The sequence below is a fragment of the Mobula birostris genome, chromosome 20 (genome assembly GCF_030028105.1).
Source record: "Mobula birostris isolate sMobBir1 chromosome 20, sMobBir1.hap1, whole genome shotgun sequence".
NCBI lineage: Eukaryota > Metazoa > Chordata > Chondrichthyes > Myliobatiformes > Myliobatidae > Mobula > Mobula birostris.
The window spans coordinates 55726510-55798598 of record NC_092389.1 but is presented as its reverse complement, the minus strand read 5'-3'; the positions used below and the strand labels follow the sequence as shown (position 1 = coordinate 55798598).

At 43.6% G+C, this 72089-nt stretch overlaps 1 protein-coding gene and 1 pseudogene across 1 annotated transcript; one reads left to right on the top strand and one right to left on the bottom strand.

The window, feature by feature from the left end:
* Positions 1-814: 814 nt before the first annotated feature.
* Positions 815-16980, top strand: LOC140185178 (zinc-binding protein A33-like; annotated as a pseudogene).
* A 17435-nt stretch (positions 16981-34415) lies between these two features.
* On the bottom strand, positions 34416-50315 carry LOC140185194 (zinc-binding protein A33-like). The gene is made up of 6 exons (XM_072238594.1): positions 49890-50315; positions 49097-49192; positions 47914-48147; positions 45208-45230; positions 45002-45120; positions 34416-35021 (listed from the first exon to the last, which is right to left on the bottom strand). Exons 1-6 carry the CDS (start codon positions 50298-50300, stop codon positions 34468-34470), a joined length of 1437 nt encoding a protein of 478 aa, XP_072094695.1. The 5' UTR covers positions 50301-50315; the 3' UTR covers positions 34416-34467.
* Positions 50316-72089: the final 21774 nt, after the last annotated feature.

The following is a 72089-nucleotide window of genomic DNA, read 5'->3' as shown; positions in this document are numbered from 1 at the left end:
TAGCACTAAATACCCCACTGGCAAAGAATGTAAAATCACTGGGTAAAGGCACTGCACGATTTAACCCTGTGAATATCTATATGGACTTTAGTCACCATAATAATATTCAACTTCTGGGCTGAGTGAGGGAGACCGGGCCTTCCATTGGAGCCGGGATGGACATGCGTTAAGTCACGAAGTTTCTCTCACAAAGGGCTGTTGAAATCAGGACGTTACCGAAAAAATAATGTTTTGCTCCCTGTGACGTTGAATATCCGGTCCTGTGTTTTTTTTCCCAGTAGTCACAGGTCGGTCATTATCACTTCATCTGTCTCCGCAAAGCACAATATTCTCTCCATAACCCCAGTTTCATGGCATTAACTAATTTTATAGTTGCTTTCAATATTTGCCACCGTTTTGCACCCAAACCTTACTCTCTTTAGACCTGGAGAAACAATAAAAAGGAGCTGCTGGAATTACTCATCAGGTCAGGCATTTCGGGTTGAGACAGTCCAGATGAAGGATCCCGACCCGGAAAGTCGATTTTACATTCCCCTCCACAGATGCTGCCTGACCCCCTCAGCTCCTCCAGCATCATATTTCTGACTCGAGATTCCAGCATCTGCAGTCTCTTGTGCCTCTCTTTTCAGAACTTGTCCCTTTCAGTCCTGCCTCAGACTGAACCAGGCTCTTCTCTCCGGCTTCATTTCTGTTCTGCTTCTTCCTTAGCCCATCACGCCTACTGGGGCACAGGCCAACAGCAGCTCTCCAGCGTTCCCTGAAGTATCTGTCGCACTGGGATTACTAGCCCCATGCCCACCATCCTCCTTTTTGCAGCCGGGCTTGGGCAATCCATGGCCAAGTGTTTATTTCCGACCAGTTTATGTGTTTCCGATCCCACCCTGGTATGGAAATCACAGGCAGTAACGTAATGTTCATTCGCTGAATCTGCAGCGCCTGTAGTGGACAATCGCGGTACTGCAGGGGATCGGCAGCATTCTGAATCAGGAAGTGCCAGGAGTTAACATGGCTTCGAAAGGACAGGTCGAGAGTTTGAGCGAGGAGGCAATTTGTCCCATCTGCCTGGATTTCTTCACAGATCCGGTGTCGCTGGAGTGCGCGCACAACTTCTGTCGCTCTTGTATCACACGGTGTTGGGAAAGGGAGGAGAGAAACTCCTGCCCGGAGTGTAGAGAGGTGTTTGCTGACCGCACCCTCAGGGTCAATCGGGCCTTAGCAAATCTGGTTGAAAAAATTCGAAATTTAAACCTGAATCCGAAAGGGAAGGAAAGTAAACTTCACTGCGAGGAACATGAGGAAGAACTGAAGCTGTTCTGTGAAACGGACAAGACACTGATCTGTGTGATCTGTGCAGTTGCGCAGGAACACAGAGAGCACCGCTTCCTGCCGATTAAAGAGGCTGTTAAAATCTACAAGGTAAAACTAACCTGAATTTGATACTGACCCCATCGTCAACTGAATCTCCAAAGTGCTACCTACAAACACACGAGCCTCCATAACTAACATATCATTCTCCGCATCTTTCACCATCTCCAACGCGATTCTATCACCAAGCACATCCCACCGCCATGTCACTTCCACAACTCTCCGCTCTCCGTAGAGATCGCTCTCTACGTAAATCCTTTATCCACTCGCTCCGTCCCACTGATCTCCCTCCTGACACCGATACCTGTAAACGGGACAGGTGATACACCTGACTTCTACACCTCCTCCCTCGTCACCATTCAGGGGCCCGAACAGTCCCAATTCCTCCCTTTTCTTCCATGGTCGATTGTCCTCTCGTGTTAGTTTCCTGCTTCTTCAGCTCTTTGCCTCTTCCACCTGTCCCCTCTCAGCTTCTTACTTCACCACCCTCCCCCACGTTCCCCCTCACGTTGTCTCACCCGTCACCTGTCAGCTGGTTCTCGTCCCCAACCTTTTTACTCTGGCTTCTGCCCCATTCCTTCCCAGTCCTAGTGAAGGGTCTCATCCCGAAACGTCGACTGTTTCTTTGCCCTGCATACAGTGGCTTGCAAAAGTTTGGGCACTCCTGGTCAAAACTTCTGTTCCTGTGAATAGCTAAGCGAGTAAAAATGAACAGATTTCCAAAAGGCATGAAGTTAAAGATGACACATTTCTTTAATATTTTAAGCAAGAAATGTTTTTATTTCCATCTTTTACAGTTTCAAAATAACAAAAAAAGGAAGAGGGCCCAAAGCAAAAGTTTGGGCAACCTGCATGGTCAGTACTTAGTAACACCCCCTTTGGCAAGTATCACAGCTTGTAAACACTTTCTGTAGCCAGCTGAGTCTTTCATTTCATGTTTGGTTGATTTTTGCACATTCTACCTTGCAAAAGGCTTTAAGTTCTGTGAGATTCTTGGGCCGCCTTGCATGCACTGCTCTTTTGAGTTCTATCCACAGATTCTCGATGAAGTTTAGGTTGGGGGACTGTGAGGGCCATGGCAAAATCTTCAGCTTGCGCCTCTTGAGGTAGTCCATTGTGGATTTTGAGGTGTGTTTAGGTTCATTATCCTGTTGTAGAAGCCATCCTCTTTTCAGCTTTTTTACAGACGGTGTGACATTTGCTTCCAGAATTTGCTGGTATTTAATTAAATTCATTTTTCCCTCTACCAGTAAATGTTCCCCAGACCACTGGCTGCGACACAAGCCCAAAACATGATCGGTCCACCCCCGTGCTGAACAGTTGGAGAGGGATTCTTTTCATGAAATCCTGCACCCTCTTTTGCTCCAAACATACCTTTGCTCATTGTGGCCAGAAAGTTCTATTTGAAGAATTCAAAGAACATCCAAACAAGCCTGATGCATTTTGGAAACAAGTCCTGTGGACTGATGAAGTTAAAATAGAACTTCTAGGCCGCAATGTTATTGTTATTTTGAAACTGCAAAATATGGAAATAAAAAAAAACATATTTGCTTAGAACATTAAAGAAATCTGTCATCTTTAACTTTATGCGTTTTGGAAATCAGTTCATCTTTTACTCGCTTAGCTATTCTCAGTAAAAGAAATTTTGACCGGGGTGCCCAAACTTTTGCATGCCACTGTAGATGCTGAGTTCCTCTGGCATTTTGTGTGCGGTAGTCGCGTTTGATCCCCTGTTTCTTTTGTTCTACCTTTTTTTTTCTATTTCTTCCGCTCTCTGACTTCCAGGATCAGCTAAAATCTTCCTTAGACTCTCTCACAAAAAAGAAATCAGACTTCCAGGAAAAGGAGCAGCAACAGAAAGAGAAGATTTCCGGAGTTCGGGTGAGGCTTCCTGAGCGGATTTTCTGATATTACTGTAAAGTTTTGCTCCCTTTAATGCAGAATTCCAGAGTATCGCAGCTCCAGTGACCTGGTTTCGATCCTGACCTCTGGTGCTGTCTGTGTGGAGTTTGCATGCTCTTCTTGTGACCACGACAGTTTCAGACACATCCCAAGGACATGCTGGATGAATGGTTAATTACAATTAACCCTGTGAAGGTGGGGGAGGTTGTATGTGAATCAGGTGGGAGTTAATAGGTCAATGAGGGAGGTTTCAGGAAAACGTGAGGGAATGAGGTTGATGGGAATGACTCAGAAGCATGGACTTTAATAGACCGAGTGGTCACCTTAATGTCATCAGGAAATACAGTCAACACTACAGTAAATTAATCTTCACCTTTCGTTCGACAGGAACAGTCACACAGCCTTCAGACCCACATCACGTCCCAGTTTGCAGAACTGCGTCGGAATATCACTGAGAAAGAGCAGAGCGTACTCAGGGATCTCAGGGAAGAAGAGGAGAGGATTCTAAATCGAATGGAGAAAAATATTCGAGAGATTCAAGAGAATATCAGGTTGATTCAGGAGGAAATCTCAAAGTTAAAGGAACAGATGGATCAAAAAGACAGTGTGATATTTCTCAAGGTGAGGGATTATATTTCAATTTGTTCCTGTCAAAGAGCACGAAATGAACAGTGGTATATTTGAAATAAACACAGCACAGTGGCCAGTTCTAACAAATCAATTGCCGCTCCAGGCGACCTCACACAGATTGTTGTACTTGAATGACGCGCCCTCCAATTACTCCAATGATGATGATCCAAAATGTCTAAGATATGTATTCGATCCTCTATTAGCAACATACAATCTAGAAGCAATGAATCTTAAGCATTATAAATTGTAAGTTAAGCTGCAACGTATCGGTCAACAAAGATATGACATCCGTCCGTCCCCAGCTCAAAACTTTTGAGAACAAAGTTCGAATATGTAACTTATTTGGTTCGCTTTTCCCACACCCCCACTCACATGACGTGTTACCATAATAAACACGTAACACAGAATACATTGCAGACAGAAAACAGGTGCATTGCTCCTACACACAGCATTTACAAATGGCAGTAAACTGTTTCTCACCAGACAATTGATGAAACTATTCAGGGTTGTTGTTGTCCCAGAACTGGACTTCCACAACTTCTGTACATCCCAGGACAGAATGTAATCTGCTCTGAAAATAACACAGAGTTGCAGACTTTGTCCTTAATTACCTGTTAAATATCCTCTAAATCTCCCATTAACACACAGTTCCAGTCACAGGCTGTGAGTGTATCTGGTGCGGTGGGTGTGAGGTTCTCTCTGTCAATCACTGAGAACAAAGAATGTAACACACACATCAGATTTATCCTCAATATCTGGTTTCCGTCAGATTAGGGAAACATTCACTGTTTCTTCACTTTCTCAGATAAACTTCATACGGGATAATATCCCATTCTCCATCATAAACAGACCATTCGGTCCATCTTCTCCTATCTGCTTCCCTGTTAAACAAACCTCCTCCCACCTACTCACCGCACCCAGCAACAGTGGCCCGAACTCCCTGGTCCCTCGTGTTTATCCAGTTTCCCCATGACATTCAATCTCTGCTGTTCCGCTTCAAACACTCCTGTGGCAGTGAGTTCTACATCCTCCTCACTAAATTTCTTATGGGATTTATTAAGATCCATCTGGAATTTCATCTGCTCATAAATAGATATACTTTCTCCTGCCCATAAATAGATATACTTTCTCCACATGCACACAATCAAATCCATCATTGATCTTCAATTGCTCCATTTTATCACCCTGACGTCTTATCCAGATGAAAATGTGCAACCCATCCTGTCTTTCCTGTAAGTTTCATCCTCTCAGTAATGAGCTAATTTTCAGAAACCTTTCCTGTAATTTAACCCCTGGTTCTGCATTGTCTGTGTGTGTGAGTGACTGCAGGAGTGGGAATTTTCAACCCCTGGTTCTGTATTGTCTGTGTGTGTGTGTGTGTGAGTGACTGCAGGAGTGGGAATTTTCAACCCCTGGTTCTGTATTGTCTGTGTGTGTGAGTGACTGCAGGGGTGGGAATTTTCAACCCCTGGTTCTGTATTGTCTGTGTGTGTGAGTGACTGCAGGAGTGGGAATTTTCAACACCTTGTAATGGTTTGGATGAAATTCAGGATGTCAATAGTCTCTGTCTATTCAGATTTGTGTTTTATTTATTTCAGGAGGAAGCTCATCGGAATAGGAGGTAGGACATGCTCTTTACTGAAACCCTGTATGGATTTGTAAAATAGTTTAGAATAGCAGTTTATCACCATCAGTTTATTATTTACAGGATTAATGATGATGTCCCGGAATTGTCAGTGACAGATGAGACCCTACCGGTGGAAAAATTTGATCACATCTATTTGTTGAACACAGTGCTGAGAGAAACTCTTGATGCCATTAATCGAGGTAAAACTTACAAAGATTCATTTCTTCTTGTTTGTGAGATCACAATTAAGTTCAAATTTGAGGCAAAGATTGCTGTAATATTGGGTTGAAGTGGAACTGAAGTTTATTCCACATCAACCCCACCGACTGGTGGGGGGGTGGTGTCACTGTCACATGGTCAGCTGGAGATGTCAGACCCCTGAACACACCAGCACAGAGCCACAATACAACCAATACACAGGACTGGCAGATGAACCACTGTGTCCCGATCCCAGGCCACTGCACTAACACACCTAGACATGAGTTTGCATCCTACCGCAGGAGCTGGAAAATTAATACTGACTTGATGATATTGTAGGGAATAAAAGCGGGCATCAGTGTGGTCACCGGGCTTGTCAGAAACATGCACAAGTCCTTCATGCGCTGTGAGTGCAGACTCTGATTGACGCAGGTCTTCCCCCTTCTGGATCAGCACACACACACGCACGAGGACAAAACTGCAGCCAGCTGGGTGAGTATCAGTGCATTAGGGATGCAGAATTAAAAAGGATAGGAAATACAGTACACAAAGTGTTATATCTCAATGCATGGAGTATAAAGAATAAGGTGGATGATCTTGTTGCATTATTACAGTTTGTCGGGTATGAAGTTGTGGCCATCACTGAATCATGACTGAAGGATGGTTGTAGTTGGGAGATGAATGTCCAAGGTTACACATTTGTATCGGTGGTATAGGAAGGTCGGCAGAGGGGGTGACATGGCTCTCCTGGTAAATCAATAGAAAGATGTAACATAGGATTGGAAGATGTTGATTCCTTGTGGGTTGAGTTAAGGAAATTCAGAAGTGAAAATGACACTGATGACAGTCACATACAGGATCCCAACAGTAGCTGGATGTGGACCACAGATTACAACTGGAAACAGAAAAGGCCGATGAAACAGACAATGTTACGATAGTCATGGGAGATTTCAACAAGCAGGTCAATTGGGAAAATCAGGTTGGTAATGGATCTCAAGAGAGTGAATTTGTTGAATGCCATGTGATAACTTTTTAGAGCAGGTTGTCATTGAGCCAACTTGGGGAACAGCTCTACTGGATTGGGTGTTATGTATTGAACAGGAGGTGATATCTTAGAGAAAAAAAAAACCTGAGGAGGCCGTGCTCACAACATGACTGCGTTCAGATAAGGAAAAAGTAAAGTCTGACGTTGTAGTATTCCAGAGGAGTAAAAGAAATTACAGTGGTCTGAAAGAGGAGCCGGACAAAGTAAATTGGGGGGAGATGTTGTCCGGAATGACAGCAGAGCAGAAATGATGTCAGATTCTGGGAAAATGAGGAAGGTGAAGGATAGATATATTCCAAAAATAAATAAATACTCAAATGGCAAAATAGTACAATCGTGGCTGATAATGCTGATGTAAATGCAAAAGAGTGGGCATACAACAAAGTGAAAATTAATAGGAAGACAGAGAATTGACATCGGTGGTTGGGAAGTTGTTGGAGTCGATTGTCAAGGATGAGGTTACAGAGTACCTGGAGGCATATGACAAGATAGGCAGAACTCAGCATGGATTCCTTCAAGGAAAATCCTGCCTGACAAACCTATTACAATTTTTTAGGAAATTACCAGTAGGCTAGACAAGGGAGATGCAGTGGATGTTGTATATTTGGATTTTCAGAAGGCCTTTGACAAGGTGCCACACATGAGGCTACTTAACAAGATAAGAGCCCATGGAATTACGGGAAAGTTACATACGTGGATAGAGCGTTGGCTGATTGGCAGGAAACAGAGAGTGGGAATAAAGGGATCCTATTCTGGTTGGCTGCCGGTTACCAGTGGTGTTCCGCAGGGATCAGTGTTGGGGGTGCAATGATTTGGATTATGGAATCGATGGCTTTGTGGCTAAGTTTGCTGACAATACGAAGATAGGTGGAGGGGCCGGTAGTGCTGAGGAAACGGAGAGTCTGCAGAGAGACTTGGATAGATTGGAAGAATGGGCAGAGAAGTGGCAAATAAAGTATAATGTTGAAAGGTGTATGGTTATGCACTTTGGCAGAGAAAAAATAAATGGGCAGACTATTATATAAATGGGGAAAGAATTCAAAGTTCTGAGATGCAACGGGAATTGGGAGTCCTCGTACAGGATACCCTTAAGGTTAACCTCCAGGTTGAGTCAGTAGTGAAGAAGGCGAATGCAATGTTGGCATTCATTTCTAGAGGAATAGAGTATAGGAGCAGGCATGTGATGTTGAGGCTCTATAAGGCGCTGGTGAGACCTCACTTAGAGTACTGTGGGCAGTTTTGGTCTCCTTATTTAAGAAAGGATGTGCTGACGTTGGAGAGGGTACAGAGAAGATTCACTAGAATGATTCCAGGAATGAGAAGGTTAACATATGAGGAACGTTTTTCCGCTCTTGGACTGTATTCCTTGGAGTTTAGAAGAATGAGGGGAGACCTCATAGAAACATTTTGAATGTTGAAAGGCATGGACAGAGTGGATGTGGAAAAGTTGTTTCCCATGATGGGGGAGTCTAGTACGAGAGGGCATGAATTAAGGATTGAAGGGTGCCCATTCAGAACAGAAATGCGAAGAAATTTTTTTGAGTCAGAGGGTGGTGAATCTGTGGAATTTGTTGCCAAGGGCAGCAGTGGAGGCCTAGTCATTGGGTGTATTTAAGGCAGAGATTGATAGGTATCTGAGTAGCCAGGGCATCAAAAGTTATGGTGAGAAGATGGGGGAGTGGGACTAAATGGGAGAATGGATCAGCTCATGATAAAATGGCGGAACAGACTCGATGGGCCAAATGGCCGACTTCTGCTCCTTTGTCTTCTGGTCTTATAATTGGGAGGCTTTTAAATACCTACAGAGAGGAACTGAAAAGATGATTGGGAGGGGAAAAATGAAATATGATATTGAATTGAATTGAATTGGCTTTATTACTTACATCCTTTCTATAAACAAGCAGTAAAAATCTTCCGTCTAAATGTGCAGTTTATAGTAATTTATGATAAATAATATGTATAACATTCTAGTCAATATAACATAGAAATACAGTTGTCTCAGCACGAGTTAATCAGTCTGATAGCCTGGTGGAAGAAGCTGTCTCCGGATCCTGTTGGTTCTGGCTTTTATGCTGTGGTACCAGTTCCTGTATGGTAGCGACTGGTACAGTTTGTTGTTGGGGTGACTTGGGTTTCCAATGATCCTTCAGGCCCTTTTTACACACCTGTCTTTATAAAACAAGTAAGCAAACAATATCAAGCAGCACACATCAAAGTTCCTGGCGAACGCAGCAGGTCAAACAAACAAACAATATCAAATTGATTTTCAAGTATTGCGAAAAAATAAAATAGAGATGAGAGTGGATATAGGACCACTAAAAAATGAGGCTGGATATATAATAACAGGGGAAAAAGAGATGGCAGATGAACTAAATGAGTATTTTCATCAGTCTTCACTGTGGAAGACACTGGCACTGTGTCAGGTGTTGAAGAGTGCGAGGGAAGAGAAGTGAGTACAGTTACTGTTACAAGGGAGAAGGTGCTCAAAAAGGGACATAAGTCACTCAGACCAGATGAACTGCACCCTAGTGTTCTGAAAGAGGTAGCGGTAGACATTGTGGAGGCATTTGAAATGATCTTTCAAAAATCATTGGACTCTGGTATGGTGCTAGAGGACCGGAAATTACAAATGTCACCCAACTCTTAGTCATGAAGAAGGCAGCAGAAATGAAGTTATACACCAGTTAGCCTCACCTCTGTGGTTGGGAAGACATTCGTGTCAATTGTTAAGTATGAGGTTATGGAATACTTGGTGATACTGGACAAGATAGGACGCGTTGGCATACACTAAGATTGGTGGAGGGGCCGGTACTGTTGAGAAAACAGGTAGGCTGTGGAAGGACTTGGATGAGGAGACTCGGCAAGAAAGTGGCAAATGATACACAATGCTGGGAAATTCATGGTCATGCATTGTGGTAGGAGACATAATACGCAGAATATTTAAAATGGGGACACAATTCAAAAATCTGAGATGCAGATGGATGTGGGGGTCCTTCTGCAGAGCACCCTGAAGGTTAACTTGCAGGTAGAGTCAGTTGTGAGGAAGGTAAATGCAATGTTAGCATTCAGTTCCAGGAGTTTAGTATACAGGATCAGGGATGTGATGCTGAGGGTTTATAAGGCACTGGTAAGGCATTACCTTGAGTATTGTGAACAGTTTTGGGCTCCTCATCTGAGAAAGGATGTGCTGGCATCGTAGAGGGTTCAGAGGAGGTTCACAAGGATGATTCCGGGAATGAAAGGGTTATCAGACTTGAAACGTTTGATAGCTCTGTGACTGTACTCGCTGAAATTTAGATAGATGGTGGGGGAATCTCATTGAAACATTTTGAATGTTGAAAGGCCAAGACAGAGTAGATGTGGGAAGGATGTTTCCCATAGTGGGGGAGTCTGGGACAAGAGGGCACAGCCTCAAGATACAGGGGCGTCTTATTTAAAAACAGAGATGCAGAGAAATTTCTTCAGCCAGAGGTGGTGAATTTGCAGAACTTGTTACCACAGGCAGCTGTGGAGGCCAGGTCGTTGGGCATATTTAAGGCCGAGCTTGACAGGTTCTAGATTGCACACAGTATCAGAGGTTGTGGCGAGAAGGCCGGGGAGTGGGGCTGAGGAGGAGAAGAAAAGGATCAGCCATGATTGAATGGTGGAGCAGTCACAGTGGGCCAAATGGCCAAATTCTGCTCCTATATCTTATGAGCTTATGGTTATCAGACCACAACATTGAAGCATTGTGAGAATGAGCCCAGACAACCCAGCCAGCATTGACATCATTCAGGATTTCATCTCAGGAGAAGCACACACAGCATAACCAGACTGGCAAAACAGCCCGACACACACATACACAGGAAGGATTGGCAGATTGTAGTCAGAGACGCAGCAATGTACGTTGATATTTCCTTCAGTAACCTAGAAACTATTCTCTTCAGACACGGTAATTTATTTATTTAAACAACTCATACATGTCACACATTGTCAGCACACACCAGACATGTGATGACACACTGTGACATACAAATACTTCAATGTGTACACTCTCCTTCAATGTGTACACACAAACACAATGATCTTTACCACAATCAACACACACACACACACACACACACACACACACACACATAATATCTGAGTGTGACACATGGTCAAAGAAATAGGCCCACGTTCCGACTTAGGAATGAAATCTGCCGTCCTTACCCAGTCTGTTCTGTGCACTGAGCTGCCCCCTGATGCGACGTCACATCAACAGTTCATAGACAGACTCCGGGGTGAGATTCCTCAGGAGGATGATCTGGGAGGGTTTGACGGATATTGAACCCACGGCCCACTTCATCCATCTGCAAGACTGAGATGTCTTCCTGAGCATGTCCCATTTGTGTGTGTTTGTCCCAGATCCCTCTAATCACTTCCTATCTATGTACCTGTGTAAATTCATCTGAATATATTTTAATTTTACCTGTTTCTGCAGCATCTGACAGCAAATTCCATCTGCCCACCTCCCTCAGATCCCTCATGAAAATTTTCCCTCTCACTTTCAATCTGAGCCCTCTGGTTCTGTACTCCCGTTTCTCAGAAAAAAGACTCACTTTATCTCAGCCCGTTGTGAATGTATTTACCTCGATAAGGGGTCAACAATCAACGTCCTACACTACAGCTAAATAGCCCAAACTTATCTACTCTCTACTTTTAATCCAAGCCCCCCCCAATCCCGGTAACATCCTCCTGAACCTTCCTGTCCAGTGTAATGATATCCTACACGGGTTGACTCTGTGGTTAAGAAAGCGTACGGTGCATTGACCTTCATCAATCGTGGGATTGAGTTTAAGAGCCGAGAGGTAATGTTGCACGTATATAAGACCCTGGTCAGCCCACTTGGAGTACTGTGCTCAATTCTGGTCACCTCACTACAACTACAGGAAGGACGTGGAAACCATGGAAAGGGTGCAGAGGAGATTTACAAGGATGTTGCCTGTTTTTTTTTGGGGGGGGGTATGCCTTATAAGAATAGGTTGAGTGAACTCGGCCTTTTCTCCTTGGAACGACGAAGGATGAGAGGTGACCTGATAGAGGTGTACAAGATAATGAGAGGCATTGATCGTGTGGACAGTCAGAGGCTTTTTCCCAGGGCTGAAATGGCTAGCATGAGAGGGCATAGTTTGAAGGTGCTTGGAAGGAGATACAGAGATGTCGGAGGTATGTTTTTTATGCAGAGAATGGTGAGTGCGCGGAACGGGCTGCTGGTGGTGGTGCTGCAGGTGGAAACGACAGGGTCTTTTAAGAAACTCATGAATGGCTACATGGAGCTTATAAAAATAGAGGATCATGGGTAAGGCCTAGGTAGTTCTAAAGTAGGGACATGTCCGACACAGCTTTGTGGGCCGAAGGGCCTGTATTGTGTTCTATGTTTTCTGTGTTTCTATGTTTCACTATATTCGAGGAAGTGGAAATGCAGACAATACCCGAACTGTGGTCTATCATTGATATCATAGATCTTGCTTAAGTTCATGTGGACAGTGTCGAATAGGCTGATGAATACAGGACTGAAGGTGTTATATTTGATTGCTCCAGTATACGGAATAAGGTTGATGATGTTGTAGCACAGGTAGAGATTGGCAGGTACAACGTTGTTGGCGTCACTGTGTTGTGGCTGAAAGGAGATGCTGGTTGAAGCCCAACATCCAAGGATACACCTTGTGTTCAAAGGACAGGCAGGTAGGCAGAACCGCTGGGGAGGGTCTGTTGTAAAAAATGAAATAAAATCCTTAGAGAGAGGTGACATAGGATGGGAAGATGTTGAGTCATTGTGGGTAGAGTTAAGAAACTGCAAGGGTAAAAACACCCTGATGGTAATTATATACAGGCCTCTAAATAGTAGCCAGGATCGAAATGGGATACAAATTACAGTAGGAAATGGAAAAAAAATGCAATGTGACAGTCGGAATGGGGGATTTCAACAAGGAGGTAGATTGGGAAAATCATGTTGGTGCTGCATCCCAAGAGAGGGAATTTGTAGAATGTCCCCAAAATAGCTTTTTAGAACCACTTCTGGTTGAGCCCAATGGGAGAAAGGCAATTCTAGAGTGGGATTTGTATAGTGAACCAGATATGATTTGGGAGACTAAGGGGAAAGAATCTTTAGGAAGCAGTGATCATAAAATGATAGAATTCACCCCAGAGTTTGAGAGGGAGATAAAGTCAGATGTATCGGTATTAGAGTGGAGTAAAGTTAGTTACAGAGGCATGAGGGAAGAGCTGACCAAAGTAGATTGGGAGGGGACGCCAGCAGGGATGATTGCAGAACAACAAAGACTGGAATTTCTGGGGGCAATTTGGATAGATAAATCCCAAAGACGGAGGAGTATTATCCACGGAGAATGAGGCAACCTTGTTTAACAAGGGAAGTCAAAGACAGCATAAAAGTGAAAGAGAGGGCATAAAATAGAGCAAAAATTAGCAGGATGTTGAAGTATTGAGGAGATTTTGATAATCAACAGAAAGCAATTACAAAGCCCGAAGGAGAGAAAATGAGATATGAGGGAAAGCTTGCCTACAATACTCAAGAGGACACAAAACTCTAAACAGTAAAAGAGAGGCAAGAGTGGATATTGGACCCCAAGAAAGTGACACTGGAGAGGAGACATGTGACAAAATACATTGTCGAAGTACTTATTTAATATTTTGTGCCAATCCTCACTGTGGAAGATACCAGCTGTATGTCAGAAATGTGAGAGTGTCTGGGGACAGAATTGAGTGTTGTTGATGTTACTGAGGAGAAAGTGCGTGGGAAGATTGAAGGTCTGAAGGTAGCTGGACCAGATGGACTACACCCCAGTGTTCGGAAAGAGTTAGCTGAAGAGAATATGGGGGCATTAGTAATGATCTTTCAGGAATCACTAGATAATTGGACATTCAAGACGAATGGAAATTGCAAAGGTGACTTCACTCTTTATGAAGGGAAAGCAGCTGAGGAAAGAAAATTACAGGCGAGTTAGTCTGGATGTGGTGTGCTTGGAAAGATGCTGGAGTCCAGTATTAATGGAACTGCTTTTGGGTACATGGAGGCACATGATAAAATAGGGCAAAGACAGGATGCCTTCCCTGAAGGGGAAATCTTGCCCGACAATCTGTTTGAATTTTTCGAGGAACACAAAGCCGAGATAGACAAAGAATGATTTGGATGACAGAATTGTTGCCTTTGTGGCCAAGTTTGCAGATGATATGAAGTTAGGTGAAGGGGAAGGTAGTGGTGCAGAAGCTCAGAGTCTGGGGAAGGACAGAGACAGATTCGAAAATGGACAAAGATGTGATAGATGGATTATCGAGTAGGGAAGTCATGCATGCAATTTGGCAGGCGGAATAAAAGCATAGACGATTTTGTAAACAGTGAGAAAATTCAAAAATCAGAAGCGCAGAAGGGACTTGGGTGTCCTTGTGCAGGATTCCCTGATGGTTAATTGCAGTTTGAGTCAGTGTTAAGCTCAGCAAGCTCAACGTTAGCATTCATTTCGAGAGGATTCGAATAGGATGTCATTCTGAGTGTTTATAAGGCATTGGTCAGACCACACTCGGAGTATTCTGAGCAGTTTTGGGTCCCTTATATCGGAAAAGATGTGCTGGCATTGGAAAGGGTCCAGGAGGTTCACAAGAATGATTTTGGGAATGAAAGAGTTAACATATGAGGAGTGTTTGATGGTTTTGGGCTGTACTCATGGGAGTTTAGAAGAATGGCTGATTTATATCCCTCTCAACTCTACTCTCCCGCCTCCTCCCCATAACATTTGACACCCTGACTAATCAAGAAGTTTACATATCAACTTCTGCTTTAAAAATCACACACGAGAAAATCTGCAGATGCTGGTAATCCAAGCAACACAGGTCCTGATGAAGGGTCTTGGCCTGATCTCACCGACACCTACCCGGAGAGAGTGGATATTGGAAGGATCTTTCCTATAGTGGGTGGGTCGAGAACACAAGGCGCAGCCTCCGACTAGAGGGTGTCCATTTAGAACAGAGATGAGGAGGAATTCCTTTATCCACAGGATAGTGAATCTGCCACAGGCAATACATTTCATTGACTATATTTAAGGTGAAGCCACACACACAAAATGCTGGAGGAACTCAGCAGGCCAGGAAACATCTATGGAAAAGAGTGAACTGTTGATGGTTCAGGCTGAAATCCTGCATCAGGACCTGTGTTGTTTAAGGGTCCCTGCAAATTCTCCCCCTGTCCAAATGAGGGGCTGCGGGTGATGAATGTTAACATTGGATGAGGGGCCTGTTCCTGTGCTGTACTGTTCTATGTTCTCTGTTCCCTGTTCAGAAGAATGAGAGGAGATCTCAGGGAAACAAAAAATTCTTCTGGGGTCAACAGGCAGGATACAGGGAGGATGTTTCCCCTGTCTGAGGAGTCAAGGGTCAGGGGTCACTGTCTGTTTGGAATTCTCAGCACCCGTAGGGAGAGGGGGTTTGGGGGTTCTTATCCATTCAGTTCACGGAGCCATTGCCCTACAGCATAGAAATGTGCCCTTCGACCCATCACATCTGTGCTGACCTATTTACCCATCTACATTCATCCCATTGGCCAGCATTAGGTCAGTCTCCTTCTGTGCCTTGCCCATTGAAGTGTCTGTCCAAGTGTCTCTTAAACACAGAGGACTGGAGGCCTGTGACGTGCAGAGGTCAGTGCTGGGGCTGGGGTTGTTTGTCATTCCTATTAATGATTTGGATGATAATGTCGGTGACATAGTTAGTAGGTTTGTTAATGACAGTAAAATTCATGGTACAGTGGACAGGGAAGAGGGCTATCTCTGTTTACACCGCGCCCTTGATCAACTGTAGAGATGGGTACAGGGAGAATGTTTTAAAATACATCTTGGCAGGGACGTGGATAAGAAAAGGTGAAAGGAATAATGGGCAAATGGGACTAGCTCACTAGAGCAAGTTGGTCAGCACAAACAAGTTGGGCCGATGGGGCTCCGTGACCTCCAGTTTAAATCTATTCACTCACCCCTATCCCATCTTAATCCACCCCTTTCCTGCACTCGTTTCTACTGTCTATTTATTTCTGTTCTTGAGGGAAGATGTCGACCTGAACCGTAGCTGTCCATCTCTCTCCACACCTCCTGCCTGACCCGCTCGGTTCCTCCAGCATTTTGTGTCTGTTTGATCGGGAAATCTCTGCTCTCCGTCCAGCGGAAAACCCCTGGGGAGACGTTAGTTGTCCGTCCTCTTTCGTTGGGTCAAACCACGGGAAAAGTTCGTGTCAGCCACCAGACCGCACCTGAGGCCCAGCGGCCTTTCCCCGATCCCCGAGACTCCCCCCGATCCCCGGGGCCGCGCTGCCCGAGTCTCCCCCCGATCCCCGGGGCCGCGCTGCTCGAGTCTCCCCCCGATCCCCGGGGCCGCGCTGCCCGAGTCTCCCCCCGATCCCCGGGGTCGCGCTGCTCGAGTCAACCCCCCGATCCCCGGGGCCGCGCTGCCCGAGTCTCCCCCCGATCCCCGGGGCCGCGCTGCCCGAGTCTCCCCCCCGATCCCCGGGGCCGCGCTGCCCGAGTCTCCCCCCGATCCCCGGGGACTCTCTAATTCTCTGCTTCTCCCCCCAGTCTCTGTCACCCTGGATGTGGAAACGGCGAATCCGTGGCTCGAGGTGTCTGAGGATCGGAAGAGTGTGAGACTGACCGGGACCCGGAGGAATCTCCCTGACACCGGGAAGAGATTCACAGTCTGGGCTTGTGTGCTGGGATCGGAGGGATTCACATCGGGGAGACATTACTGGGAGATGGAGGTGGCGGGGAATCGGCGCTGGTGTCTGGGAGTCGCCGCAGAGTCCGCGGAGAGGGAGGGAGAGGTCAGTCTGAGTCCGGAGACCGGATTCTGGGTCATCGGGCGGTTTGGTGACGTGATACATCGGGATTGTGACGTGTTCATCTCCCCTGAGTCCCGTCTCCCTGCCGGTCCCATCCCCGGGAGGGTGGGAGTTTATCTCAGTTACCAGTCCGGGACAGTTTCATTTTACAACGCGGAGACCAAGTCCCATCTCCACACCTTCACTGGGAATAAATTCACGGGGAAACTTTATCCTTTCTTCTGGCCTCGGGACGTAAACCAGTGGCTGAAAATCTGCTCCGGTTCCGCTTCGGGTCTGTAAACGGGTCGGGTCCCGGGGCCGGCGTCAGGAGTAAAGTGTCTGTAAATATAAATGTGCGGAGAGTGAAATAAACACGAGATGAGAATTATCGATCCGTTAATTTTAACTCGTTCACCGCATCCGACAACAGAACAGAAACACCGCGGATTCAGCCGCAGCCGCGGGGCGGCGGGTCCTGAGCTCCCCCGGGTCCTAAAGTCCACCCGCACTGAGACAGGTTAAATGGGACAGGTGGGGGCGGTGCTGACTGGAAAAGACAGTGAAGATTGATACAAAGTGTTCATTAAGTTCATCTGACATTTCTTTGTCCCCATCACTACCTCACCAGCATCATTTTCCAATCCAATATCAACTCTCATCTCCCTTTCACTCTTCATGTAACTGAAAATGAACTTTTAGTATACTGCTTTATATTATTAGCTAGCTTGCTTCATATTTCATCTTTAGCATTCTTATGGCTTTTTTTTTTGTTGCCTTTTGTTAGATTTTAAGAGCATCCCAATAATCCAACATCCCACTCACCTTTGCTCCCTTATATGCCATTTCCTTACGTAACACACAGTCCTTAACTTCCCTTGTCAGCCATGGATTCCCACCGCTGCCATCTGAGAAATTCTTCTGTGGGACATGTCTCTCCTGTGCCTTGTAAACTATTCCAAGATACGTCAGCCACCTCTGTTCAGCCATCGTCCCCACAGTATCCCTCTCCAATTCACCTGGGCAAGCTCCTCTCTCATGCCTCTGTAATTCCCTTTATTCCATTGCGAGACTGATACATGTGACTTAGGCTTCTCCCTATGAAATTGCAGTATGAATTCAATTATATTATGATCACTGCCTCTGACGGGTTCCTTTACTTTCAGCTCCTGGAGATGATCAGGGTTATTACACAACACCCAATCCAAGATGGACTTTCCCAGAGTAGCCCAAACACAAGCTGCTTTAAGAAGCCGTCTCGTAGGCATTCAACAAACGCCCTATCGTGATCGAACAACAACCTGATTTTCCCAACCCTTTGCATATTGATGTCCCCGATATAATTGTGACGCTACCGTTATTATAGGCCTTTGTCCGTTCAATACTGCGAATTAATTTAAAGCCAGTCCCTTAACTTAATAAAGTTTTTATCTGAAAACAACCAACCCCACCAAAGATTGTACTGGAGACTGCATTTGATTTTTTTCAGCCATATCTGCTTCACACTGAAATAGTATGTGTTTACCAGTTTCATAATGACAAAATGTACACGACACAGAATGATGTTTTCCAATTAGATACAAGGCATAATTAAACATCGTGTGGGCATTTCTAAGTCGTGTCAATATCATTTCTTCCATTCTTATTTTTGGCCCTTCTTCCATAAACCCGATTGGTTTATGTATTCTGTGAAGGTGCCTGTCCTGTATCCTACAAGTCTTGCCATAAGTCCCTAACTCTTAACACTACCAACCCCTAAGCTAAGATTTGCGAAGTGGAAGGTCTATATCCACAGTTGAACTTTTAACAGGTTGTGTTGCTAAACAGTCAGCCCCATCATTTCCCTCACCAGAGCGATGTGCAGGGCCCATAAGGTGCAGACACATAAACCAAATTTGTATATGAAATACTGCTTGACAAGGTCCCAACAGTCAATCTGACCTACTGCTAGAATGACCTGTTTTAAGGCTCATCAAACCCTTTTCTTGCTTTTTAAATCTTTTTATTAATTATTATTGAAAATCAACAACAGAGAAAACTACATCAAAATAATCAAGATAACATATCCATGTGTAGAGTAAAAGTTAAATTATCAACCAGGCTAAACAGAAAAGCAATAATAATCAAAAAACAAAGTATTAAATCTTTTTTTATGGAAAAAAGGAAAGAAGGAATAAAAAGGAACCCCTACTAAATAAAACGGAGAAAACCCCTAATAACTAAAAAAAAGGGGGGAAAAAACCCATTTGGAGCACAACCCCGGAGCTATACGCCATACAAGCTTCCATAAAAAAGACATCAAACCACCAACCAAATTCATATAACCAGGCATCAGAAAAGGACCATCTTAATAAACTCAAGTCAAATGATAATAACGGGCAAAAGAGCCACACCTTTTCTCAAAGTTAAATTTAAGATCAAAAGTTCCACTTCTAATTTTTTCCAAAATAAGACATAAAATCACCTGAAAGAACCATTGTATCAAAGTGGGAGCAGAGGCATCATTCCATTTTAATAAAATAGCCCTTCTAGCCAATAATGTGACAAATGCAATTACATACTGGTCAGATATAGAAATACCGTGAATATGTTGAGGAATTATACCAAACAAAACTGTCAATTTATTAGGTTGAAAATTGATTCTTAAAGCTTTAGAGATTATAGAAAAAAATGGATTTCCAAAATTGTTTCAATACAGAACACGACCATAACATATGTGTCAATATAGCTATCTCAGTTTTGCATCTATCACACTGATTATTTACATTAGGAAAAGATTTAGACAATCTCTCCTTCGTCAAATAATAACAATGTACAATTTTAAATTGAATTAGATAATGACTGGCACAAAATTCACAACCAATCCTCTGATATCAAGGTCATATTAAGCTCTCTTTCACAATCTTGCTTGATGTTAAGGAAAGGATAATTGTCCTGTTGTAATAGTAAATTATAAATTTTCCCAATAAAGCCTTTCACTAAAGGATTCATTTTTAAAATAAGGTCAGAATCTTGTATATATGGAAAATTTCTTAAATATTCTTGTAAAAAATGTCTGACCTGAAGATATTGCAAAAACCATCAAACCCGAAAAGGATTCTGAACAAATTACAAGTTTGTAAGGACCAGTTTCCTCCACCCACCGTAATGATGACAAAGAATTCTGCTTCATTTACCCATAGATGGCTGGTAAGTGATTTCTTTATCATTACCTGCAATTCAGACACACAGAAAAAAGGAAACAGCCACACTAACATTCCCAGTTAAATTATGTTTCAATCCATCTGTAAAAAATGGTTACTGTATGATAGTAACTGTCATTAACATACTCATGAACCAACAGACTCTCAGGCAGAACAGAATCCACTCGTGTAACCTAAAATTAACTATAGTCATTGAAAAAAAGGTTAAGGAGAAAGCTACAGTGGGACATATTGCATCATCCAATAGTCATAGTTATAGTCATACTTTATTGATCCCGGGGGAAATTGGTTTTCGTTACAGTTGCACCATAAATAATAATAGTAATAAAACAATAAATATTTAAATAGTAATATGTAAATTATGCCAGTAAACTATGAAGTAAGTCCAGGACCAGCCTATTGGCTCAGGGGAGGAGTTGTAAAGTTTGATGGCCACAGGTAGGAATGACTTCCTATGATGGTCTGTGTTGCATCTCGGTGGAATGAGTCTCTGGCTGAATGTACTCCTGTGCCCACCCAGTATGTTATGTAGTGGATGGGAGACATTGTCCAAGATGGCATGCAACTTGGACAGCATCCTCTTTTCAGACACCACCATCAGAGAGTCCAGTTCCATCCCCATAACATCACTGGCCTTACGAATGAGTTTGTTGATTCTGTTGGTGTCTGCTACCCTCAGCCTGCTGCCCCAGCACACAACAGCAAACATGATCGCACTGGCCACCACAGACTCGTAGAACATCCTCAGCAGCGGCCGGCAGATGTTAAAGGACCTCAGTCTCCTCAGGAAATAGAGACGGTTCTGACCCTTCTTGTAGACAGCCTCAGTGTCCTTTGACCAGTACAGTTTATTGTCAATTCGTATCCCCAGGTATTTGTAATCCTCCACCATGTCCACACTGACTCCCCGGATGGAAACAGGGATCACCGGTATCTTAGCTCTCCTCAGGTCTACCACCAGCTCCTTAGTCTTTTTCACATTAAGGGGCAGATAATTCTGCTCACACCATGTGACAAAGTTTCCTACCGTGGCCCTGTATTCAAAGTTACACCTGAGTACAGTACACCCAACAATACACCCATGTTCCCAGCGTGATATGAACCCAGCCATCTAAAACTGAAAACCAAATGTCCTCTAGCACAGGATGATAATTTCTTTGCCCTCTCAAATTAATCCAATTTGTTAACATCAACTTCAACCTCTGTCGCTGGAAGGGCAATTGTCCCATTTCAATCAGTAAAGCCGAAACAAGGGACGACTTTACTGCACCACCGCAAAATCTTAAAGCCTGTGCTCGTATCACACCCAAGTATTTTAAAGTTGAATATGAAACTGATCCATAAGCCACACAGCCAGAATCAAGAACAGATTGAATTACACAAATATAAATGGTCAACAAAGATTTTAATGTTGCGCTCCAAGAACACCCACACAGACGCCTGAGGATATTTAATGCTCCTTTACATTTATCAATTATTTTACTGATATGGTGCTTCCATGTCAGCTTATTATCCATCCACATGCCTGGAAATCTCACCACTGACATATTTTCAGGAGTTTGACCATATAATTTCAAATCAAGTGCAGGTCTATTAATCCTGTATGTAAAACACATAACGTGTTTTAGTGACTGAAAACTTAAAATCTTCATCTATTTGCCCACTGTTTGACGTATTAATTGTAAATTTCATCCTATTTGCAGTAAAATTGAAATGCTACCTCTAATCTATAAAGCTATATCATCTGTTTCAAGTGATTAACCCAGCGTACCCATCTCAGAGAAAATGCCATTAATCATAATATTAAATAATGAAGGGCTAAAATATTGCTTTATGGGGTCACATTTTCCATCTCATAGAAACACAAACGTAACATGCCCACCCGTACCCGCACAGTCCGCCCAAATAAAAAACACAGTTAAATTATGCAATCTCCCCTCACTCCTAATTTCCAAAATTCAATCAAAAATCCTTCCATAACATATATGTATTTACAATATTAAAATACTGCTATTACATCTTTATTTAGCCGTGTTTTCCTATAATCATCTTCCAAACCTAAAACTGATTCCAATGTCATTCTATCCTTCCAAAATCCACTATAATAAAACATTATATCATCTGTCTTTCCAAAATATAACTGAAGCGCTCGATTACCAGACATTCCATCAGTTTACATAAATGATATAGGCCATAACTAGAAGGATCACACTGGGATCTGCCAGGTTTCAGTACAGGCAATCCTGCTGCCATATTCCATGAGGGAGGGAGATGGCCCAATCTCTAAACACGATTCAAAAATGTTAATATTTTCACAAAATAGAATTACATACAACTACAATTACATATATCACCCTTTCCTGGGGACGCCTGACTTGCATTAATAATAGACTTTTAAGATTTGTACAAAGGAAACTCTACGTCTATGATACTATCATTGCTGCAACTGCCTTCCAACACATCAGGGTATTCACTTAGAAACATATCCCAACGCTGTTTAACTTCTTCACTTAAATTATCTTGATTAAGAATGACAGCAGATGACCCAGAGAGTAACACAACCTTCCCTGTTTCAGTAAAAATCATTTTGCCCTCATTAATCAATCCTGAAATATTAATATCATTTTAAATCCCCCCATTTTCAAAATCGTACCCCAAATAACTCCAAGTTAAATATCCCTTCAAATATTATGTCAATATGACCTCCAGTAAATCACATCCTTCCTCACCAAGACCTGCACCCTTTTTTTCTTAATAGTGTCACTTGGAGACAGATGCATCATCACATTAAAAACTTACATTTCTCCCAATTTGCTTTACCAAATACTCCACCTCCTGCAAGTGGCATCCCATCCCCGATATAAATCCAAACTCAAGCTCACAGAGACAGGAAGGATGACTGACGTTCACATTAGCTAATCACCGTGTGAGTTCTCATTTGACCGACACGCATTATAGCCAATGACAGCAGGGGTCAGAGGCGGGTCTGACCTACGATAGGCTGGTGGAAATCTGCCCCCTGTTCAGCCCCTGCTGCTCCTCTCCATCGCCCTGGCAGAGTTCAGCGAGTCGCTGCGGTCGGTGGTCGCCGGTCTCGGTACCCACAGGGTCGGGTGCGGTTCTCCTCCGACGCCCTCGGAGAGTCCATTCCGGTGATGTCTGTGGTGGCTGAGAAAAAAATTGCAGGGAGAGAGCGGGGAGGAAGACATACTGACTACAACTCCCAGAAGGCCCCGCTGAAGACACGGAAGTCGGGGGTGTTGTGGAGAGTCTGGAGGATTGTCAGAGATCACAACGGGAAACAGATAGGATGCAGAACTGGGCTGAGAAGTGGCAGATGGAGTTCAACCCAGATATGTGTGAAGTGGTTCATTTCGACAGGTCAATTTTGAACACAGAATATAACATTAACGGTAAGACTCTTGGCAGTGTGGAGGGTCAGAGAGATCTTGGGGTCCGTGTCCATACGACACTCAAAGCTGCTGCGCAGGTTGGCAGTGTTGTTAAGAAGGCGTCTGGTGTGATGGCCTTCATCAACCGTGGGACTGAATTCAAGAGCTGTGAGGGAATGTTGAAGCTATATTAGGAGACATTTAGTCCCCACTTGCAGTACTGTGTTCAATTCTGGTCACCTCACTACAAAAAGAATGTGGATACGAAAGAGGGAGTGAAATGACTAACACGAGGGGGACATAGTTTTAAGGTGCTTGGAAGTCGGTACAAGGGGGATGTCAGGGGTAGGTTTTTCACACAGAGAGTGGATGGTGTGTGGAATGCACTGCCAGTGACTGTGGTAGACGCAGATTCAATAGGATATTGTAAGAGACTCTTAGATAGGTACATGGAGCTTAGAAAAATAGACGGCCATACGATAGGGAAATCCTAGACAGTTTCCAGAGTACTTTACATAGTTGGTATAACATTGTGGGCCGATGGGACTGTAATGTGCTGTAGATTTCTATGTTCTATGTCAAAGGCAGGCAGAGGGATTAGTTTAAATGGACACCAGGACAGCATGGAAAGGTTGGGCCGAAGGGCCTCTGTCAGAGCCGTAAGGGAGGGGCTCTGTCCCAAACATCGACTCTATTCCTCTCAATAGATGCTGCCTGACTTGCCAAAGTTCTTGAAAAGTTGTATTCAGTTCTGCTCAGCATTCTGTACGAAGGGTGTTTTGTGCTGGAAGACTGCAGAGGAGATTCATCATGATTGAGGGGGGTTGTGTCCATAAGACCATGAAACATAGGAGCAGAATTAGGCCATTCAGCCCATCGAGTCTGCTGCCTTTCTGTCATGGCTGATCCCGGATCGCTCTCAATTCCATACATCTGACCTCTCGCCATATCCTTTGATGCCCTGACCGATCAGGAAACGATCAACTTCTGCCTTAAATATACCCACAGACTTGGCCTCTACCGCAGTCTGTGCAGAGCATTCCACAGATCCAATACTCCCTGGCTAATAAAAAAAATCCGCTTAACCTCTGTTTGAAAAGGTGGCTCCTCATTTTGTAGATGTACCCTCTAGATCTTGATATCCCCGCCATCGGAAACATCCTCTCCACATCCACCTTATCTGGTCCTTTCAGCATTCAGCAGGTTTCAATGAGATCCCCTCTGCATTCTTCAGAATTCCAGGGTGTACATGCTCAAAGTTGCCAAATGCTCCTCATATGTTAACCCCTTCATTCCCAAAATCATCCTTCTGAACCTTCTTTGTACTCTCTCCAATGACAACACATCCTTTCTGAGATATGGGACACAACACCGTTGACAATTCTCCACGTGTGGCCTGACTAGCGTCTCATAAAGGCTCAGCATTATCCCCTTGCGGTTATATTCATGGGATGAGATTGGACAGTATTGATCTGCAGAGGGAGCTTGGAATCTGAGTTCATAACTCCCAGATAGTGGTTCCAGTGTCATGCAGTTACGTTGCCTTTGGAGAATTGCATTCTAATGTAGGAATAATGCGGAGGTTTTGGATGGTGATTGGAAGAGGCTTAACAGGATGCTGCCTGGATAAAGTGAGACTGGACAATCTCGGGAAATCTCTGGCAGAGGCTCAGAGAGGTCTGACAGACGTTTACAGGAACGTACCAGGCACAGACGGAGTGGACAACCGGTATTTTTTCTCTAAGGAGGAAATGTCCAATGCCAGTGGGCATGCACTTCAGGAAAAAGGGGGAAAACTACCTCACTGGTCCTTTTGAACTATTTAAGTATTTTATAATTTAGTGCTATTTTGTCTCTGTACAGCTGCTGTTAAAAAAAAGCAGTTACAAAAGACAATGATTTTAAAAACCAGACTCAGAATGTTGAAAGGAGATTTGTGTTTCAAGTTTTGTTTTTCATACCCATCGTGGTGAGTGTCTGGAGTGAATGTCAGGGGTGGTGGTAGAGGCAGATGTGATGGAGGCTATTAGATACCACCTGAATGTGTGGAGAATGGAGTGATGTGGAGCTTGTGTAGGCAGAGGGATTGGTTTAATAAGGCATGGAATGACCGGTTCAGTTGGTTCAGAACAACACAGTGAGCAGAAGGACCTGTTCAAGGACAAGTAGAGCAAGCAGAGCAGGTAAACTGGATAAAGTGATCCCACTCAGAGAACAGACTGTGACGTCAGTGGAGATATATCAGCATCACAGTTCTCTCACCAAAGATAATTCACTGCTGGATAAAATGAAGTTTGTAATCTTTATAACTGATGTGGTGAATTGTACTGCTCAGACATCTCATCCTACTGAGGAAATTAAAATTATTGTGAAAGCTGTAGAAAGTTATCTTGGTGTAACTGGTGTTTTGTGGGAAGCCTTAAATGAAGTTTTGTTGGGTGGGGTGTCTGTATCCCAGTCTACTTGTGAACGTACATAATACGATTAAAATATTGCAATGAAATGCGAGAACTCTGATTGATAATGGTCAAGAAGTTAAGAAGTTTATTTCTGATTTGTCAGATTCTTCCAATGTTATATCTGTTCAGGAAACCTGCACATTTTTTTTATTCCTGTGTAGGATTATATTGTTGTTCGGCTTGACAGGTTAGTTGGCAGAGGGGTGGTGTTGCCAGTTTTATAAGGAAAGGGGCAGGGTATAGAGTTGTGAATGGGAATAAAATGTATGAGGTTCTGTAGTAGAAATTCTTGATTCAAAAAGAATGTATGTAATTTTCCTTTGTGAAAACATTCACTTTTTGAATCATATTTGGAGGTTTGGCCATTGACTTTCCTCGTGGAAAATCGTTGTAGTTGTGCCCATTCTAAAATCTGGAGCTCCCCGTCTGATCCTCCTTGTTATAGGACAATATCATTAATGTCTCATTTATGTAAACTTGTGGAAAGTGTGGTAATCAAGTGTTTGAATTATATTTTCGATAAAAGAAGTAATTTCACGTTTTATCAGAGGGGAATTCGGAATAGTAGAATAACATCGGAATCAGTTTTGGGTTTGGAAAGTACAGTTAAATAAAGATGTAATAGCAATATTTTTGTTATTAAAAAGGCCAATGATATTTATTGAAGGACGGACTTCTGATTATTTTTTGGAAATGCAATTGAGGGTGTTATTGTGCAATTTTTTTCTGATTGTTTTTATTTGGAAGTCTAGTAAAAACATCCTGGACCCTGGAACCTGGGAGGCAAACTACCCTCCGAGTTACTTTCTTGTGTCCACAGTATCGCCTGTCTGACCCTCTAACTATAGAGTCCCCTATCACTGCCTTCCTCTTCACTTCCCTACCCTTCTAAGCTACAGTGCCAGAGGCACGGCCACTGCCGCTTCCCCGAGGTAGTCTGTCCCCATCCCCAATCAAACAGGAGTACTTATTGTCGAGGGGTACAGCCACAGGGGTACTCGCTAATACCTGACACTTCCCTTCCCCCTCCTGACTGAGACCCACTTGTCTGTCTCCCGTGGCTCCTCTGTGACCACCTGCCTATAATTCCTCTCTATCACCTCCTCACTTTCCCTGACCAGGCGAAGGTCATCGAGCTGCATCTCCAGTTCCCTAACTTGGTCCCTCAGGAGCTGCAGCTTGACACACCTGGTGCAGGTATGGCCATCCGGGCGGCTGGCAGACTCCAGGACCTCCCATATCTGACACTGAGCACAGAAAACTGGCCTCACACTCATACTATAACACACACCAAAGTTGCTGGTGAACGCAGCAGGCCAGGCAGCATCTCTAGGAAGAGGTGCAGTCGACGTTTCAGGCCGAGACCCTTCGTCAGGACTAACTGAAGGAGGAGCTAGTAAGAGATTTGAAAGTTGGAGGGGGAGGGGGAGGGGGAGATCCAAAATGATGGGAGAAGACAGGAGGGGGAGGGATGGAGCCAGGAGCTGGACAGGTGATAGGCAAAAGGGATACGAGAGGATCATGGGACAGGAGGTCCGGGAAGAAAGACAAGGAGGTGGGGGGGAACCCAGAGGATGGGCAAAGGGTATATTCAGAGGGACAGAGGGAGAAAAAGGAGAGTGAGAGAAAGAATGTGTGTATAAAAATAAATAACGGATGGGGTACGAGGGGGAGGTGGGGCATTAGCGGAAGTTAGAGAAGTCGATGTTCATGCCATCAGGTTGGAGGCTACCCAGACGGAATATAAGGTGTTGTTCCTCCACCCTGAGTGTGGCTTCATCTTTACAGTAGAGGAGGCCGTGGATAGACATGTCAGAATGGGAACGAGATGCGGAATTAAAATGTGTGGCCACTGGGAGATCCTGCTTTCTCTGGCGGACACAGCGTAGATGTTCAGCAAAGCGGTCTCCCAGTCTGCGTCGGGTCTCGCCAATATATAAAAGGCCACATCGGGAGCACCGGACGCAGTATATCACCCCAGCCGACTCACAGGTGAAGTGTTGCCTCACCTGGAAGGACTGTTTGGGGCCCTGAATGGTGATAAGGGAGGAAGTGTAAGGGCATGTGTAACACTTGTTCCGCTTACACGGATAAGTGCCAGGAGGGAGATCAGTAGGAGGGAAGGGGGGGGGGGGACGAATGGACAAGGGAGTTGTGTAGAGAGCGATCCCTGCGGAAAGCAGAGAGAGGCGGGGAGGGAAAGATGTGCTTAGTGGTGGAATCCCTTTGGAGGTGGCGGAAGTAACGGAGAATAATATGTTGGACCCGGAGGCTGGTGAGGTGGTAGGTGAGGACCAGGGGAATCCTATTCCTAGTGGGGTGGCGGGAGGATGGAGTGAGAGCAGATGCGCGTGAAATGCGGGAGATGCGTTTAAGAGCAGAGTTGATAGTGGAGGAAGGGAAGTTCCTTTCTTTAAAAAAGGAGGACATCTCCCTCGTCCTAGAATGAAAAGCCTCATCTTGAGAGCAGATGCGGCAGAGACGGAGGAATTGCGAGAAGGGGATGGCGTTTTTGCAGGAGACAGGGTGAGAAGAGGAATAGTCCAGATAGCTGTGAGAGTCAATAGGCTTATAGTAGACATCAGTGGATAAGCTGTCTCCAGAGACAGAGACAGAATGATCTAGAAAGGGGAGGGAGGTGTCGGAAATGGACCAGGTAAACTTGAGGGCAGAGTGAAAGTTGGAGGCAAAGTTAATAAAGTCAACGAGCTCTGCATGCGTGCAGGAAGCAGCGCCAATGCAGTCGTCGATGTAGCGAAGGAAAAGTGGGGGACAGATACCAGAACAGGCACGGAACATAGTACCTAAAGAAGCTTTTACTATCCTCCTTTATATTCTTGGCTAGCTTACCTCATCTTTTCTCCTCGTTTTGTCTTTTTAGTTATCTTCTGTTGCTCTTTAAAAGTTTCCCAATCCTCTGGCTTCCCGCTCATTTTTGCTATGTTATACTTCTCCTCTTTTATTTTTATACTGTCCTTTACTTCCCTTGTCAGCCACGGTCGCCCCTTACTCCCCTTAGCATCTTTCTTCCTCTTTGGAATGAACTGACCCTGCACCTTCTGTATTATTGCCAGAAATACCTGCCACTGGTGCGTGGGGCCCTTCACAATACTGTTAGCTTTGCGGGGCAGCGTGTGGTGTAAATGTCTGTAATCAGCGGGGCCTTCTGGGAGTTGTAGTCATCCTCCTCGTCTCCTCGCATCCTCCCTGCAAAGACATTTTTCCTCAGCCACCACAAGCTTTGCCGGAACGGACTGACTGAAGCGACGAAGGAGAACCACGCCCGTCCTTGTGAACGCCGAGTCCAGCGACCATCGACAGCAGCGACTCGCTGAACTTCGCCATGGCGATGGAGCGGAAGAGGAGGGGCCGAACATGGGGCTGATTTCCACCAGCCTATCGTAGCTCAGACCCGCCACTATCTCTTTCTGTCAGTGGCTACAGTGCCTGTCGGTCAAATGAGAACTCAGACGGTGATTAGTTAATATGAACGTCAGTCAGCCTTCCTGTCTTGACGAGCTTGAGTTTGGATTTACTACATATCGAGGACAGGCAGCCGATATATTTGGAGCATTTGGTAAAGCAAATTGGGAGAAATGTAAGTTTTTATGCGATGATGCATCAGTCTCCGAGTGACACTATTAATAATAGAAGGGCACAGGCCGTGATGAGGAAGGCCGTGATTTACTGGAATTATATTGAGATAATATTTGAATGGATATTAAACTTGGAGATGTTTGCGATGTGGTTAAGGAAATGGGGGGATTTGAAATGATCATATTATTCCAGTGTTAATTAATGAGGGCAAAATGATTGGGACTGAAACAGGGAAGGTTGTGTTACTGGTTGGGTCATTTGCTGTCATTCAAAATCAAGACCATTTAAGTGAAGAAGTTAAACAATGTAGGGATATGTTTTTCAGTAAATAAATACCCTGATGTGTTGGAAGCCAGTCATAGTATCACTGATGTAGAATTTTCTTTGTAGGAATTTAAGAAGTCTATTATTAATTCAGGTCAGGCACCCCAGGGAATGGTGATATATGTAATTGTAATTCTCTCTCGTGCAAATATTAAATGTTTGAATTCTGTTTGGAGATCAGGCCATCTTCCTCCCTCATGGAATATGGCAGCAATTGCGCCTGTTCTGAAACCTGGGAGATCCCAGTCTGATCCTTCTCGTTTTGGGCCTATATCGTTAATGTCTCATTCATGTAAGCTGATGGAATGTATAGTAATCGAGTGCTTGAGTTATATTTTGGAAAAGAGAGATGATATAGCATTTTATCAGAGTGGATTTTGGAAGGGGAGAATAACATTAGATTCAGTTTTAGATTTGGAAGATGATATTAGGAAAGGACAGTTAAATAAAGATGCTGTAATAGCAGTATTATTTGCTATTGTAAACACATATGATATGTTATGGACGGAAGGACTTTTGATTAAATTTTGGAGATTAGGAATGAGGGGAGATTGCATAATTTATCTGAGTTTTTTATTTGGATGGACTGTGCAGGAATGGGTGGGCATGTTATGTTTGTGTTTCTACGAGATAGAGAATGGGATCCCACAAGGCAGTATTTGTAGCCCTTCATTATTTAATATTACGATTAATGATATTTTCTCTGAGATAGGTACTCTGGTGGGTAAATCACTGTATGCAGATGATGTAACTTTATACATTAGAGGTGGTATTTCAATGTTTCTGTAAGTAGGATGCGATTTACAATTAATAGGTCAAACAGTGGGGAAATGGATAAAGATTTTAAGCTTTCAGTTGCTAAAACACGTTATGTGTTTTACAAACAGGATTAATAGACCTGCACATGATTTGAAATTATATGATTAAACTCTTGAGAAATAGTCATTGGTAAGTTTTCCAGGCATGCGGATGGATAATAAACTGACATGGAAGCACCATATCAGTAAAATAATTTATATGTGTGGGTATTCTGGGGTGCAACATTAAAATCTTTGTTGATTGTTTATATTTGTTTAATTCGATCTGTTCTTGATTCTGGCTGTGTGGCTTAAGGATCAGCTTCATCTTCAACTTTATTCTGTTTGGGTGTGATACCAGCACAGGCTTTAAGATTGTGTTGTGGTGCAGTAAGGTCCTCTCCTGTTTCGGCTTTACTGGTTGAAATGGGGCAATTGCCCTCACAATGACAGAGGGTGAAGTTGTTGTTAACATACTGGATTAATTTGAGGGATAAGGAAATATCATCATGTTAAAGGTGTGATAGAGGACTGTTGGGAACATCACAAGAAGAATGTTTTTAGTTTTGGGTGGCTGGGTTCTTATCAAGCTGGGAATATGGGTGTATTGGATGATACAACATGTCCCACTGTAGCTTTCTCTGTAGCACCACCTTGTTTTTCCAATGACTTCAGTTGATTTTAAGTAACACAATAGGATTATGTTCTGCCTGAGAGTCAGCTGGTTCGTCGGTATATTAATGAAAGTTATTATCATACGGTAACCATTTTTACAGATGGATGAAATGATAATTTAACTGGGAATGTTGGTGTGGCTGTTTTCGTTCTTTGTGTCTGAATTGCGGGTAATGATAAAGAAATAACTTACCAGCCACTAATCAGTATATGAAGCATAATTCATTGCCATCCTTTTAGGCCTACGGTGGGTAGAGAAAATTGGTTCTTGCAAATTTGTAATTTGTTCAGAATCCTTTTCGGTTTTGATAAGACTTAAAACAGGTCATTCTAGCAGTAGGTCAGATTTGCTGTTAGAAACCCATCAAACAGTATTTCATACACAAAGTTTGGTTCATATGTCTGCACATTATGGACCCTGAACATCATATTGTTGAGGGAAATGATCAGGATTACTGTTTAGCAAAAAAACCTGTTAAAAGTTCAACTGTGGATATAGACCTTCCTACTTAGCAAATCAGAAGCGAAGGGTTAAGAATTAGTGGCTTACGGCAAGACTGGTAGGACAATAGACATAAGGACAGACACCTTTACACAATACATAAACTTGTTGGGTTTATAGAAGAAATCCTTAAAACAAGAAGCAAAGGAATTATATTGCCACAACTTAGAATTGCCCACAGTATGCTTAATTATGCCTTGTATCTAATTGGAAAACTTCATTCTGTGTCATGTACATTTTGACATTATGAAACTGTTAAACACACATTATTTCAGTGTGAAGCACAAAAGGCTGAAAAATCAATTGTGGCCTCAGTACAATCTTTGGGGTGCAGATAGTTTTCAGATAAAAGCTTTTTTAAGTTCTGGGAGTGACTTTCAGTTAATTCACAGCATTTAGTGGGAAAAGGCATGTACTAATGGTAATGTCACAATTGTAATGAGGGATTTCAATATGCAAGGCGATTGGGAACAGGTTGGTGTCAAATCACAAGAGGGGGAATTTGTTGAATGCCTACGAGACGGCTTTTCAGAACAGCTTGTGCTTGGGCCGACTTGGGGAAAGGTCATCCTTCATTGGGTGTTGTACAATAACCCTGACCTTATTCTGGAGCTTAAAGTAAAGGAACCCGTCAGTGACGGTGATCATAATATAATTGAATTCATACTGCAATTTCGTAGGGAGAACCCTAAGTCACATGTATCAGTCTCACAATGGAATAAAGGGAATTACAGAGGCGTGAGAGAGGAACTTGCCCAGGTGAATTGGAGGAGGATACTGGTGGGATGACGGTGAGCAGAGGTGGCTGAAGTATCTGGGAATAGTTTGTAAGGTGCAGGATAGACATGCCCCACCGAAGAAGTTATTTCTTTCTTTCATTTTAAATCTTTTTATTAATTTTCCAAAATTATAAACAGAATAACAATATTGATACAAAGAGATTGGAATAATCTTATTGTTGATAAGCATGTACAAAAAAGATTTCAGATAATACAGGTATAATAGACTTCCAAGCTCTTAATATAATTAATTAATTGGAAGAGAAAGAAATAAAAAGGAAAAAAAAGGAAAACCCCTAAAAAACAAAAGAAACCTAAATACCAAACCAAAAAAAAAAGCAAATGGAACAAAACAGGGCTAGACCAATATCTTAAATCGAACACGTTCAGTAATGTTGTCAACTCCGCTCCTCTGCTCATATATTTTAAGTTAATAAGAAGGATTTAGAAAGGTCAAATTACATCATATGAAAATGTTGAATAAATGGTTTCCAAGTCTCTTCAAGTTTAACCGAAGGATCAAAAATGCCACTTCTGATTTTTTTCTAAATGTAAACATGATATAGTTTGGGAAAACCATTGAAATGTGGTAGGAGGATTGGTCTCCTTCCAGTTCAGTAAAATGGATCTTCTGCCCATTAAAGAAACAAATGCGATCATCCGACAGACTGAAGAGGATAAAAGTCTATGTTCTATCATTGGCAAACCAAAAATTGCCGTAATAGGATGAGGTTGTAAATCAAAATGCAAAACTGTTGAAATAATATCAAAAATATATTTCCAGATTTTTTCCAAAAGAGGACAGGACCAAAACATATGAGTTAAGGAAACAATGTCAGAGTGACATCTGTCACAAATAGGGTTTATTTGGGAATAAAAATGGTCTAATTTATCTTTAGACATTGGGGCCTATGCACTACTTTAAATTGTATTAGCGTATGTTTGGCACATAGAAGAAGTTCTCAAATGGTGGGGGTAGGCACCCGTGGCTGACAAGGGAAGTTGAGGACTGTGTAAAACCTGAGGAAATAGCACATAAGGCAGCAAAAGTGAGTGGGATGCTCGATTAGTGAATGCTTTGAAAATCCAACAAAAGGCAACTAAAAAGCGATAAGACTGTTAAAGATTAAATTTGAGGCAAACTAGCCAATAATATAAAACATGACAGATTAAATACAGTGTTGGGAAATATATGATCATGCATTTTGGTCCAAGGAATAATATTGCTCAGTATTATTTAAATAGAAAATTCACAGGTGCAGGGGGCTTAGGAGTTCTCCTGCCAGAGTCCCAGAAGGTTATTTCACATTTTCAGTCTGTGGTAAAGAAGGGAAATGCAATGCTGGCTTTTCTTTGAAGGGGAATAGAATATTTAAGCAAGGGGATAATGCTGAGACTTTATAAGACACAAGTTAGGCCGTACTTGGAGATTTGTCAACATTTTGGGTCCCATTTCTCAGGAAGGAAAGGGGAGTCTTATTGAAACCTACGGAGTGTTGAAAGGACTAGATAGGGTGGATGTGGAGAGGTTGTTTCATGTGGTGGGGATATCCAGACTAGAGGGCACAGTCTCAACATTGAGGGGAGACCTTTTGAACAGAGGTAAGGAGGAATATTTTTAGCCAGAGAGTAGTGACTCTGTGGAATACTCTATCACAGACTGTGATGGAGGCCAAGTCTGTGGACATTTTTAAGGCGGAAGTTGATCATTTACTGGTCGATCAGGCCATCAACGGATATGGCGACTAGGCAGGTGTATGGGGTTGAGTGGGATCCAGAATCAGCCGTGATGGGATGGCGGAGCGGAGTCGATGGGCTGAACGGCCTAATTCTGCTCCTGTGTGTTATGGTCTGACCAAGATTCACCCTGACTCCCCTCTCCCAGTCAGCACCGCCCCCACCTGTCCCATTTAACCTGTCTCAGTGCGGGTGGACTTTAGGACCCGGGGGAGCTCAGGACCCGCCGCCCCGCGGCTGCTGCTGAATCCGTGGCGTTTCTGTTCCGTTGTCGGATGCGGTGAACGAGTTAAAATTAGCGGATCGATAATTCTCATCTCGTGTTTTTTTTCCACTCTCCGCACATTTATATTTACAGAGACTTTACTCCTGACGCCGGTCCCGGGACCCGATCCGTTTACAGACCCGGAGCGGAACCGGAGTAGATTTTCAGCCACTGGTTTACGTCCCGACACCAGAAGAAAGGATAAAGTTTCCCTGTGAATTTATTCCCAGTGAAGGTGTGGAGATGGGACTTCGTCTCCGCGTTGTAAAATGAAACTGTCCCAGACTCGTAACTGAGATAAACTCCCACCCTCCCGGGGATGGGACGGGCAGGGAGACGGGACTCAGGGGAGATGAGAGTACTGAACACGTCACAATGCCGATGTAACACGTCATAAACCCGCGCGATGACCCAGAATCCGGTCTCCGGCCTCAGACTGACCCAGCCTTTCCTCTCCACAGACTCTGCGGCGACTCCCAGACACCAGTACCGATTCCCCGTCACCTCCACCTCCCAGTAACGTCTCCCCGATGTGAATCCCTCCGATCCCAGCACACATTCCCAGTTTGTGAATCTCTTCCCGGTGTCAGGGAGATCCCTCCGGGTCCCGGTCCATCTCACACTCTTCCGATCCTCAGACACCTCGAGACACGGACTCGCCGTTTCCACATCCAGGGTGACAGAGACTGGGGGGAGAAGCAGAGAATTAGAGAGTCCCCGGGGATCGGGGGGAGACTCGGGCAGCGCGGCCCCGGGGATCGGGGGGAGACTCGGTCAGCGCGGCCCCTGGGATCGGGGGGGAAAGTCGGGCAGCGCGGCCCCGGGGATCGGGGGGAGACTCAGGCAGTGCGGCCCCGGGGATCGGGGGGAGACTCAGGCAGCGCGACCCCGGAGATCGGTGGAAAGGCCGCTGGGCCTCAGGCGCAGTCGGGTGGACGACACAAACCTTTCCACTGATTTGACCTGACGAAGCGGATGGACAACTAATGTGTCGCCAAGGGTTTTACGCAGGACGGAGAGCAGAGATTTCCCGATCAAACAGACACAAAATGCTGGAGGAACCGAGCGGGTCAGGGCCGACATCTTCCCTCAAGAACAGAAATGAATAGAGGAGATAGACAGCTGAAACGAGTGCGGGAAAGGGGTGGATTAAGATGGGAGGGGGGTGGGTGAATGGATTTAAATGCAAGGTCACAGAGGCTCTTCGGCTCAACTCGTTCGTGCCGACCAGCTTGCTTTAATGAGCTAGTCCCATTTGTCTATGATTCTTTTCCACCTTTCTTATCCACGTACCTGGCAAGATGCATTTTAAAACATTGCCACTGTACCCAGCTCTACAGTTGATCATGGGCCTTGTGTAAACAAAGATAACCCTCTTCCCTATCCACTGTACAATGAATTTTAGTGTCACCCACAAACCTACTAACTATGTCACCTGCACTATCATCCAAATCATTAATATGATTGACAAACTACCCCGGCCCCAGCACCGACCTCTGCAGGTCACAGGCCTCCAGTCCTCTGTGTTTAAGAGACACTTGGACAGACACTTCAATAGGCAAGGCACAAAAGGAGACTGACCTAATGCCGGCCAATGGGATGAATGTAGATGGGTAAATAGGTCAGCACAGAGGCGATGGGTCGAAGGGCACATTTCTATGCTGTACGGGGATGGCTCTGTGAACTGAATGGCTAAGAATCCCCAAACACCCCTCCCCCTACGGGTGCTGAGAATTCCAAACAGACAGTGACCCCTGACCCTTGACTTCAGAGGGGGAAACATCCTCCCTGTATCCTGCCTGTTGACCCCAGAAGAATTTTTTGTTTCCCTGAGATCTCCTTTCTTTCTTCTGAACAGGGAACAGAGAACATAGAACAGTACAGCACAGGAACAGGCCCTTCATTCAATGTTAACATTCATTTGTGAGTGTGAAGTGTGGAGTGGGGGAGTGTGAAGGTTTGAGACAGTAAAGGAGGTGATAATGGGAACCAGCAGGGGAGAGATGAACGACAGATTGTACCAGAACCAGGTGTGGGAGGGGTGGAAAGCCTGTGGGTGAACTGTGTGTGTAGACGGAACGAGAAGCTGGCGGGGGACAAAGATGGAGATGAGGATCCCTTTGTCCCCTTTCCCACAACCCCATGGCCCGCAGCCCCTCATTTGGACAGGAGAAGAATTTGCAGGGACCCTTAAGAAACACGGGTCCTGATGCAGCATTTCAGCCTGAACCATCAACAGTTTACTCTTTTCCACAGATGCTTCCTGGCCTGCTGAGTTCCTCAAGCATTTTGTGTGTGTGGCTCCACTTTAAATATACTCATTGAAACATATTCCCTGTGGCAGATTCACTATCCTGTGGATAAAGGAATTCCTCCTCATCTCTGTTCTAAATGGACATCCTCCAGTCAGAGGCTGCGCCTTCTGGTCCTCGACCCACCCACTATAGGAAACATCCTCCCGACATCAACTCTCTCCAAATAGGTTTCAGAGAGATCAGGCCAAGACCCTTAACCAGGACCTGTTCTGCTTGGATTACCAGCATCTGCAGAATTTCTTGTGTTTGATTTTCAAAGCAGAAGTTGATAAGTAAACCATTGATTAGTCAGGGCATCAAAAATTATGGGGAGGAGGAGGGAGAATAGACAATAGACAATAGGTGCAGAGGTAGCCCATTCGGCCCTTCGAGCCAGCACCACCATTAACTGTGATCATGGCTGATCATCCACAATCAGTATCCAGTTCCTGCCTTATCCCCAGAACCTTTGATTCCGAACAGGGTTGAGGGGGATAATAAATCAGCCATTCTTCTAAACTCCCGTGAGTGCAGGCCCAGAACCATCAAACAGTCTGAATATGTTAACTCTTTCATTCCTGGAATCATTCTTGTGAACCTCCTGGACCCTTTCCAATGCCATCACATCTTTTCCAATATGCTCACAATGCTCCGTGTGGGCTGAACAATTTCTTCTAAACCCTCAGAATGACATCCTATTCGAATCCTCTCTAAATGAATGCTAACATTGAGTTTGCTGATCTTACCACTGACACAAAATGCAAGTTAACCTTTTGGGAATCCTGCACCAGGAGCCCCAAGTACCTTTGCACCTCTGATTTTTGAATTTCCTTGCTGTTTACAAAATCGTCTATGCCTTCATTCCTTCTACCAAAGGGCATGCACACCTTCACTACTCAATAATCCATCTATCACTTATCTGCCCATTTCCTGATCTGTCTCTGTCCTTCTGCAGATTCCGAGTTTCCGCAGCAGTGCTTCCCCTGAAACTATCTCCCTATCATCTGCAAGCTTGGCCACAAAGGCAACAATTGTCATCCAAATCATTCTTTGTCTATCCTGGATTTGTGTTCCTCGAAGAATTCCAGCAGATTTGTCGGGCAAGATTTCCCCTTCAGGGAAGGCAAGCTGTCTTTGCCCTATTTTATCCTGTGCCTCCATGTACCCCAAAACAGTTCCATTAATACTGGACTCCAGCATCTTTCCAAGCACACCACATCCAGACTAACTCACCTGTAATTTTCTTTCCTCAGCTGCTTTCCGGTCATAAAGAGTGAAGTGACCTTTGCAATTTCCATTCGTCTTGAATGTCCAATTATCTAGTGATTCCTGAAAGATCATTACTAATGCCCCCATATTCTCTTCAGCTAACTCTTTCCGAACACTGGGGTGTAGTCCATCTGGTCCAGGTACCTTCAGACCTTCAATCTTCCCACGCACCTTCTCCTCAGTAACATCAGCAACACTCAATTCTGTCCCCAGACACTCTCACATTTCTGACATACAGCTGGTATCTTCCACAGTGAGGATGACACAAAATATGAAAAAAATATGTATCTCCGTCATGTCTTTATCTCACATTTATCCTCTCCAGTGTTATTTTATTGGTGTCAAAATTCCACTCTCACCTCTCTTTTACTCTTTACATTTTTGTGTCCTGTTGAGTATTGTTCGCAAGCTTTCACTCGTATCTCATTTTGTCTCCTTATGGCTTTGCAATTGTTTTCTGTTGATTATCAAATTATTCTCGATACTCCAACATCCTGCTAATTTTTGCTCTATTGTGTGCCTTCTCTTTTGCTTTCATGCTGTCTTTGACTTCCCGTGTCAAACACAGTTACCTCACCCTCCCTGTATAATTCTTCTTCATCTTTGGTAGTTATCTATCCAAATTGCCCCTGGAACTCGAGTCTTTGTTGTTCTGCAATCATCCCTGCTCATGTCCCCTTTCAATCTACTTTGGTCAGCTCCTCCCTCATGCCTCTGTAACTAACTTTTCTCCACTCTGATACTGATACATCTGACTTTATCTCTCTCTTAAATTGTTGAGTGAATTCTATCATTCTATGATCACTGCTTTCGGGAGGTTCTTTTACCTTAATCTCCCAAATCATATTTGTTTCATTATACAAATCCCACTCCAGAATTGCCTTTCTCCCATTGGGCTCAACCACAAGCTGTTCTAAAAAGCCATCTTGGGGGCATTCTACCAATTCCCTCTCCTGGAATGCAGCACCAACATGATTTTCCCAGTCTACCTGCATGTTGGAATCCCCCATTCCGACTGTCACCTTGCGTTTTTTTTTCCCACCTCATGGTGTAATTTGTATGCCATTTCTATCCTGGCTACTATTTGGAGCCTTTTCACCCTTGCAGTTTCTTAACTCTACCCACAATGATTCAACATCTTCTAATCCTGTCACCTGTCTCTAAGGATTTCATTTCATTTTTTACAACAGAGCCTCCCCAGCCCCTCTGCCTACCTGCCTGTCCTTTGAACACAAGGTGTATCCTTGGATGTTGGGCTTCAACCAGCATCTCCTTTCAGCCACAACTCAGTGACGCCAACAACGTTGTACCTGCCAATCTCTACCTGTGCTACAACATCATCAACCTTATTCCGTATACTGGAGCATTCAAATATAACACCTTCAGTCCTGTATTCATCAGTCTATTCGACACTGTCCACAGGAACTTAAGCAAGGTCTTTGATGTTGATGACAGACCACACTGGGGGTATTGTCTGCATTTCTGCTGCCCCGACTCTGGGAGGGGTGCGATTACACCGGACAGGAAGCTTCAGAAGGATGTTACCAGGACTGGGGGGCTTGGGTTAAAAGCAGAGAGTGGGTAAGCTTGAGCTATTTACCTGTAGTGTAGGATGTTGAGGGATGACCCCTTATCGAGGTAAATACATTCATAAAGGGCTTAGATAAAGTGTGTCTTTTTCCAAAAAATGGTAGTACAGAACCAAAAGACTCAGATTGAAAGCGAGAGGGAAAATTTTTATGAAGGATCTGTGGGGTAGCATTCTCACGGAGAGGTGGGTAGGTATATGGAACTTGCTGTCAGATGCTGTAGAAACAGGTAAAATTAAAATATTCTGAAGTAAATTTAGAGAGGTACATAGATAGAAAGTGGTTAGAGGGAAATGGGGCATAAACACATAAATGGGACATGCTCAAGAAGACATCTTAGTCTTGTAGATGGATGAAGCGGGCCATGGGTTCAACATCTGTCAAACCCTCCCAGATCATCATCCTGAGGAATTTCACCCTAGAGTCTGTCTGTGAGCTGTTGATGTAACAACACGGTAGAGGGCAGCTCCATGCCACAGAACAGACAGACTGGGTAAGGACAACAGATTTCATTCCCAAATGGAAACTTGTGGCTGTCTCTTTGACCGTGTGTCACACTCTGATAATATGCCTGGGTATGTGTTACTCTGCGTGTGTGTGTTGATTGTGGTAAATATCAGTGTGTTTATGTGTACACATTGAAGGAGAGTGTGCATATTGAAGTATTTCTGTGTTACAGTGTGTCATTACATGCCTGGTGTGTGCTGACAATGTGTGACGTGTGTGTATGTGTGTTGTTACAATAAATAAGTTACCGTGTCTGAAGAGAATGGTTTCCAGGTTACTGAGGGAAATAACGATGTATATTGCTGAGGCTTTGACTACATACTTCTAGTGTAGGTATGTGCAGGGGTGTTTTGCCAGGCCGGTTCTGCTGTGTCTGCTTCTTCCGAGATGAAATCTTGAATGATGTCAATCCTGGTCGGGTTGTCTGTGCTCATTCTCACAATGCTTTAATGTAGTGGTCTGATGACAATAAGGGCATAAGATATAGGAGCAGAATTAGGCCATTTGGCCCATCGAGTCTGTTCCAACATTCAGTCATAGCTGATCCTTTCCCCCCTCCTCATCCCCACTCCCCAGCCTTCTCCCCATAACCTTTGATGTTATGTCCAATCTAGAGCCTATCAAGCTAACAAATTCATCAGCCTCTGGCTCAAAAAAATTTCTCCACATCTGTTTTAAACGGTGTCTCTCCACTGTGAGGCTGTGCCCTGTTGTCCTAGACTCTCCCACCATGGGAAACATCCTTTCCGCATCTACTCTGTCTGGGTCCTTCAACATTCCAGTTTCATTAAGATACCCCCTCATCTTTCTAAATTCCAGCGAGTACAGACACAGAGCTATCAGACGTTCCTCATATGATAACCCTTTCATTCCCGGAATCATCCTTGTGAACTGAACCCTCTGCAATGCCAGCACATCTTTTCTTAGATGAGAAGCCCAGTACTGTTCATAATACTGAAAACCAGGCTTCACCATTGCCTCAACATCATATCCCTGCTCTTGAATTGAATGCTATTCTAAACCTCTTGAAATGAATCCCAACATTGCATTTGCCTTCCTCACCACTGACTCTCCCTGCAAGTTAACCTTTAGGGTGTTCTGCAAAAGGACTCCTAAGTCTATTTCAATCTCAGCTTTTGGATTTTCTCCCGATGAAAAAAAATAAATAATCTGCACATTATTTCTGCTACCAAAGTGGATGACCATGAATTTTCCAACATTGTATAACATTTGCCACTTTCTTGCCCATTCTCCTCATCCTTGTGCAGCCTACCCGTTGCTTCAATGCAACCTGCACTCCGCCAACCTTCATATCATCTGAAAACTTGGCAACAAAACAATCTATTCTAGTACAAGAGGGCACGACTTCAGGATTGAAGGACGTCCTTTTTGAACTAAGATGCGGAGAAATTACTTCAGTCAGGGGGTGGTAAATCTGTGGAATTTGTTGCCACGAATGGCTCTGGAGGCCAGGTCATTGGGTATATTTAAGGCAGAAATAGATAGGTTCTTGATTAGCCAGGGCATCGAAGGGTATTGGGTGAAAGCAGGGGAGTGTGGATGACTGGAAGAATTGGATCAGCCCAAGATTGAATGGAGGAGAAGACCTGATGGGCCGAATGACCTACTTCTGCTCCTATATCTTATAGTCTAATCCATCAGTTAAATCATGATATACAGCATAAAGTGATGGTGACCTAACACTGACCCCTGTGGAGCACCGGTCTCTGGCAGCCTACCAGAAAAGGATCCCTTTACTCTCATTCGCTGTTTCCTACCAATCAGCCAATATTCTAACCATGCCAATACCTTTTCTCCAATACCATGAGCTCTTAACTTGGAAAGCAGCTTCATGTGTGACACCTTGTCAAAGGCCTTCTGTGATTCCAAATATACAACATCCTCTGCATCCTCTTTATCTACCCTATTTGTAACCTTCTCAAAGAATTCCAACAAGTTTGTCAGGCGAGATATTCCCTTAAGGAAGTGAGGCTGACTTGTCCTATCTTGTCCAGTGTCACCAAGTATTCCATAACCTCATACTTAACAATTGACTCCAACTTCTTCTGAACCACAGAGGTGAGGGTAACTGGTCTATAATTTCCTTTCTGCTGCCTTCCTCCCTACTTAAATAGTGGAGTAACATTTGCATTTTTCCAGTCCTCTGGCATCATGCCAGAGTCCAATGATTTTAGAAAGATCATCACTAGTGCCACCACAATGTCTATGCAACCTCTTTCAGAACCCTAGGATTCCAGGTGACTTATGTACCTTTAGGTCTTACAGCTTTTTGAGCACATTCTCTCTTGTAATGGTAACTGCACCACTTCTCTTCGTTTAACATCTGCCACAGTGCGTGTGCCTTCCACAGTGAAGACTGATACAAAATACTCATTTTGTTCATCTGCCGTCCCTTTATCTCCCATTATTACATATCCGGCCTCATTTTCTAGCGGTCCTATAGCCACTCTCATCTCTATTTTATTTTCTTTACAATACTTGAAAAACAATTTGATATTGTTTGCCAGCTTCTTTTACAAAGACAGGTGTCTAAGGGGGGCCCAAAGGATTTTTGAATACTCGAGTCACCCCAACCACAAACTGTACCAGTTGCTACCATCCGGGAAACGGTACCGCAGCATAAAAGCCAGGATCAACAGGGTCCGGGGACAGCTTCTTCCACAAGGCCATCAGACTGATTAACTCGTGCTGAGACAACTGGATTTCTATGTTATATTGACCAGCATGTTGTACATATTATTTATCATAAATTACTGTAAATTGCACATTTAGATGGAGACGATTTTTAATCCTCATGTATATGAAGGATGTAAGGAATAAAGTCAATTCAATTCAAATCAATTTCATGTTTAGTTTCTCCCCTCCCAATCATTCTTTCAGTTCCTCTCTGTAGGTATTTAAAAGCTTCCCAATCCTCTGTCTTCCGACTAATTTTTACTTTGTTGTATGCCCTCTCTTTTGCCTTTACATGAACTTGACTTCCCTCGTCAGCCACGGTTTTACTATTTTGCCATTTGAGTATTTATTTATTTTTGGAATACATCTATCCTTCACCTTCCTCATTTTCCCAGAAACTGACACCATTTCTGCTCTGCTCTCATCCCTGCCAGCATCTCCTTCCAAATTGCTTTGGCCATCTTCTCTCTCAGACCACTTTACTCTACTGAAATACTACCATGTCAGAATCTACTGTCTCCTTATCAAATTTCAAGTTGAACTCAGTCATGTTGTGAGCATTCTCTCCTAAGGGTCCATTTACCTAATCACCTCTGGTTCAATACATAACACCCAATCCAGTAGAGCTGTTCCCTGAGTAGTCTCATGGACAAACTGCTCGATAAAGCCACACACAGCATTCAACAAATTCACTCTCTTCACATCCATTATCAACCTGATTTTCCCAATTGTCCTGCATGTTGAAATCTCCCATGACTATCACAACATTGTCCTTTTCATTGGCCTTCTCTATTTCCAGTTGTAATCTGTGGTCCACATCCAGCTACTGTTGGGATCCTGTATATGACTGTCATCAGTGTCATTTTCACTTCTGAATTTCCTTAACTCAACCCACAAGGAATCAACATCTTCCAATCCTATGTTACATCTTTCTACCGATTTACCAGCAGAGCCACACCAACCCCTCTGTCTACCTTCCTATACCACCGAAACATTGTGTAACCTTGGACATTCAGCTCCCAACTACAACCATCCTTCAGCCACGATTCAGTGATGGCCACAACACCATACCTGACAATCTAATAGTGTAACAAGATCATCCACCTTATTTCTTATACATCATGCAATAAGATATAACACTTTTTGTACTGTATTTGCTACCCGTTTCAATTCTGCATCCCTAATGCACTGATACTCACCCTGCTGGCTGCAATTTTGTCCTTGCATCTGTCCGTCCTATCTGAAAGTTTGACTGCACGCTATCTTTGTATTTTTACCGTCAGTCCTATTCCTTCACTCCAGTTCCAACCCCCCACACCACCAAATTAGTTTAAGCCCTCCACAACAGATCTATCAATCCTTTCTGTGAGAATACTGTTCTCCCTCAGGTCCAGGTGTAACTCACCCCGTTTGAACAGGTCATTTCTCCACCAGAAGAGATCCCAATGATCCAAGAACCTGAAGCCCTGCCCCCTGCACCAGCTTCTCAGCCATCCTTAATCTGTCAAATTATCCTGTTTCTACCCTCACCAGTACGTGACACAGGCAGCAGTCCAGAAATTATAATCCTGGAGGTACTGCTCTGAGCTTACTACTAAGCTCTCCAAGTTCTATTTTCAGGACCACTTTGCTTTTACATTTATGTCATTGGTTCAAAAACGTACCAAGATATCTGGCTGTTTTCCCTCCCTCTCCAAAATGCTGCAGACACGATCCGAGACGCCCCTGACTCTGGCACCGAGGATGCAACATACTATCCTTGTGTCCTGTTCACGTCCATAGATTCTCCTGTCTGCTCCCCTGACGTATGAATCCCCTATCACTACCGCTCCCCTCTTTTCCCTCGAACAACAGTGAGAGTCGCGGCTCCAGAAGGGGAAGGACCTGCGTAAATCAGAGTATGTACTCACAGTGCACAAAGGACTTGTGTATTTTCCTGACAATCCCAGTCACCACACTGATACCCGTTTTTATTCCCTACAATATCATCAAGTCAGTATTAATTTTCCAGCTCCTGTGGTAGGATTCAAACTCATGTCTTGGCATGTTAGTGCAGTGGCCTGGGATCTGGACACAGTGGTTCATCTGCCAGTCCCGTGTATTGGCTGTATTGTGACCCTGTGCTGGTGTGTTCAGGGGTCTGACATCTCCAGCTGACCACATGACAGTGATGCCCCCCCCAGTCGGTAGGTCTGATGTCAAATAAACTTCAATTCCCCTTCAGCCCATTATTATAGACAATCTTTCGTTTAAATTAGAAGCTAATTGTGTCTCACAAACAATGAATAATGAATCTTTTGTACGTTTTACCTCGATAATTGTCATCAAGTGTTTCTCTCAGCACTGTGTTCAACAAATAGAGGTGATCGTATTTTTCAAACGGTAGGGACTCATCTGTCACTGACAATTCCTGGACATCATCATTAATCCTGTAAATATTAAACTGCTGGTGATAAACTGGAATTTTGAACTATTTTACAAATCCATACATGGTTTGAGTAAAGAGCATTTCCTACCTCCTGTTCCGACGAGCTTCCTCCTGAAATAAACAAAAACACAAATCTGTTTAGACTTGGACTCACTGTCCACATCCTGAATTTCATCCAAATCATTACAAGGTGTTGAAAATTCCCACTCCCACAGTCACTCACTCACATAACCAAAACAGAAACAGGGGTTAAATTAAATGAAAAGTTAGACCGTTACTGGGACGATGAAACTTACAGGGAAGACTTTTGCAGGTTGTGTATTTTCATCTGGATATGACATCAGGGTAATAATATGGAGGAATTTAAGATCAGTGATGGATTTAATCATGTGCAGGGCGGTGGAGGGGGGCGGAGCCTGTATTTATGGGGAGAACTGTAGGAGATGAAATTCCAGAAGGATTTTAATAAGTCTCATAAGAAATTTAGTGAAGAGGATGTGGAACTCATTGCCACAGGAGGGTTTGAAGCGGAACAGCAGAGATTGAATGTAATGGGATAACTGGATAAACACATGAGGGACCATGGAGTTCAGAGCACTGTCGCTGAGTGTGGTGAGTAGGTGGAGGATGATTGCAAAGCAGGGAAATTGATAGAAAACGATGGGCTGAATGGACTGTTTATGATGGGGATCGGATGAGATGTACCCCAGGCCACTGTGGGAGGTGAGGGAGGAGATTGCTGAGCCTCTGGCAATGATCCTTGCAGCATCAATGAGGACGGGAGAGGTTCCGGAGAATTGGAGGGTTGCAGATGTCATTCCCTTACTCAAGAAAGGGAGTAGAGATAGCCCAGGAAATTATAGAGCAGTGAGTGTTACTTCAGTGGTTGGTAAGTTGATGGAGAAGATTCTGAGAGGCAGGATTTATGAACATTTGGAGAGGAATAATATGGTTAGGAATAGTCAGCATGGCTGTTCGAGGACCCCTTGTGAGTTTTCTAAATGACCAGTATAAGGAAATGAAGGGATGGGTTAGTAAATTTGCTAATGACACAAAGGTTGGGGGTGTTGTGGATAGTGTATGGAGCTGTCAGAATTTACAGCAGGACATCGATAGGATGCAAATCTGTGCTGAAAAGTGGCAGGTTGGAGTTCAAACCAGATAAGTGTGAAGTGGTTCACTTTGGTAGATCATATAATGGCATACTATGGTATTAATGATAAGACTCTTGGCAGTGTAGAAGAACAGAAGGATCTTGGGGTCCCAGTCCATAGGACACTCAAATCTGCTAAGCAAGTTGACTCTGTGGTTAAGCTGCATTGGCCTTCATCAACCATGGGATTGAGTTTTGGAGCCAAGAGGTAATGTTACAGCTATATAGGACCCCGGTCAGACCCCACTTGGAGTATTTACTCATTTCTGGTCGTCTCACTACAGGAATGATGTGGAAACCACAGAAAGGGTGCAGAGGAAATTTACAAGGATGTTGGCTGGCTTACGGATCATGTCTTATGAGAATCGGTTGAGTGAACTCGGCCTTTTCTCCTTGGAGCGACGGAGGATGAGAGGTGACCTGATGGAGCTGTATAAGAGGCATTGATCAGAGTCAGAGGCTTTTTCTCAGGGATGAAATGGCTAACACGAGAGGACACAGTTTTAAGGTGCTTGGAAGCAGGTACAGAGAAGATGTCAGAGGTAATATTTTTACGCAGAGATTTCTGAGTGTGTGGAATGGGCTGCCGGTAATGGTGGAGGTGGCAGATATGATACCATCTTTTAAGAGGCTTCTAGATGGTGCATAGAGCTCAGAAAGATAGAGGGCTATGGGTAACCCGAGATACTTCCCAAAGTAAGGACATGTTCGGCATAGCATTGTGGACTGGAGGGCCTGTATTGTGCTGTAGGTTTTCAATGTTTCTGTTTCTATGCTTCTAATGGGATACAATTCCATGTGGAACTTATCTGAAAAAAAAATAAAGAAACATTGAAAGTTTCCCTAATCTGACATAAACCGGATATAGAGGATAAGTCTGATGTGTGGGTCACATTCTTTGTTCTTAGTGATTAACAGAGAGACCCTCACACCCACCGCACCAGGCACACTCACAGCCTGTGACTGGAACTGGGTGTGAATGGGAGTTAAGAGGATATTTAATGTGATAATTAAATACACAATCAGCAGCACGGTATTATGATCAGAATAAATTATTTCAGAGAACTTTGTATTCTGTCCTGGGATGTACAGAAGTTGCGGAAGTCCAGTTTTGGGACAACAGCAACCCTGAATAGTTACATCAATTGTCTGGTGAAAACAGTTTACTGCCATTTGTAAATGCTGTGTGTAGGAGCAACACATCTGTTTTCTGTCTGCAATGTATTCTGTGTTGCGTAATTGTTATGGAAACTAGTCACGTGCGTGTGGGCGTGGTACTAGCGAAGGGAATAAGTTACGTATTCGTGCTTTGTTCTGGGCTGTTTTGAGCTGAGGACGGACGGATGCCACATCTTTTGTTGACCGTTTCGTTGCGGATTAATTTACGATTAATTACGCTGAAGTTTCATCACTTCATGTTCGTATGTTGCAGATAAAGGATCGAATACATATCTTCGACATTTTGTAACATGATTATTGGAGTGATCGGAGGGCACGTCATACAAGTATAACAATCTTTGTGAGGTCGCCAGCAGTGGCAATTGATTTGTTAGAATTAGCCGCTGTGCTGTGTTTATTTCAAATATACCACTGTTCATTTAGTGACCTGTGACAGAAACAAATTGAAATATAATCCCTCACCTTGAGAAATATCACACTGTCTTTTTGATCCATCTGTTCCTTTAACTTAGTGATTTCCTCCTGAATCAACCCGATATTCTCTTGAATCTCTCGAAGATTTTTCTGCATTGGATTCAGAATCCTCGCCTCTTCCTCCCTGAGATCCCTGAGTAAACTCTGCTCTTTCTCAGTGATAATCTCTCGCAGTTCAGCAAATTGGGATGTGATGTGGGACTGAACGGTGTGTGACTGTTTCTGTCAAATGAAAGATAAAGATTAATTTACTGTATTGTTGTGTGAATTTCCTTGATGACATTAGGGAGACCATTTGGTCCATTAAAGACCATGCTAGTTCTGAGAGCATTTCAGTCAACCACATTCCCTCACATTTTCCTGAAATCTAATCTCCCCATTGACCCATTAACTCCCACCAGATTCACATACACCCTCCTCCACCTCCACAGGGTTAATTGTAATTATCCATTCATCCAACACGTCCTTGGGATGTGTCTGAAACTGTGATGGAATCTTAACTTTTATTCATTATGGACTGTGCCTTTAAGAATCATGCCTGTAAGTGAGAGAGAGAGAGAGAGAGAGAGAGAGAGAGAGAGAGAGAGAGAGAGAGAGAGAGAGAGAGAGAGAGAGAGAGAGAGAGAGAGGAGGAGGAGCTACATGGTGGACAGGTGGTGTTCAGCACACCGGCATTTATTTTGAAGATCTGGAGGACATCGAGGAGGATTGAAGACACCTGCTTACTTGGATTACAAATCTCACTCTCTCACTTCAATCCCATGGACTGAAAAAACTTTCCCTACCGCACCATTGTAAGACCGTATCACTTACCACCCTTGCTCTGAAGAAGGTTGGGGATATAGATATATGTAGACCTATATATGCATAACAACGTTAACTCTTGATTTACCTGGTTTAAGTTACTATATGACGTAGTTACTAATAAAATAGTGTTTTGTTAACAGCAAAACCAGACTCCAGGTGGGTTCTATTGCTGCTGATATTTTTACAGGGTTGTGTGTACGTGACATAAACTGTCATGGCCACAGGGAGAACATGCAAAATCTACACAGACAGCACCAGAGGTCAGGATCGACCCAGATCACTCGAGCTGCGATACTCCGCTATTCCGCATTAAAGGGAGCAAAACTCTACAGTAATATCAGAAATTCTGCTCGGGATGTCTCACCCGAACTCCGGAAATCTTCTCTTTCTGTTGCTGCTCCTTTTCCTGGAAGTCTGATTTCTTTTTTGTGAGAGAGTCTAAGGAAGATTTTAGTTGATCCTGGATGTCAGAGAGCGAAGGAAATAGAGAAAAAAAAATGGATCAAAATAAACAGGCGATCAAACCCGATCATCGCACACAAAATGCCGGAGGAACTCAGTGAGTCAGGCAGCATCTACGAGGGGAAATAAACAGTCGACGTTTCGGGATGAGACCCTTCATTAGGACTGGGAAGGAATGGGGTCGAAGCCAAAATAAAAAGGTTGGGGATGAGAATCAGCTGACAGGTGACGGGTGAGACAACGTGAGGGGGAAAGTGGGGGAGGGTGATGAAGTGAGAAGCTGAGAGGGGACATGTGGAAGAGGCAAAGAGCTGAAGAAGAAGGGATCTAATACGAGAGGACAATCGGCCATGGAGGAAACGGGGGGATTTGGGGCTGTTTGTGGCCATGAATGGTGACGAGGGAGGAGGTGCAGGAGTCAGGTTTAGCACTTGTCCCGCTTCCAGATATCGGTGTCAGGAGGGAGATCAGTGGGGAGCAGCGAGTGGATAAGGGAATTACGTAGAGACCGATCCCTATAGAGAGCGGAGAGTTGTCAGGGTGGAGGGTGGGAGTGGGCTTTTGGAGAGAAAGATGTGCTTCGTGGTAGAATCCCATTGGAGATGGCGAAAGGTGGGGGGATGATGTGTTGTTTAGGGAGGCTCGTGCCGTGGATAATGACGATGGGGTAAATATCAAATTCGGATTAGTTTTACCTTGTAGATTTTAACAGCTTCTTTAATCGGCAGGAAGCGGTGCTCTCGGTGTTCCTGCGCAACTGCACAGATCAGACAGATCAGTGTCTTGTCCGTTTCACAAAACAGCTTCAGTTCTTCCTCATGTTCCTCGCAGTGAAATTTACTTTCCCTTCCTTTCGAATTCAAGTTTACATTTCGAGCTTTTTCAGCCAGATTTGCTAAAGCCCGATTGACCCTGAGGGTGCGGTCCACAATCACCTCTCTACATTCCGGACAGGAGTTTCTCTCCTCCTTTTCCCAACACCGTGTGATACAAGAGCGACAGAAGTTGTGTCCGCACTCCAGTATAACCGGATCGGTGAAGAAATCCAGGCAGACGGGACAAATTACCTCCTCGGTCCAACTCTCGGCCTTTCTTTTCGAAGCCATGTTAACTCCCGGCACTTCCTGATTCAGAATACTTCCACTTTCGGGGAGCTGCTGATTCCCTGCAGTACCGCGATTGTCCACTACAGGCGCTGCAGACGCGGGGAATAAATATTATGTCGCTGCGTATGTTCAGTGGGAAGGAATTGTGGACATTTCGATATCAAAGTGGGATCAGAAACACATTAAATAGATCCTAACAGAAATGAAAACTCAGCCATGGACTGCCCAAGCCCGGTTGCGAAAGGAGGAGGGTCGGGCATGTGTCTAGCAAACTCATCCCGTAAAAATCCAGTTGGACAGAAACTTCAGCTGAATCTCCAAAGGCCTCATCCCCGGGATCGGAAGGACCTTCCAGTGGAAGGCGATTGAAGACGTGTGGAGAAAGTAAAAGCCACAGGGCTGATCACCCCTCAGCCACTGGCAGAGGAATCTGGCGACCTGCAGTTGGCAGCTTGTGCCCCGGTAGGCGTGATGGGCTAAAGAGGAAGCAGAACAGAAATGCAGCCGGAGAGAAGAGCCTGGTTCAGTCTGAGGCGGGACTGAAAGGGGCAAGTTCTGAAAAGAGAGGCACAAGAGACTGCAGATGCTGGAATCTCGAGTAAGAAACGTGATGCTGGAGGAACTGAGCGGGTCTGGCAGCATCTGTGGACAGAAATGTACAATCGACTTTCCGGGTCGGGATCCTTCATCTGGACTGTCTCATTCCGAAATGTTGATTGTCCATTTCCCTCCACAGATGCTGCCTGACCCGCTCAGTTCCCCCAGCCGCCCGATTTTGTTCTTTTCTCCAGGTTTAAGAGAGACAGACTGGGGTGTAAAACCTGGGTTAAGTAAATATTGAAAGCAGCTATTAAATCAGTTCATGCCACGAAACTGGGGATGTGGAGAGAATATCGTGCTGTGAGGAGACAGATGATGACCGACCCGTGGCTGCAGGAAAAAGCACAGGACTGGATATTCTACGTCATAGGGTGGAAAACATTATTATTTTTCCGGTGAAGTCCTGATTTCCGCTGTCCTTCCTGTGAAGAAACACCCCGACTTCAGCCATGTCCGTCCCGACTCCAATGGTAGGCCCGGGCTCCCTCTCGCTGGACACAATGAACTTTATTCGCCATAACAATATTCACAAGGATAAAAGATGCAATGCCTTTACCCAGTGAATTTACAGTCATTGTCAATGCGGTATTTAGTGCTATTTTACATTCGTTAAGACCAATAGGACTGTTGTCGCTCATGTGGCCCCCTGGGATGGTTCACAACTACAATAACTGAGAGGCTTCCTCAGCCAACCCGGCCCCTCCCTGTCCAGCAGTAGAGGATCCCAATAGTTCCCATGGTGTCCATGCAGCCTGGAATGTGCCAGTCGGCAGCATTCCTGTACGACAGGGGTTCCCAAACCATTTTTATACCATGGACCAATGGCAATGGTTTCATACCATTAACCGTGGTGCTCAGGTTGTGAACCCCTGCTCTACGGACATCTCACTATGCTGGCACACCAACAAGTTTCGGGCGTCTTTCATCGAGCTGATGATCTTCCAGCAGCTCTTGCTGTCCATTTTCCTGTACGTCCAGGGAACAGCCCGAGGATCAGTGAGCCTCTGTCACACAGCTGCTGTGACACAGGCCCTTGCATCTTTCTCCACACATCTTCACCAGCCCACAGTCCGCAAAGAGGCGAGTGACCGTCTCGTCTCCACCGCAGTAATCTCGGGGCAGCGCGCTGTGGGAGTGATCTCCGGGCATGCAGCAAGGATCAGACTGGGAGGCCCCTGTCTTGGTGTTGGTGCCTGTTGTTGAGATCAGATGATGAGGCATTCTGCCAGATGGTCTGGGCCGTCTGCTCAGGGAACCATTCCACTGTGTCCTTCTCCTGCAGTAACTGCAGGACATTCCATGCTGACCACTGTCTGAAGTTCTTGTGGTTAAAGCTGCTGGTCTGAAAGAACTGTAACCAACTTCATTAGCACAAGGTTCACATCGAGAGTGCCATGAACAAAGCAGTACATCTCCCTCTGAAAGAACTGTAACCAACTTCATTAACACAAGTTTACATCGACAGCACGATGAACAATGCAGTACATCTCCCTCTGAAAGAACTGTAACCAACTTCATTAACACAAGGTTCACATCAGGAGCGCGATGAACAAAGCAGGACATCTCCCTCTGAAAGAACTGTAACCAACTTCATTAACACAAGGTTCACATCAGGAGCGCCATGAACAAAGCAGTACATCTCCCTCTGAAAGAACTGTAACCAACTTCATTAACACAAGGTTCACATCAGGAGCGCGATGAACAAAGCAGTGCATTTCCCTCGTGATGACCCTACACAAAGTATTGGATCCGACCCAGTATATCACGGGTGGAGTCCTCCCAACCATTGAGCACATCTACATGAAACCCTGTCGTAGCAAAGCGGCATCCATCATCAGAGATGCTCACCACCCAGGCCAGGCTCTTTTCTCGCTGCTGCAATCAGGTAGTAGGTACAAGAGCCTCAGGACTCGCAACACCAGGTTCAGGAAACAGTTACTGCCCCTCAACGATCAGGCGCTTCACCAGTAGCTGATAACTACACTCACTCGCCCATCCACTGGGATGTTCCCACAACCAGTGATCACACTTCCTCGGTATTCTCCCTCTTTTTGCACCACATTTCAAATTTAATTCTGATGCATATTATTTTAATTTATAGTTTTTATTACTATGTATTGCAATGTACTGCTGTCACAAAACAACAAATTTCACCACATATGCCGGTGATATTAAACCTGATTCTGAGACACAAACACACATAGTTGGTCTCAGACACACAACACTCCCACATTCCTCCCTTTCTGACTCCCTGCTTGCTCTGTGGCCCCCGGTTTGAAGCTCAAACTGTTACCACACCTGCCTTTTATATTCATGTCTGAGGGTGTTGTATCTGTTCACTGTTTGAGTTCTGTTTTAAATGAAGAACATTGAATGGGAAAAAAGGTTTAAGTACAAGAATAAAGATCTCGTCTGAAGGTATATGTGTCAGAACCGGAGAGACTACATCTGTTGTCCCGTCTGACAGTGACTGAAGGTCAGGGTAGGAGACAGGGGGAGAGAATACATCTGCTGACCCGTCTGACAGTGACTGTGGGTCAGGGTAGGAGACAGGGGGAGAGACTACGTCTGCTGTCCCGTCTGACAGTGACTGCGGGTCAGGGTAGGAGACAGGGGGAGAGACTACGTCTGTTGACCCGTCTGACAGTGACTGCGGGTCAGGGTAGGAGACAGGGGGAGAGACTACGTCTGCTGACCCGTCTGACAGTGACTGCGGGTCAGGGTAGGAGACAGGGGGAGAGACTACGTCTGCTGACCCGTCTGACAGTGACTGCGGGTCAGGGTAGGATACAGGGGGAGAGACTACGTCTGCTGACCCGTCTGACAGTGACTGCGGGTCAGGGTAGGATACAGGGGGAGAGACTACATCTGCTGACCCTGTCGGTATCAGCCCCAGGGTACTGAAGGCCTGTACGATCCCGGTCTCTGGGATTTTGTCGCACCTTTACAATCTGAGACTGGGTAGGGAAAAGATACCGGTGCTGAGGAAGACTTCCTTCTTGGTTCCTTCACCCAATCCGGCAACTCCATCTGAACTTAATGACTACAGACAACTGCCCTCACACCTCATGTGATGAAGGTGCAGGTCCTGACTTTGTCACAACCACGGATTCGGCAGCGCAGTAGATACGGCAATTGCGCTTGTGAATTTGCACGTGCCAGGTAATTATTATTTAATTGTGATAGTATTTAACTACATTCTTGTCATCGTAGTGCTTGTAGAGATTTGGACAGAACATAGCAAAGCTTCACTACTGTTTTTCATTCCGCCTTCCCTGACCCATTGGACTTTCAAAATCCACTGACTCTGAAGACGAGCGGTATTCGTTGAATGTTTAGATATTCTTTTCGGCCGCAGTATAGGCTTCGTTTCCCTCTGAGAGTTTTAGTTAACAGCCCTGTTTGACCTTTCGTTTATTGTTTAATTTTCCTTTTCTCGAATAAAAGTCTGTGAACTAACGACCTGCTTCAGTGTCTCTCATCCCGCACTTTGGCCATATCCGAACCGTGGTGACAATTTGGGGTCTTGGTGAGAGCGTACATGGAACACTCTGCACAGGACTGGTCACCCTCCCGGAGTTAGCCTGTGGCATAAAGGGAATGAAGAGAAGATTCCCCAGATTGATTTGGGGGGTGAGGTCGTGTCCTCGCAGAGGTTACACTGACTGGGCCTGTTTCAAAATTTGAGAAATATGAGACAGTCTGACTGAAACAGACACCGTCTCACAGGGTAGGGGCAAGAATGATGTTTCAGCTGGCTGGGTGGGGAACCAGGTGTCACAGACTCGAAATCTGTGATCACATCCACAGGACTAAGATGAGGAGAAATTTCCTGACTTAGAACGTGACGAGTCTTTTCAATTTGCTGCAAAAGGTTTCTAAATTCAAAACGCAAGTCGGGGCTTTGCAATGCTTGTAACATTGCAGGACAGTGGTGCTGAGGTCAAATATCAGGCATGTTCTGAGAGAAGAACAGAACCGGCACAAGGGGCCGAATGGCCACGCTTACTCCTGTTTCTTATTTTCCGCACCTTGTTCTCCCTTGGCCTTCTGCCTGTCAGATTGCACTTGGGAGCAGTGTATTTCTCCAAGGGTTGTAATGTTTAATATCAGAGGGCATGTATTAAGTTGAGAAGTGGTTATTTTCAAAGGAGTTGTGAGGAGCAAGCTTTTGAAGAGAGTGGTGGGCGCTTGGAATGTCCTGTCTGGGATGGGGGTACAGGCAGAAACATAGATCTTTAAGAGACATTTAAATAAGCACTGGATATGAAGGAAATGGAAGGATGCGGACAGAAGAGATTAGTATAATTGACTATTTTATTCCTAATTTAATTGATTCAGCAGAACTTTATATACTGAAGGAGATGTTTTAAAATGCTATGTTCAATGTAAATCAGCCATGATTGAATGGCAGGGCACAATCTTCGCTAAAGGCCTAATTCCTATGTGTTGTGGTCTTGGTGTTGTCTCATCTTGAAGCCATGTAGTCCTTGTGATGAAGGTACACTCAAAACGTAAATGGGAAGAGAGTTCCAAAATATAGACCTGATGACAGCGATGGAACAGTGACTATTTTTTTGAGGTCCGAATTTTGGAGGACTGATAGATAACCCTCTAAAAAATGAAATTCTTCAGGACTAACATATGGGAGTAGGAATATAATTTACCTGCCTGCAAAACCTGGTGACAAGATTGAACAATGTTTGTGAAGAAAATCAAAGTTCAAAGTGCATTTATTATTTATGTACAACCCTGAGATTCGTCTTCCCATTGACAGCCACAAAAGAAGGAAACACGGTGGAATTTGTTCAAAGGAAGCATTTAATACCCAACGTGCAAAAAAAAAACATGTCAAAAAAACTTCTGCCTGCAGAGAAGGATGAATATAAAAGAGTCAACATAAACAGCATATTCAGCAAAAAGATGTACAACTAGGAAACAAGAATAACGAGTTGACTATTTATGTCCGAGAAAACACATTTATTTGATGAGTGGAATTTCTGAATTTGTTCTAATCTAGATCCCTTAGAGCAGGATTTCCCAAAATTTTCTGATGCCATTGGCCATTACCATTACGCATGGGCTCTGTGGACTCCAGGCTGAGAACCGTGCTTTAGATACTTGATAAGAGATTAATTTGGTACTGAAAGAAGATGGATCAAGAAGATCACCTGTTCTCTTATTGAATAGCTGCGCAAGCTCACTGGATAGGGGAGTCTAGGACAAGAGGGCACGACTTCAGAATTGAAGGACGTCCATTTAGAACAGAGTTGGGGAGAAATTACTTCAGTCAGAGGGTGGTAAATCTGTTGAATTTGTTGCCACGAGTGACTGTGGAGGCGAAGTCATTGGGTGGGTTTAAGGCAGAGATTGATAGGCTCTTCATTAGGCAGGGCGTCAGAGGGTATGGGGTGAAGGCATGGGAGTGGAGATACCAGGAAGAATTGGATCAGCCCATGATTGAATGGTGGAGCAGTCTTGATGGGCCAAATGGCCTATTTCTGCTTCTATATCTTATGTTCTTATGTCTAAATAGCCTGCTCTGTTCCGATCTCTCATGTATCTGTATTCTCATTTCTATTGAGGTATCCTTTCATGTCTCTCTGGAATCCAAAGGTTGCCCAGGAGCCAGGAACAGAAATAGCTTTACAATTAAACCAATTGGTTTGAAAGATTTCGTGGGTTCTTTGCCCATTCAGACCTCTGATGCTGGAGGGAATGACGCTCTTGCTGAAATGTTGAGTGTGGATTCTGCAGGGAGCGCTCATGGAGTGAGGTCGTCTCTCTGGCTTCGCTCCATTCCCGTTATCCTTTTTAACCTATGATCTCTTTGATCTAATCAACTTTAAGTACACCAGAAGACTTACTTTATCTCTCTGAATTATCGAATAATTGACTTCCTTTTGTCAATCGCAACTTTTGAGCTTAAAGAAATGAGTACGAGATCTAAAACCAAAGACGGGAAAGACGCTGATGGGAACAGAGGAAAGAAGAAAGGTGACTCTAAACCAACGAAATTAACTTACGAAGTTATGGTGAAGTGTTTGGAGGAAATGTTTGAGCAGCATCGGATAAAATTATCTGAAAGTTTAACTGCTCAATTTGAACAACAACGTCAAAGCCTTAATGAAGATTTAAAATCAATCACGGAATCTTTGAAATTCCTGAATGCTGATGTTCAAAAACACGATGCAAAAATTTCTGAGCTGGATACTAAATCTCAGAAGAAGGATGCAAAAGTTGAGATCTTAGAGAAGAATCTAGATTCGACTACTAAACAGCTCCAACAACTTAAATCCAAAGTTATTGATCTTGAGAATCGATCGAGAAGACAAAATTTACGTTTAATTGGCCTACCCGAGGATGTTGAGGTTGGAGGTCCTGTAATATTCTTTGCTAAACTTTTAAAGGATTCGTTCGGTTCAGTTTTTCCCAACGATCTTCCATTACTCGATCGCGCCCATCGTATACCGTGGGTAAAGTCGGCAGCGGCTGTTTCCAAACCCAGACCAGTTATTCTTCGTTTCCATTATGTTAATATTAAAGAATAGCTTCTCCAGATCGCTCGTCGACAAGGGATGATCAAATATCGCCAGCATTCCTTCAGAATAGTTCAAGACGACAGTTCTGAAGTGATGAAGGAACGACTGACTTTTAAACCTTTAATGTCGGAATGCTATCAAAAAAATCTCAAACCGGCACTACTGTATCCTGCACGACTCAGAATCTCTCTTCCCGATGGAAATCGTCGTGTTTTCCACTCTACAACTGCCGCTCGGAGCTTTTTGGATGATAATTTCCCATCTGATACAGATACCCTTTCCTAATCTGTGTTGGGTGCTTCCAGCACCATTTTTTTTTCTCTCTGGTGTTTTCCTTCAAAATAAACCTTCTACTACTGTGCGATAAAGGTTTTTTATAAGTTTAAGATTTTTGTTCTTTGTTCTTTACTATAGTGATTATTCTATAACTTATATAGAATATTTATCTTCTATGAATAACATCACTTTCCCTTAGTTAACCTTTTGTTTTAATTTATCCTTTTTTTGTTATTACTAATGATCCGATCCGACGGTCATTTGTAGTTATATGCTTCCTATTTTTGATTTTCGCAGAATTAAAATGGCGACTTGTCTTTCTTTTTCTATAATTTTTATTTTTTTTCGGGACGCCATGTTCTTATGCTTCTTCTTCCCATAATCCATTTTTCTTATTTTGGAAGCGTTTTTTTATTTACTCGTTTATAACTAACTAATTATATGCACTGATACTGGTTTCTTTTATTTTATATATTTTAGTAATTTTTACTATGGAGACTAATTTACAATACTGTTTATTTTTCACATATTAGTCTTTGGGAGGTCACTTATCTAACATATATTTTTGGAGTTGCCCCCTGCAGAAATGGGGTTAAAGTTAGTATTAGTTAGCGCTTTTTTCAGCCTTCTCTGGCTCAGTTCGGGTTTCTATTTGGGGTTGGGGAGGGGGTGGTCTTTTTCTTTTTTAATTTTTTCTATTGGGCTGATTCAAAACTACAAAGATGTCCCCAGTGTCGAGATTTATTCCTCTTCCGATTTCATGAGCTCACATTATGGTTAACCCCTTACTCACCAAAGGGTTAATTTTTAGTTATGGCTCATTCTATTAATTTTGTCTCTTGGAATACAAATGGTTTAAACCATCCAATAAAACGGAAAAAGATTTTCAAAATATTCCAAAGACTGAATGCTCATATTATCTTTGCTCAAGAGACTCATGTAAGGAAAGAGGACAGTCAACGCTTCTTTAAGTTTTGGAAAGATCAACAATTCCACTCAAATGCTCAAGCCAAAATTAAAGGCGTTTCAATTTTTATTGATCCCTCAATTACATTCATTCATCAAGACATCATTTCAGATCCTAATGGCAGATTTCTGTTAATTACGGGGGTACTTTTTTAATAAAAAGGTCGCTATGGTTAATGTTTACGCTCCGAATGTGGATTATCCTGAATTCTTTAAACATTTACTTACTTCCCTTCCTAATTTAAACGAGTATATGTTGATGATGGGCGGTGATTTTAATTTATGTTTGAATCCCATGTTGGATAGATCCACAAGTAGTCCGGCTTTACCGAATAAGTCGGCTACTATTATCAACTCTTTTATGTTGGATGCTGGGATTTCAGAAATTTGGAGATTTCTACATCCAAATGATAAGGAATTCTCTTTTTTTTCACATGTTCACCGTTCTTTTTCCCGAATTGATTATTTCCTGATTGACTCTCGTTTGATTTCATATGTAGTTGATTGTAATTATGACATTATTGCTATTTCAGATCATGCTCCATTGAAACTTTCCATCAAGTTAATGGATACCTTTTGTACTACCAGACAATGGCGATTTAACCCTATTTTGCTTCAAGATCAGGACTTTGTCAAATTTATAAAGGAGCATTGATTTCTTCTTTTCAACTAATACTACGGGCGAAGTTTCCAACGGAACTGTTTGGGACGCCTTTAAAGCGAATATCCGTGGTCAGATTATTTCCTATTCGGCCGGTTTGAAAAGACGTATTAACAATGAAATACTTCTACTGGTTGATAAAATTAAAGAAGTTGATAAAAAATATGCTATTTCTCCTAGCAAGGAGCTGTACAAACACAGAGTTGAACTCCAATTGGAACATAGCTTATTATTAACATCCTTGATCGAAAATCAATTAATGAGAACTAGAAGTGATTTTTATATTCATAGTGATAAATCGGGTAAATTACTGGCTAACCAATTGAAATTTGATTCGGTTAAACGTCAAATTACTAAGATCCGCAAACAGGATGATACTTTCACAGTTGATCATGTTGGGATAAACCAAACCTTTCAAGAATTTTATACCTCTTTATATCATTCTGATTTTCCTCATGATTCTAATTTCATGCATGATTTTTTAAGTAAATTGAGTTTTCCGAAACTATCTCCCGAAGATTGCCTATCATTAGAAACTTCCATTTCAGAGGAAGAAATAATAACTGCAATCTCATCATTAAATTCCGGTAAAGCACCCGGTCCCGATGGGTTTACAGTGGAATTTTTAATTTTTTTTTCCCCCATTCTTTCTTCTAAGTTGTCTAGAATATTTAAGGAAGCAATTAGTTTAGGTAAATTACCACAATCGTTTTATGAAGCCTCTATTTCCTTAATTCTTAAAAAGAATAAAGGTCCTACGGATTGTGCATCCTACAGACTGATATCTCTTCTGAATGTAGATTCAAAAATTTTTTCAAAAATTCTAGCTACTAGACTGGAGAAGGTGTTACCTCAAATTATTTCCATGGATCAAACCGGATTCAGTAAAAATCGCTATTCATCTTTTAATATTAGGAGGTTAATGAATATTGTTTATACCCCCTCATCTACTACCCCGGAATGTATTATCTCATTAGATGCTGAGAAAGCCTTTGACAGAGTTGAATGGCCTTATTTATTTAATGTTCTTGAGAAATTTAATTTTAATTTGACATTTATATCTTGGATTAAATTGTTATATTACTCCCCGGTAGCCTCGGTCTGTACAAATAATTATAGATCTCCTTTTTTTCGTCTTTTTCGCGGTACTAGGCAAGGTTGCCCTCTTAGTCCTTTACTATTTAATATTGCTCTTGAACCTTTAGCAATTGCTATCCGTGACTCGCCAAATATTGTTGGTATTACCCGTGGAAATGAAATACATAAACTATCATTATATGCAGATGATTTGTTGTTATATATCTCTAACCCGGAGAAGTCAATTCCTGCTATCTTAGATCTGTTAGCTCAATTTAGTAACTTTTCTGGTTACAAATTGAATCTTAGTAAGAGTGAATTATTCCCTTTAAATAAGCATGTACCTATTTATGGACGTTTACCATTTAAATTGGTTACTGATTCATTTATATACTTAGGGATAACAATTACCAAAAAATATAAAGATTTATTTAAAGCTAATTTTTTACCTTTAATTGATCAGATTAAACTTTTATTTACCAAATGGTCCCCAATCTCTTTGTCTTTGATTGGTCGGATTAATGCTATTAAGATGATCATTTTGCCTAAATTTTTGTATATATTTCAATCGGTTCCAATTTTTATCCCAAAATCTTTTTTTGATAACGTGGATTCAAAAATTTCCTCATATATTTGGCAGAATAAAAATCCTAGGTTAGGTAAAAGATATTTAAAGAAATCCAAGAAGGAGGGGGGACTTGCCCTCCGAAATTTTAGATTCTATTATTGGGCAATTAATATTCGATATTTATAATTTTGGCTACAAGATTTGGACGCATCTTTAAACCCTCATTGGGTAAATCTTGAATCTAATTCATTACAAGGGTTTTCCTTGGGTTCGGTCTTAGGAACTTTACTTCCTTTTACTTCTTTTAAATCATATAAACAAATGAATAACCCAATAGTTAAACATACTTTACGTATATGGTTTCAATTTCGAAGATTTTTTGGGTTTAATCAATTCATTCTAGCAAGTCCCATTATATCAAATTTTCTTTTTCAACCTTCCATGATGGATCAAGCTTACTTTGATTGGAAAACCAAAGGTATAATATCTTTTCGCGATTTATTCTTGGATAACTGTTTTATGTCTTTTGATCAACTCTCTAATAAATATAACTTACCCAGATCTCACTTTTTTAGATATTTACAGATTAGAAACTTTTTAATTACTGTCTCTCCTAATTTTCCACACCCATATCCAATGGACACTTTGGAAAAAATCTTAGACTTAAATCTTTCTCAGAAAGGTGTAATAGCAATTGTATATAATATAATTATGAATTTATGTCCTGATGCCTCTAGTAAAATTAAAGCTGACTGGGAAAGAGAACTTGAGATTAATATACCGACTGAAAAATGGGAAAAAATTCTTCAGTTGGTGAATTCATCCTCTGTATGTGCTAAGCATAGGTTGATACAGTTTAAAGTAGTTCACAGGGCTCATATGTCCAAAGATAAACTATCTCGTTATTACTCTTATATTAATCCAATATGTGACAGATGCCAGTCTGAGATTGCTTCTTTAACTCACATGTTTTGGTCATGTCCCTTGTTGGAGAAATATTGGAAAGATATTTTTGATATTATTTCAACGGTCCTAAATCTAGACTTACAACCTCATCCAATTACTGCTATCTTTGGATTACCAATGATAGACTCAAATAATTTAACCTCTTCATCACGAAGGATGATTGCATTTCTTACTTTAATAGCTAGAAGGTCCATCTTGTTGAATTGGAAAGAGATCAACCCTCCTAAAGTATTTCATTGGTCTTCACAAACTATGGTGTGTCTGAATTTGGAGAAATTTAGAAGAGCAGTTTATGACCCCTCTATTAAGTGTGAAAAAATTTGGAGGCCATTTATTCAGCATTTTCATTTGATGTAATTTGATCATTTCCAAACTGGTTATATTTCTCTGTACTGTTGTTGGAGGGGAATGGAGGCGTCGATGCTGAGGTTTTCTTCTTTTCCATTTTTAAGTTGTTAGTTTTGCCCAAGTCTTTTAGTTTAGTTTAGTTGTTTTTCTTTCTTTTGGGATGTTTTTTTTTTCTTTTTTTTTGTCTTTTTCCTTTTTTTTTGCTTTATATTATCCGTGATCAGTTCTACATGTATGGGCGTTTTGGTAATTTCCACTATTTGGTTTTGCAATTACTCTTTTTTTAAATGTAACAATATATCTCATATTATCTGTATTATTGCTATGTTTTGTTTCTATATTTTCAAATTAATAAAATGATTGAAAAAGAAAGAAAGAAACCTATCGAGTGTTGAACGGACTAGATAGGGTGGATGTGGAGAGGATGTTTCATGTGGTGGGGATATCCAGACTAAGGGACACAGTCTCAACATTGAGGGGAGACCTTGTGAACAGAGGTCAGGAGGAATATTTTTAGCCAGAGAGTAGTGACCCTGTGGAATACTCTATCACAGACTGCGGTGGAGGCCAAGTCTGTGGGTATATTTAAGGCGGAGGTTGATCATTTCCTGATTGATCAGACCATCAAAGGACATGGCGAGAAGGCAGGGTTATGGGGTTGAGTGGGATCCAGGATCAGACCTGACGGAATGGCGGAACGGAGTCGATGGGCTGAATGGCCTAATTCTGCTCCTTTGTCTTATGGTGTCATTAAGATTCACCCTGACCCCCGCTCTCCCTGTCAGCACCACCCCCACTTATCCCATTTAACCTGTCACAGCACGGGTGGACTGTAGGACCCGCCAAACCGCGGCTGCTGCTGAATCTGCGGTGTTTCTGTTCGGTTATCGGATGCGGTGAACGAGTTAAAATTAACGCATCGGTAATTCTCATCTCGTGTTTATTTAACTCTCCGCACATTTATATTTACAGGGACTTTACTCCTGACGCCGGTCCCGGGACCCGACCCGTTTACAGAGCCGGAGCGGAACCGGAGCAGATTCTCAGCCACTGGTTTCCATCCCGAGGCCAGAAGAAAGGATAAAGTTTCCCCGTGAACTTATTCCCAATCAAGGTGTGGAGATGGGACTTGGTCTCCGCGTTGTAAAATGAAACTGTCCCGGACTCGTAACTGAGATAAACTCCTACCCTCCCGGGGATGGGACCGGCAAGGAGACGGGACTCAGGGGAGGGGAGATCACCGATTACGTCACAATCCCGACGTAATAAATCATAATCCCGCCTGATGACCCAGAATCCGGTCTCCGGACTCATTCCGACGCCTCGCTTCCTCTCCACAGACTCTGCGGCGACTCCCAGACACCAGACCCTATTCTCCGCCACCTCCACCTCCCAGTAATGTCTCCCCGATGTGAATCCCTCCGATCCCAGCACACATTCCCAGATTGTGAATCTCTTCCCGGTGTCAGGGAGATTCCTCCGGGTCTCGGTCCGTCTCACACTCTTCCGATCCTCAGACACCTCGAGATACGGATGCGCCGTTTCCACATCCAGGGTGACAGAGACTGGGGGGAGAAGCAGAGAATTAGAGAGTTCCCGGGGATCGGGGTGAGTCTCGGGCAGCGCGGCCCCGGGGATCGGGCGGAGACTCGGGCAGCGCGGCCCCGGGGATCGGGCGGAGACTCGGGCAGCGCGGCCCCGGGGACCGGAGGAGATTCGGGCAGCGCGGCCCCGGGGACCTTGGGGAGACTCGGGCAGCGCGGCTCCGGGATCGGTGGAAAGGCAGCTCGGCCTCAGGCGCAGTCGGGTGGCTGACACGAACCATTCCCGTGGTTTGACCAAATGAAAGCGGTTGGACAACTAATGTCTCCCCAAGGATTTTCCGCCGGACGGAGAGCAGAGATTTCCCGATCAAACAGACACAAAATGCTGGAGGAACTGAGCGGGTCAGGCAGGAGGTGTGGAGAGAGATGGACAGTCTACGTTTCAGGTCGACATCTTCCCTCAAGAACAGAAATAAATAGGGGAAATAGACAGCAGAAACGAGTGCAGGAAAGGGTGGATTAAGATGGGATGGAGGTGAGTGAATGGATTTCAACAGGAAGTCACAGAGGCTCTTCGGCCCAACTTGTTCGTGCCGACCAATTTACTTTAATGAGCTAGTCCATTTGCCCATTATTCCTTTCCACCATTCTTATCCGCGTACCTGGCAAGACGCATTTTAAAACATTGTGACTGTACCCATCTCTACAGTTGATCAAGGGCCCAGTGTAGCCAGAGATAACCCTCTTCGCTGTCCACTATACCATGAATTTTAGTGTCACCCACAAACCAACCAACTCTGTCAGCTACATTATCACCCAAATCATTAATATGAATGTCAAACAACCGCGGCCCCAGCACCGACCTCTGCAGGTCACAGGCCTCCAATCCTCTGCGTTTAAGAGACGCTTGGACAGACACTTCAATAGGCAAGACACAGAAGAAGACTGACCTAATTCTGGTTAATGGGATGAACGTAGATGGGTAAATAGGTCAGCACAGAGGTGATGGGTCAAAGGGCACATTTCTATGCTGTACGGCGATGGCTCTGTGAAGTGAATCACTAAGAACCTCCAAACCCTATCCCCACCACAGGTGCTGAGAATTCCAGACAGACAGTGACCCCTGACCCTTGACTCCTCAGACAGTGGGAATATCCTCCCTATATCCTGCCTGTTGACCCCAAAAGAATTTTTTGTTTCTCTGAGGTCTCGTCTCATTCTTCTGATCAGGGAACAGAGAACATAGAACAGTACAGCACAGGAACAGGCCCTTCATTCAATGTTAACATTCATTTGTGAGTGTGAAGTGTGGAGTGGGGGAGTGTGAAGGTTCGAGACAGTAAAGGAGTTGATAATGGGAACCAGCAGGGGAGAGATAAATGGCAGGTTGAACCAGAACCAGGTGTGGGAGGGGTGGAAAGCCTGTGGGTGAACTGTGTGTGTAGACGTAACGAGAAGCTGGAGAGGGACAAAAATGGACATGAGGATTCCTTTGTCCCCTTTCTCACAACCCCATCGCCCGCAGCCCCTCATTTGGACGGGGGAGAATTTGCAGGGACCCTAAAGCAACACAGATTCTGATGCAGGATTTCAGCCCGAACTATCAACAGTTCACTCTTTTCCATAGTTGCTTCCTGGCCTGCTGAGTTCCTCCAGAATTTTGTGTGTGTGGCTCCACTTTAAAACAATACTCAATTAAACATATTCCCTGTGGCAGATTCTCTATCCTGTGGCTAAAGGAATTCCTCATCATCTCTGTTCTAAATGGACACCCTCTAGTCGGAGGCTGTGCCTTCTTGTCCTCGACCCACGCACTATAGGAAACATCCTCCCAACATCAAATCTCTCCAGACAGGTTTCAGTGAGATCAGGCCGAGACCCTTCATCAGGACCTGTGTTGCTTGGATTACCAGCATCTGCAGATTTTCTTGTGTTTGATTTTTAAAGCAGAGTTGATAGGTAAACCATTGATTAGTCAGAGCATCAAAAGTTATGGGGAGGAGACGGAAGAATAGGGTTGAGGGGGATAATAAATCAGCCATTCTTCTAAACTCCCATGAGTACGGGCCCAGAACCATCAAACAGTCTGAATATGTTAACTCTTTCATTCCCAGAATCATTCTTGTGAACCTCCTGGACCCTTTCCAATGCCATCATATCTTTTCCAATATAAGAGACCCAAAACTGCGGACTCTCTAAATGCATCTCCCGTTACCTGGTGGGAATGGCAGCAGCTGATTTAATGGGTGTTATTATTGCTGTTGTACTCTCTGAGATCAATAATATTTATAATTATGCGTTTCCATTGCTCATTACCCCGATTTGCGCCGTGACGCTTGTCCTGAGGGTCACAGCCATGGACTGTTCTGTTTGGCTCACGGTGGTTTTCACGTTCGATCGCTGTATTGCAATCTGCAGTCAAAAGCTGCAGGAACGATACTGCACCGAGAGGACAGCGACTATTGCGATAGTAATTGTGTGTTTATGGAGTTGTGCGAAGGATGTCCCATTATACTTTGCGGTAGAACCTATCATTATCATTGACAACATTCCCTGGCGATGCATTTTGACAATGGATTTCCTTACGTTACCAGCGTGGAAAGCGCACCAGTTCTTCAATACTATCACGACACCTTTATTGCCGATCTGTTTGATTCTGCTTTTTAATGCTTTAACAATCAGCCATATCATCGCGGCAAACAGAGTTCGCCGGGGGCTCAGGAACAGCAGAGAGAAAAGGAATGATCCAGAGGTGGAGAACCGGAGAAAATCAATAATTTTGTTGTTCGCTCTATCAGCCAATTTCATATTGTTGTGGATCCCCTTTATTGTGTATACTATGAACTGGCAAGTTCAGAATTACTCTCACAAAGACAAATATTTGAATACCCCGTCGTACATCCTGCAACAGTTTGGGTTCATGTTGCAGTTTCTGAGTACCTGCACCAACACGTGTATCTACACTCTGTCACAGAGGAAATTCAGGGAGGAGGTAAAGGGTGGATTGAAACGTCTGGTTACGTTAAACGGTCGCTTCTGCAGGTAAAACGTAAATCAAATTGTAAGCGTTGACGGAAGTTGAAATAGACTTCAATTTTTTTTTTTACGTTTGGTAAATATGCCTATATTTCTGCAGCCAGGTGAACGAATGTTAGTAGTTTTACCGTTTCAGTAAAATCAGCAAAATAAATGTAATTATGTGATGCAAGAAACAACAAAAAGGCGCTGATGTGATCGCTGCATTGGCAGAAATTGTATTCCAAATTTTGGATTAATACCGTAATCTGGGTCAACGAAATAAATGAAGCCAACATGGTTTTTATCGTAGGTGGGTCGAATTCTCTGCTATTTCACCTGACCATTCCAGGGATTTATTTGATAAATGGAGAAATGTGCCCGAAGAATGGAAAACTTGCGTCATTTAAAGTGACACACACAAAATGCTGGTGAACGCAGCAGGCCAGGCAGCATCTATAGGAAGAAGTACAGTCGACGTTTCGGGTCGAGACCCTTCGTCTGCACTTCCTGTAGATCCTGCCTGGCCAGCTGCTTTCCACCAGCATATTGTGTGTGTGTTGCTTGAATTTCCAGCATCTGCAGTCCAGTTCCCAGTCTGTCGCTCAGCTCCAGCCTCCGAGTTATCAGCCTGTGTCCAGTTCTGGTCACCTCACTATAGGAAAGATGTGGAAGCATTGGAAAGGGTACAGAGGAGATTTACCAGGATGCTGCCTGGTTTAGAGAGTATGGATTATGATCAGAGATTAAGGGAGCTCGGGCTTTACTCTTTGGAGAGAAGGAGGACGAGAGGAGACATCATAGTGGTATAAAGATAATAAGAGGAATAGGTAGAGTGGATAGCCAGCGCCGCTTCCCCAGGGCACCACTGCTCAATACAAGGGGATATGGCTTTAAGGTAAGGGGTGGGAAGTTCAAGGGGGATATGAGAGGAAGGTTTGTGACTCAGAGAGTGGTTGGTGCGTGGTATACATTGCCTGAGTCAGTGGTGGAGGCAGATAAACTAGTGAAATTTAAGAGACTACTAGACAGGTAGATGGAGAAATTTAAGGTGGGGGTGTTATAAGGGAGGCAGGGTTTGAGGGTCGGCACAACAATGTGGGCCGTAGGGCCTGTACTGTGCTGTACTGTTCTGTGCTCTATGTATCCGCTTCGACCACCATCGCTGGCAGTGCATTCCACGCACCCACTACTCTCTGTGTCAAAATCTTACCTGCGATATCCCCTTGTACCTACTTCCAAGAACCTTAAAACTATAACGCTCGTGTTAGCTATTTCAGCCCTGCGGGGTAAAAGCCGCTGGCCATTCTTTGTCCTATCCGATCCACGATCAATGCCTTTCATTATCTTGTACACCTCTATCAGGTCAGCTCTCAATCTCTGACGCTCCAAGGAGAAAAGGCCAAGTTCACCCAACCTAGTCTCAGAAGGCACACTCTCCAATCCAGGCACCATCCTTGTAAATTTTCTTTGAATACTCTCTATAGTATCCACGTCCTTCCTGTGGTGAGGTGACCAGAACTGTACACAGTCTCCAAGTTGGTCTACCTAAGGTCTTATATAGCTGTAACATTAGCTCACTGCTCTTGAACTGAAACCCACAGCTGAAGAAGGTCATCACACCATACGCCTTCTTAACAACAGTGTCAACTTGCACAGCAGCTCCAAGAGTCCTATGGACAGGAACCCCAAGATCTCCCTGATCATCCACACTGCCAAGAGTCTTACCATTAATATTATATTCTTCACGATTGACTACTGAAAGGAACCACTTCACAGTTATATGGACTGAAATCCATCTGCTATTTCTCAGCCCAGTTCTGCATCCTATATATTTCTCTCTGTGATGTCTGACAGCCCACCAGACCGTCCACAATACCCTCAACTTCTGTGTTATCAGAAAACTTACTAAACCACCCTTCTACTTCCCGTCCGGCTCATTTAGAACTATCCCAAAAGGGAGGGGCCCAGTACAGATTCCTGCGGAACACTACTGGTCATCATTCTCCGTGCAGAATACAAACTATCTACAGACACACTTTACCTTGTGGGCAAGGCAATTGTGGTGTCAGAAAGCAAGTTCTTCTTGGTTCCATGCCTCCTTAACTTCTGAATGATTCTTCCTCGGGGATACTTTTCAAATACTGAAATCAATATACATTGAAATCAATCCCAATGCTCTACCTTCGTCAATGTGTTTTGATACACCCTCAAAGAATTCAACCGGGATCGTGAGGCATAACCTACCCTCGAGAAAGCCGATCTGACTAATTAGATTATTTCTTGCAAATGCTTATGAATCCCGCATCTCAGGAGTTTTTCAAACAACTTGACCGCCACTGAATTAGGATTCACTGGTCTATAATTTCCCGGGTCATCTCTACTTCCTTTCCTGAAAAAGGGAACAGCACTTAGAACATTAGGAGATTAGAAACAGGATCAGGCCCATCAAGCCATTCAGTAAAATCACGGCTGATCTGACCATGGACTTATCTCAACCTACCTGCCTTTCCCCCATAACCTTAATTCCTCAACTATGCAAAACTCTATCCAGCCTTGTCTTAAATATATTCGGTGTTTTCGTCTCCACTGCTCCATCGGACAGAGGATTCCGGAGATTTACCACACTTCGGGGTAAAGCAGTTTATCCTCAGCTCCGTCCTAAGTTTACACCCCGAATCTTAAGGCTATGCCCTCGAGTTCTAGAACCACCTACCAGTGGAAACAACTTCCCTACCTCTATCTTATCTATCCCTTTCATAATTGTGTACGTTTCTCTAAGATCTCCTATCAATCTTCTGAATTCCAGCAAGTACCGCCGCAGGTAACTCAATCTCACCTCATAGTCTAACCCCCTCATCTCTGGAGTCAACTTCATGAACCTCCTGTGCTTCGCCTCCAACATTGCAACCTCCTTTGCAAACTTCCCATCCTCTGGTACTTTTCCCATCCCTATTTATGATGTAAAGATCTTTGCCAGAGACTCAGGAATCTCCTGCTTTGCTTCCCACATTAACATGGGCTGTGCTCTATCCGATCCCGGCGACTTATCTAACGTTGTACCTTTCAAAGTTAGCACATCCTCTTACTTAAGTTCTATATGCTGAAATGTTTCAGCTCGCTGCACCCGGCAACTGCCAAGGTCCTTTTCCTTGGTGAATACTGAAGCAAAGTATTCATTAAGTACCTCCGCTACCGGCTCTGGACTCCAGGCACATGTTTCCACAATCGCTCCCGATTGGTCAAGTTCACAGACGGCTCGTCCTCTTGCTCTTCACATACTTGTCGAATGCCTTGGAGCTTTCCTTAATCCTGCTCGCCAATGCCTACTCATGGCCACTTCTAGCCCTCCCAATTTCATTCTTCATCTCCTTCCTGCCATCCCTGTAATTTTCTAGAATTCTAACAGTACCAAATTTCTCGAAACGTTGGTAAACTTTTTTCTTCTACTTGCCACATTTCTGCCTAGCATTTCCCGAAATAAATCTGCTCCAAATTTATCCTCCCAAGTTCCTGCCTAATAGTATACAAATGACACAAATTGTTCAAACAGAAACTATTGAACTTAATTCATAAGCACCCGCTTTTGATTTGAACTACAACTCCGGTCGGGCCCCGCGCTCAATCAGCTGCAACTGTCGAACAGGGCAGTCCGCAGGGCCTTCTGGGAGCTGTAGTTATGTATTTCTTGTTCGGTTCTTGCAAAATCACTTTTCCTCAGCCACCGCAAACATCTGGGAACGGACTGACCGAGGCGTCGAAAGGGAACCACGCCTGTCCTTGTGGACGCCGAGACCAGCGACCACCCACAGAAGTAATTCGCTGAACTCCACCATGGCAATGGAGCAGAATAGAGGGGCCGGAACATGGCGCAGATTTCCACCCGACCTATTGTATCTCAGACCCATCTCTGTCCGCTGTTATCACTGGCTGAGTTGCCGTTCAGTAAAATGAAAATGTAGAGATGAGGTTCTCTGTGAATGCCCTGACGCATTGTGTCATGGTTCCGTTTGGCTGTTCCCCTTTAACAATCCTCTCTCCCTGATTATGCCCTAATTTCAGTCATTAGATTTCCAATTGCTGCTAGTTTACTTAATTACAGTACATCTGGTTTGCATCAGAGACTGTGAAATGAGTGCGATAGAGTCGCAATCACAGGTCGCCAGTTTGTTGTTCTATCTTTGTATGATACTTCGTTCTCTCGTTCGCTTAGAACCGTTAGTTCTAAATTTAGTTTCGAGTTCAGCTTTAGTTTCAAGACAGTCCCTGTAGATCCCGTTACCTTGTCAAGATTCCTCCCGGTTGCTGTTCTACGTTTACGTCTACGCCAGCATCCCCAACTCAGTCGACGTGCCGGTGTCCTGCACTTGAGTTCTCCTCAGTCGCCCCGTGCAACATATTGAAAGTCAGTCGTAGTAGTGATAGTATCACTGATGTAGAATTCTCTTTCTGTGAACTTAAGAAGGCTATTATCAATTCGGGAAACACACAGACAATGCTGGAGGAACTCAGCAAGGCAGGGAGTAGCTTTGGAAAAGAGTACAGTCGAAGTTTGGGCAGAGGCACATCTGTAGGACGGCAGGTATTAAAAAAAAAGAAAAAAAACTTACCTGGTGAGTTCCTCCAGCATTTTGTGTATTTTGCTTGAATTTCCAGCATCTGCAGATTTTCTCCTGTTCGTGTTTGGTTATTATTAATGCAGGTCAAGTGTCTCCAGGAAACGATAATGTGTTAATTTATGATTAACCATCTGACTGACAAGTCTGTTGAGATAATAAGATTTTAAAATCGCATTTATAGATGAGGCTAGCTTCTTTAGTCATGAAAAAAGGCATTCTAGAGGCTCTACGCCTGATACTTCCAGTTGCAGGCCTTATCGTTAACCCCTCAGTTTTATAAATCGAGCGTTTGAAATATATTTTGGATAAAAAAGGTGATATATAGCTTTATCAATATGGATTTCAGAAGGCTAATATGACATTAGATTCAGTTTTTGGTTTAGAAGATAACATTAAGAAAGTACAATTAAATAATGATGTAATAGCATTTTCTGACATTGAAAAGGCATACGATATTTATGGAAGGATGAATTTTGATTAAATTATGAAAAAGATTGAGGGAAAGATTGCATATTTTTTGAGTTTTATATTTGGACAGTCTGTGCTGGCACGGGTGGGCCAGTTGCATTCGGGTTTCTATGAGATAGAGACTGAGAAGCCATAAGGC

What these genes read in the sequence shown, in the direction of transcription:
- LOC140185194 (XM_072238594.1), bottom strand. Translation starts at nt 50,300, where the DNA reads ATGGCTTCGAAAAGAAAGGCCGAGAGTTGGACCGAGGAGGTAATTTGT. An exon ending in AAGCTGTTAAAATCTACAAG is followed by an intron (nt 49,193 to 49,889) that starts GTAAAACTAATC and finishes TCTGACATCCAG; the next exon opens with GATCAACTAAAATCTTCCTT. An exon ending in ACTTGATGACAATTATCGAG is followed by an intron (nt 35,022 to 45,001) that starts GTAAAACGTACA and finishes TTCTCCCCCCAG; the next exon opens with TCTCTGTCACCCTGGATGTG.